This window comes from Pelmatolapia mariae, linkage group LG5 (genome assembly GCF_036321145.2).
Source record: "Pelmatolapia mariae isolate MD_Pm_ZW linkage group LG5, Pm_UMD_F_2, whole genome shotgun sequence".
Classification (NCBI taxonomy): domain Eukaryota; kingdom Metazoa; phylum Chordata; class Actinopteri; order Cichliformes; family Cichlidae; genus Pelmatolapia; species Pelmatolapia mariae.
This window is the reverse complement of record NC_086231.1, coordinates 18,673,151-18,740,781: the sequence shown is the minus strand read 5'-3', so window position 1 is coordinate 18,740,781 and position 67,631 is coordinate 18,673,151. Positions and strand designations below refer to the sequence as shown.

At 38.9% G+C, this 67,631-nt stretch overlaps 9 protein-coding genes across 13 annotated transcripts; 6 read left to right on the top strand and 3 right to left on the bottom strand.

The window, feature by feature from the left end:
• The first annotated feature begins 9,262 nt into the window (after nucleotides 1–9,262).
• tspo (translocator protein) lies at nucleotides 9,263–13,050 on the top strand. 3 transcript variants are annotated; one of them, XM_063473990.1, is made up of 4 exons: nucleotides 9,263–9,285; nucleotides 10,971–11,146; nucleotides 11,244–11,382; nucleotides 11,516–13,050. In XM_063473990.1, exons 2-4 carry the CDS (start codon nucleotides 10,974–10,976, stop codon nucleotides 11,687–11,689), a joined length of 486 nt encoding a protein of 161 aa, XP_063330060.1. In that variant the 5' UTR covers nucleotides 9,263–9,285; nucleotides 10,971–10,973; the 3' UTR covers nucleotides 11,690–13,050. The 3 variants fall into 3 exon arrangements, with proteins under 3 accessions (XP_063330060.1, XP_063330059.1, XP_063330058.1); XM_063473989.1 differs by lacking the exon at nucleotides 9,263–9,285 and adding an exon at nucleotides 9,288–9,378; XM_063473988.1 differs by lacking the exon at nucleotides 9,263–9,285 and adding an exon at nucleotides 9,389–9,735.
• A 106-nt stretch (nucleotides 13,051–13,156) lies between these two features.
• LOC134627677 (ubiquinol-cytochrome-c reductase complex assembly factor 2) lies at nucleotides 13,157–15,787 on the bottom strand. The gene is made up of 4 exons (XM_063473991.1): nucleotides 15,589–15,787; nucleotides 14,086–14,160; nucleotides 13,428–13,494; nucleotides 13,157–13,322 (listed from the first exon to the last, which is right to left on the bottom strand). The coding sequence occupies exons 1-4, from the start codon at nucleotides 15,724–15,726 to the stop codon at nucleotides 13,213–13,215; spliced, it is 390 nt and encodes a 129-aa protein (XP_063330061.1). The 5' UTR covers nucleotides 15,727–15,787; the 3' UTR covers nucleotides 13,157–13,212.
• Nucleotides 15,788–15,819: 32 nt separating this feature from the next.
• On the top strand, nucleotides 15,820–17,116 carry tomm6 (translocase of outer mitochondrial membrane 6 homolog (yeast)). The gene is made up of 3 exons (XM_063473993.1): nucleotides 15,820–15,987; nucleotides 16,739–16,867; nucleotides 17,007–17,116. Exons 1-2 carry the CDS (start codon nucleotides 15,890–15,892, stop codon nucleotides 16,833–16,835), a joined length of 195 nt encoding a protein of 64 aa, XP_063330063.1. The 5' UTR covers nucleotides 15,820–15,889; the 3' UTR covers nucleotides 16,836–16,867; nucleotides 17,007–17,116.
• Nucleotides 17,117–17,287: 171 nt separating this feature from the next.
• On the top strand, nucleotides 17,288–18,171 carry lg5h1orf74 (linkage group 5 C1orf74 homolog). Its single transcript, XM_063473987.2, has one exon. The coding sequence runs from the start codon at nucleotides 17,296–17,298 to the stop codon at nucleotides 18,088–18,090; it is 795 nt and encodes a 264-aa protein (XP_063330057.1). The 5' UTR covers nucleotides 17,288–17,295; the 3' UTR covers nucleotides 18,091–18,171.
• An 810-nt stretch (nucleotides 18,172–18,981) lies between these two features.
• sirt4 (sirtuin 4) lies at nucleotides 18,982–21,654 on the bottom strand. Of its 3 annotated transcripts, none has more exons than XM_063473018.1 (4): nucleotides 21,539–21,654; nucleotides 20,810–21,297; nucleotides 19,995–20,289; nucleotides 18,982–19,903 (listed from the first exon to the last, which is right to left on the bottom strand). In XM_063473018.1, exons 2-4 carry the CDS (start codon nucleotides 21,295–21,297, stop codon nucleotides 19,751–19,753), a joined length of 936 nt encoding a protein of 311 aa, XP_063329088.1. In that variant the 5' UTR covers nucleotides 21,539–21,654; the 3' UTR covers nucleotides 18,982–19,750. The 3 variants fall into 3 exon arrangements, with proteins under 3 accessions (XP_063329088.1, XP_063329090.1, XP_063329089.1); XM_063473020.1 differs by having other exon boundaries at nucleotides 19,995–20,139; XM_063473019.1 differs by having other exon boundaries at nucleotides 21,555–21,642.
• A 2,809-nt stretch (nucleotides 21,655–24,463) lies between these two features.
• On the top strand, nucleotides 24,464–30,094 carry LOC134627090 (protein shisa-5-like). Its single transcript, XM_063473016.1, has 4 exons — nucleotides 24,464–24,536; nucleotides 25,424–25,565; nucleotides 28,787–29,002; nucleotides 29,248–30,094. Exons 2-4 carry the CDS (start codon nucleotides 25,466–25,468, stop codon nucleotides 29,412–29,414), a joined length of 483 nt encoding a protein of 160 aa, XP_063329086.1. The 5' UTR covers nucleotides 24,464–24,536; nucleotides 25,424–25,465; the 3' UTR covers nucleotides 29,415–30,094.
• Nucleotides 30,095–37,268: 7,174 nt separating this feature from the next.
• LOC134627089 (protein shisa-5-like) lies at nucleotides 37,269–45,468 on the top strand. The gene is made up of 4 exons (XM_063473015.1): nucleotides 37,269–37,316; nucleotides 40,240–40,385; nucleotides 44,570–44,797; nucleotides 45,137–45,468. Exons 2-4 carry the CDS (start codon nucleotides 40,286–40,288, stop codon nucleotides 45,304–45,306), a joined length of 498 nt encoding a protein of 165 aa, XP_063329085.1. The 5' UTR covers nucleotides 37,269–37,316; nucleotides 40,240–40,285; the 3' UTR covers nucleotides 45,307–45,468.
• Nucleotides 45,469–47,511: 2,043 nt separating this feature from the next.
• Nucleotides 47,512–55,291, bottom strand: LOC134627088 (protein shisa-5-like). The gene is made up of 5 exons (XM_063473014.1): nucleotides 55,192–55,291; nucleotides 54,449–54,614; nucleotides 52,388–52,530; nucleotides 48,252–48,470; nucleotides 47,512–47,772 (listed from the first exon to the last, which is right to left on the bottom strand). Exons 1-5 carry the CDS (start codon nucleotides 55,256–55,258, stop codon nucleotides 47,618–47,620), a joined length of 750 nt encoding a protein of 249 aa, XP_063329084.1. The 5' UTR covers nucleotides 55,259–55,291; the 3' UTR covers nucleotides 47,512–47,617.
• A 4,533-nt stretch (nucleotides 55,292–59,824) lies between these two features.
• On the top strand, nucleotides 59,825–65,267 carry alas1 (aminolevulinate, delta-, synthase 1). Its single transcript, XM_063473985.1, has 11 exons — nucleotides 59,825–59,987; nucleotides 61,327–61,567; nucleotides 61,702–61,884; nucleotides 61,989–62,123; nucleotides 62,348–62,567; nucleotides 62,910–63,094; nucleotides 63,195–63,374; nucleotides 63,589–63,753; nucleotides 64,196–64,464; nucleotides 64,562–64,724; nucleotides 64,947–65,267. Exons 2-11 carry the CDS (start codon nucleotides 61,363–61,365, stop codon nucleotides 65,105–65,107), a joined length of 1,866 nt encoding a protein of 621 aa, XP_063330055.1. The 5' UTR covers nucleotides 59,825–59,987; nucleotides 61,327–61,362; the 3' UTR covers nucleotides 65,108–65,267.
• Nucleotides 65,268–67,631: the final 2,364 nt, after the last annotated feature.

The window sequence follows — 67,631 nt, the reverse complement described above, 5'->3', positions numbered from 1 at the left end:
AGAGTAAAGATATTTGTTTCCCTGTGCAATGACATTCTTCCTTTGCTGTGAAAAAATCCACCTAAAATGCATAAATAGGATAAATGATTATTTAAAAGCAATAGAAACAACTATAAAGAACTACAATGGGTACAATAGAAGAAATACAATAGAGATATAAGATGTTCAAAATATGTACAGATGAAATAGAAAGAATGTAAGCAGCAGAAGGCTGTGTACATATGTATACAATTTACAAATATATGTGTACTTAAAATTGTTGAAAAGGAGAGTCACACCTGTTTCTTCAAGTTGTTTTATTTAACTATTTACCATCACAAAGAATGAAGTGCTGAAGTCTGCTTTAATTTAAAAAAGACAGGACGTTTAAGCGAGATGACAAAAAGGTAAAGAAACTATAAAGCACCACAGCGCAGAGGAATTTAGCAGCCTGGATGAATGTGAGAAGAAAGCATGTTTTCAAGGCATGACTGTTTCAGCTGCATGTGGGGAAAACTTTAATTTCTTTATAATCATCCATCAGACTTTTAAGACAATATACGAGGGAAAGTTGAAATATAAAACAATGAGACTGCAGCCATCAAAAATCATCAATGTACAACTGTGCCTCCATTTATTGCTGATTTTGAGAATAAAGTCATAATTACGAGATTAAACTCTAAATTATTTTGACAATAAAGTTGAAACATGGAGATTAAAGTTATCAGTTCAAGTCAGCTCCCATGGCTGCGATACAAAATGTCTTGTGTAGATGAGTTAGTGAAACAACTCGATCAGCTGGCTTATTGTATCTTGTAAGACAACATCCTCTTTACTGCACAAGGCTGTAACCATCAATAACCTTGCATCTGTCCATTGGCAGCTATACTATATGGCAGGGGTCTCAAACTCCAGTCCTCGAGGGCCGCTGTGCAACTTTTCCATGTGTCCCTGTTGCAACACACCTAGTAGGTCATTAGCAAGACTATAGAACAGGGGTCCCCAATCCCAGTCCACGAGGGCCAGTGTCCCTGCAGGTTTTAGATCTCACCCTGGGTCAACACACCTGAATCACATGACTAGTTCATTACCAAGCCTCTGAAGAACTTCAAGACATGTTGAGAAGGTAATTTATCCATTTAAATCAGCTGTGATGGATCAAGGACACATCTAAAACCTGCAGGGACACCGGCCCTCATTTACTGGGATTGGGGACCCCTGCTTTAAGTGGAAAGAAACCAGATTTAGATATCTGTGGGTTTTTATTTCTTCTTCTATACCTAAAATGATGAGGGAGAATTTTCTATCCCTATTAGAAAACGTTGGGAAAGACTGTGACCATTGGACTTCACTACCATTGTCAGTGGCAGGAAGAGTTAATCTGATAAAGATGAATGTCCTCCCCAAATTCTTGTATCTTTTTCAACATGTCCCTATTCTTCTTACTAAAGCATTCTTCGATAAGTTAGAAAAGATTCTGTCACATTTCATATGGGGTGGGAAACAAGCTAGAGTTCATAAATCTATTCAATGACGGTGGTCTTCGTCTGCCCAATTTTAGACACTACTATTGGGCAGCTAACATACAAAAACTCTTACATTGGGTTCACAATGACCTCCCCGTACCGGCCTGGGTACAAATGGAAACACCATCTAGCTGTTACTTACTATCATCAATACTCAGCTCACCACTCCCCTTCTCTCCAACCCTTGTTGGGGAGAATCCAATAGCTAAGGAAACGGTAACTATTGGTGACAGTTCAGAAAATACTTTGGGCTACTTGGGCCGTCTTTGCTAACACCTTTACTAAAGAATTGCAATGTTGTACCTTCAAACACTGATGCAGCCTTTAGAATTTGGAAAGATAAAGGACTTAGGACTGTTAAGGACTTGTACAGTCATTACACCTTTCTATGCTTTGCTGACCTATCATCTAAATATGACCTGCCTAATTCCAATTTTTTCGTTATCTTCAGGCTGGAGATTTTGTAAAAAAGCAGTTCCCTGATTTTCCCAATCGGCCTCCAGAAAAAAATCTGGATATCATCCTGCAGACGAACCCTCATGAAAACAGACTTATATCAGCCTTGTATAAAATACTAGATACATTCGTTTCCAAATCTATTTCTCCTACTAAGCTGAGATGGGAGGAAGAGTTACAGACAACCCTGCCAGAACAGCAGTGGGATTCTGCTTTAAAATTGATTCACTCGTCCTCAATTTGTGCCCATCATGCTTTGATTCAGTGCAAGGTGTTCAATAAAGTACATTATACAAACGCAAAATTATCTAAAATCTATCCAACCATTAGTGATGCCTGTAACAGATGTGGACTATCACCTGCCAACCATGTCCACATGTTTTGGTCTTGTTCTAAACTGAGTGCATTTTGGAGGGATATATTCGACACGCTTAGTCAAGCATATGGCCAGACTGTCCCTCCTAACCCACTCTCCGCAATTTTTGGCATTCCCCCCAATTTAAACTTATCCAGCCCCATCAAACAGGCCTTAGCCTTTACCACTCTACTAGCTCGGAGGCTTATTCTGTTGAAGTGGAAGCTTCCCCACCCCCCAACTGATGACCATTGGGTGAGGGAAGTACTTTTTAACTTAAAGTTAGAAAAAGATAGATTCTCACTAAAAGGTTCTATTAGGAAATTTAACAAAACCTGGAAATCATTTCTCTTATTGGTTGACACCACTACTTTACTTCCTGAGACTGAAGTGAACTGAGCGAGGCAACATTATAAAGGTTTTTTTTTGTTTTTTTGTTTTTGTTATGCTTGTTACTCATTTTCTTTTGTGTGTGCGGTATGTGTATGGGTGTGTGACTGGATGATGTGGCTTAGATATTTTTATGTGCGGAGACTGGATCTTCGCAGTGTCTTGTCTAGTGTGGACCTGGAAGAGGGAGAATTCGGGATGGGGGGTTGGAGGGTGTAATGAATATACAATTGTTCTGAAATCAAAATTGACATTGCTGTTGCTAACTTTGTATGTCATGGTTGAAATCAACAAAACAAAGTTGGAAAAAAAATAAAGAAAGCGAGATAGATCTATTCTTTTTGAAAGACTGGATCGCTCCCAGGAGCTCAGTGAATTCCAGCATGATACTGTGATAGGATGCCACCTGTGCAACAAGTCTAGTCATGGAATTTCCTCACAACTAAATATTCCACACTGTTAGTAGTATTATAACAAAGTAGAAGTGATTGGGAACATCGAGCATGAAGTGGTAGGCCATCTAAAATTACAGAGTGGGGTCAGGGAATGCTGAGACACATAGTGCACAGAGGTCGCCAACTTTCCACAATCAGTCATCCAAACTTCATGTGGCCTTCCGATTAACTCAAGAACAGTGCGTAGAGAGCTTCATGGAATGGGTTTCCACAGATGAAAATCATCAAGTGCATTGCAAACCGCAGGATGTAGTGGTGTATCCCCAACAGTGTCACCAGCAAAGCACCCTTACACCATCACACCTCCTCCTCCATGCTTCACGCTGGCAACCATACATGTAGAGACCATCCGTTCAAGCACAAAGACACGGTGGGTGGAAGCAAAGATCTCAAATTTGGACTCATCAGACCAAAGCACAGGTCTCCAAGAAGGCAAGAAATTCCACACATGAACTCTGACAAGGCACACCTGTGAAGTGAAAACCATTTCAGGTGACAATAACATGAAGCTCATTGAGAGAAGGCCAAGGGTTTGTAGCACGTTATTTATCAAATTTGTCTTTGCTACACATTTCCATATCTCTTGCTTCATATATTTGATGTCTTCTGTATGTATGTAGAAAGTTGGAAAAATAAAGAAAAACCATTAAATGAGAAGGTGTCCAAACTTTTGACTGGTAGTAGGTATGTGTGTGTGTTTGTGTTTTGTTTTTTTTTCTTTCTCCCCTCCTCCATAAGAAAAAAAACATTCTTAACCTATGCTGTCGACTAAGCGGCTGTTTTAGTCTCTAAATTTGCTGTTATTTTAAAGAATAATTCAACAACAACAAAAATGTTTTAAAAAATCTATTAGAATAGTTACAACTTTCATGCAGCAGGTTGTAGTTGCTTATAAAACTGGTTAACCACTGCTCTCTGTTCAAAGATGACAAAATCCACTTATCAGCATCTCTGAAATAGTTTTCTGAAGGTCTTCAAAGTTTTTGGGGGGCTTTGTCTGCTTTTTCACTCATTTGCAGTCCAGTCCTTTTACCTCACTACTTTAATAATAATGGTAACAATAATAATCATGACTTTGATTTGTATAGCACTTTTTAAAAACACACAGTAACAAAGTGACTGACAGTTTGAATAAAACCACACATTAACAATAAATATAGATGTTACATTTCTGTATAGAATACAGAAAGTCAAACATTTATTCATGCATTAGATCGAACTGTGGCCACAAGTAATTAGACAATGTTTCTTCTTTGTCTTATCTGTGCCAAATTACACAAGAACTTAGCTCTGTGACCTCAGTAAATTCTTTTCTGATGACTGTATTGGCTCAGTCACCAGTTTCAACTCATTTTGCATGAATGGGGAGTGAGAGTCAGAATTTCGGAGTATCCAGGACAGTCACCGACTACTGACTTTTCAGTCAAGCTATCTATATCATAAGCCATGGAAAAACAGATTTTCAAAAATAATTACTTTACATGTTTACACATCTACAACTTACAGCACACAATCTCACATCTGCTTTGCTCACAGAAAACTACATGCCAATTTTTGAAATTTATTAATAATCAAACTCACTCAAATGCCAAAATAAACATACCCAGGGGTGTATAACTCATGATTTCTGCTCATTAACTGAACTATAAGTTCCCTTTTGATAAAATCAGATTTATGTGTATCTTCTTACCCAAAGAATGCAGTCTGAGTCATTTTAACAGTACAACTTTTTAAAGACACAGTGTGCTAAACTGGGCTATAAGTACCAGAGAATGAAGCTTTGAGCCACGAGCCAAACATGAAATAAATAATCATAGAGATGCATTTGTACACACTGTAAGTTTTAAGTTACTATTGCACACACTTTGTCTGTGAAAACACTGTTCATGCATGCAGTTAGTGTATGCACAGTTAACTTGTTGGGTTGTGTCTTGAAGATGGTGTGTGCAGTGATGCAGTACTCTTCTACTGTTTCTATAGTTGAAGCCCTGTTTAAGTCATTATTGGTATGATTATGATGTGTGCGGTTTTCATTTAAAGAAATTCAGTCATTCTCTTTAAATACAACCCCAATTTCAGAGAAGCTGGGATATCTGTATTTATAAATGTCACACTAAGGAGGAGTAATTATAATACGTTAATGATATGATAATTAGCTAATACCTTACCTTACTAATGCTTAATAGTGTGACATTATTATGAAGTGCTACCTAGTCCAGTAAGGCCTTTAGAGGAGGTATTTAAATTTAAAAAAGGAGTGGGCCAAGAGGGACCCCTGAAGGACTCCACCTGAGAGTGCAGTATGTCAGGATGATGTGTCTCCCAGCTTAACTGTAAAGCATCTATTGATTAAATAAGATTTAAATGGATATGAGCTACAACATCAAAGCAGTACTGATGTCTAAAAGGAGGTCCCCAATCCCAGTCCACGAGGGCCGGTGTCCCTGCAGGTTTTAGATCTCACCCTGGGTCAACACACCTGAATCACATGATTAATTCATTACCAGGCCTCTGGAGAACTTCAAGACATGTTGAGAAGGTAATTTATCCATTTAAATCAGCTGTGATGGATCAAGGACACATCTAAAACCTGCAGGGACACCGGCCCTCGTGGACTGGGATTGGGGACTCCTGCTCTACTTGTTTAGGTTCTACTGCACATGTTGCAAGACCAATGCAAACAGGCCTGATGATGAAGAGCAGTCATGACAGGCCTCCTGGCAGCCCTTTGAGAATGGCAATTGGCTGTGTGCAGTTCACTCCAAATAATGCAGCAACTTGGTTTCTTCAACTTCAAGTTGCCCTATGGCACAGGCCCTATCCAAATCAGTCAAACGTGGCATGCTTAAAGCTTACTTTACTTTACTTTATTGATTTATATAGCACTCTTCACAGGATAAAAACCACAAAGTACTTCACAATAATATAAAACAGATAAACATAAAACAGTACAATCAAACATGCAGCACACATCTAATTAAAAGCAAGTCTAAATAAATGAGTCTTAAGATGATGTTTAAAAGAATAAATACAATCCAGGCAACGTAAGCAGATGCCAACTGACTGATGTAGCAGATATTTAAATCTGCTGCTCAACCCACAAATATAGTTATTTACAAATAAATAAACTCCTTACATTTGGAACAATTTAAGGGGAAATAAACAGGCTTTCCAAAAAACCATTGTTACAACAAAGAAATAATCAACCAAACAAATTTACTTTTTTTTTTTTTTTTAACTTGATGGCAGCAACATGTCCCAAAAAAAGTTGACAAAGGGGCAATAAGGGCCTGAAAAGTAAGTGGTTGTAAAAAGATACAGCTGGAGGAACATTTTACAAATAATTAGGTTAATTGGCAACAGTTTAGTAATATAAAACAGGCATCTTAGAGATTCAGAGCTTCTTAGTCAATTGCAAAGGGTTTAAATAGCTCATCAATACAGAACATAATTTCCTCACAAGATTCAGAGAATCTGGAGAATTCTCTTTGTGCAAAATCAATATTGGAAGGCTGTGATCTTCAGACAGCACTGCATTTAAAAAAATCATGATTGTGTCATGGAAATCACTGCATGGGCTCAAGAACACTTCCAGAAACCACTGACTGTGAACACAGTTCATCGTGGTTCAACGTGCCATCCACAAACTGTATTTTAAAGCCATATTATGCAAAGAAAAAGCCATGTGTGAGCATAATCCAGAAATGCTCCTGTCTTCTGTGGGGCAACGGGGTTTTTTTTTTTTGTTTGTTTGTTTGTTTGTTTGTTTGTTTTTAATAACTGAAGCATTAAAGTGGAGAACTGTTCTGTGGGGAGACAAATTGAAATGTGAAATGTTTTGGCAAAAATGGGCAAAAATTGCATCCAGCCTGTTATCAACACTCAGTTCAAAAGCCTGCATCTCTTTTGGTTCCTATAGAATTAGCAGCTTGCACATCTGGAAAGGCAGCTTAAATGCTGAAGGGTATATAGAGTTTTGAGAGCAATATATGCTCCCATGCAGAAGACATTTTTTTAGCAAAGTTAAAAAAATGTGAGGAATTTGAGGAAGACAGTGGTAAATCGCATGCTACATCTATTACAACAGCAAGGCTTCACAGTAGAAGACTCTGGGTGCTGTACTGGTCTGACTGCAGTCCAGACCTTTCACCAACTTTGGCACATCATGAAAGCAAAAGCTACAACAAAGAAGACCCAGGACTGCTGAGCAGCTAAAATCCTCTATCAGACAAGAACAAGACAACATTCCTCTCCCAAAAGTCCAGCAGCTGGTTTCCTCTGTTCCCAGATGTTTACAGACTGTTGTCACTACAGTGTAAACATGGCCCAGTCCCAAATTTTTTCAGACGTGTTGCTACCATCAGATGCAAAATGACCTTATTTTGTCTTAGAATTGTACACTTTCTCAGTTTAAAAATGTTTTGTGTTTTCTATGTTCTATTGTGAATAAGATATGGATTTATGAAGTTTTCAAATCATTGCATTCTGTTTACATTTTGCACAGCGTCCCAGCTTGTCTGAAATTGGGGTAGTTAAAGAGAAAGACTGAGTTTCTTTAAATTAAATAGCAAACATCACAATCATACTAATGATCACATAAATAGGACTTTCAATATAGAGACAGTTTTACACCTTCCACTATAAAGTAGAAGAGTACTCAATCACTGCACACTCCACCCTCAAGATTATTTGACACAAACCAACAAGTTAACTGTGCATATGTTGCAACTGTGTTTAACTGTGTTTTTGACTGACAAAGTATGTGCAGACGCAAGTGTGTCCGGGAAAAGTGAGGTAACAAGTGAAAATGTTTGAATGAGTCTCACAGGCCTGAATGTGCACTTGAAGCCATTTATAATCCTAAACTTTTTGATCTGCTGCTCACCACAAACAAGCATAAGTAGAAATGTTGGACTTTTAACTGTATTTACACAAGCTTTTCATTCTGTTTTCTACAGTCATTGCTTCAAACATAAAGAGGAAGTTCTCTGCACTCTCTCAGAAATCTGCTCATGCAACTGGATCTCAACACTGGCATCTGTTTCCTTACCTGACACGTGAGGTTTGAAGACAGACAAGTAGTGTTGCAAGAACTGCACAGATGAAGACATAACTGTACTCGGCTACTGAACATTATTGTGATGTGAATACAGACGGCTGGGAGAGGTATTTCCTCAACTCCACTCTTGTTATTTCTCATGCATACTCCACCAGTAAGTATTAGAAATATAAAGTCTGCTGCGTATTGCTGTGTGACAGGTGGACAAATTCAAGCTTAAATAGATAAAAATAAATAAATAAATTGACTGACTGTAGTGTGAATGGTAACCTGAATCTATGAGTTAGGCCTGGCTCTTCCCTGTGACAGCTGGAATAGGCTATGACTATCCTCCAAGCCTAAACTGTACAAAAAAAAAGGGTAAGGATATTTAATAGAAATAAGTTTCTATAGTTCATAAAGCAGGGATGTAAAACTCATTTTACACTGTGGGCCACATCCAGCTCACTTTGATCTTATATGGGCAGGATTGGTGAAACTCCTATTTCTGTCAGTGTAAAATAGTTTAACTACATAATTAATCTCTGCAACATTTTAACATAAAACAAAGAAGCACAATTTTAACGGTATTTTTCGTTTTTTCTACATTACAAAGAAATTCTGTCATAGTAAATGAAACAAGTCTGTCAGCATGACTGGGATTAAATTGTAAATAAAGTAAATGTGTAAAATTACAGAAATCTATAATTGATTACTTCAGTGCAATGTGAATTGCCATTGGGCAGAACACGAGGGAAAACAGTAAAATGTTTCAAATGTTTCCAAAGCCATTCAGTGGGCTGGATTGGATCCTGGCTGATTCTAGCCCCCGGGCCATATGTTTGACACCCCTGCTGTAGGGAAAAGATGACATTTTAAGTTGTCTGAACATTTTCACTTAATAACTAGAAATATGAACTTATTTTCCCCAAAATTTCAGCTAGTAAGTTTAAATATTGAGCTATCTAAAGCGATAATGTCCCAAAATTATGACTTATGGGTAGGGGGAAGTTTTTTTCGGTGGCGGAAACAAGCTGTTGGAACAGGAAAGGAAAGCATTGTAACGCCTGCCATACGACACGGAGGGTAACTATCTTGACGTTTTTGTAATCTTTGCTGTCACATAACAAGCTTCGTGCGCTTCCTCTGCAAAAAGGACGCGAGACAACAAACAAAGCAGTGAGCGAATACGTTTTTCGCGTTTTTTTTTTAACATTTGTGTCACCGAGGCCTTATGCAATACATTTATTTAGCTAACAACCGGTTTTTCGACCGTTAAGTAACTCCTGATGTTATCCTCATGACCAATCGTTGGTAACTACGCTCCGACGTGACATTGTTTGGCTCAGTAGCGCAAGTAGCACTCGTTATCCAGGGAGTGTCAGGGGAGTGTTTCTGACTGCTCCGATAAGGTGGCCCTGCCCACTCAACAAACAATATCACAGCACAACAGTGTGCTTAACGATTTGGCTGTACGTTTGTAGTTTCAGTGCTCGATACGACATTCATACTGTACTCTGCTGCCCACTGAGTGAGGTAAGAAGTTAAGCTATGTCTGCTCGTGACCTGACATCAACATTAGCTTTAACGCAACTTTGCGCCGCCAAACCTTGACCTAGAGTGCGGTGTGACCTCAGAAAGTCAGCGCACGTAATGTTTGGGAGCACGAACACGTAAAAGAAAAATTAATTAGCGTTAACTTAGCATGTTTCACTGCTGCGCTAGAACAACAGCAAAACGTGCTTAAATGTATAGTAAAAGTCACGTGTTTTTGTAACGTTGCCGTAAGAAAGAAAATGAAAGCGACATTAGACTCATGCGGGTATTGTTCTTTTCCTGCTTATTAAAATAAAAAGGGTTTGGGATTATGTTAAGGGAAAGGAATGCGTTTACTTGTATATTTAAGCTTGAGTACATACATTTTTATTTCTTAAATGATGGTTAAAAATAGCAGTAAAGGTAACACAGACTATTAACCTTAACTGTATGAAGGTAAATGTATAGATACCCCCACATGACCTGTTATTTCTGGCCAGCAAGTACTCTGTAACAGTGCACAAACTGTTTGAGCCATTTCCATGCATTGATAACTGATTAAAAACTGAAATGCTACCTAAAAAAAAAAAAGCCCACAGCTTGTATTTCTGAGGCTAATGAGTGCAAAGAGGTCAATCCGTGTGAATATGGAGTATGTTTGGTTAACTCTCGGGGGTGTAATTAAGTTGAAATGGTTCAACCTCGTAATGTTAGTTGATAGTTGCTTTGGCTAAGGATTTAAAGTGGTCTTTACAGCAGTGATACTTTGATTTAACATCGGTTGTGTAATGATGTATTGACTCTTAAATATGTAGCATGTCTTTAATGTGTTGAAGCCATTCTGGTTGGTAATGAAGTATAAGCTTTTATTTATGTGGTGCAAGTTTTTATTATCGTGCTGAACTGTAACAGGGCTGGCCATTTGGTCTGCACAAATCGAATCTGATGCCATGCTTCTGTTAGTTATTACATTTAATTTTTAACAGAGAAATTGACATATGCCTAATGCCTGCCTTGAAATTAAAAAAAAAAAACTGGTTTAAAAAGAAAAAAAAGTCTTAAAACTAAACTGATCAGGGATGTCCACATAACAAAATCCTCACGTTTTCTGTTACTGCAAATCCTGTTTAGTCAGTCATGGGACAGCAGACGCATTAGGCAGAAAAATTTGATACTTATACCTATGAATATCCACCCTTAGTGGAAGTTAGACGGCTGTCTTTTTCTTATCTCAGAAAATGTGGCTGCAAATAGCTGGGTTCACTGCCCTGCCACACCTGGGAGGGCTCTACGGTGGTTATCTCACACGCAAAGAGGTAAATACCTGGTACCCAACCCTGAAGAAACCATCATGGCGCCCACCAAACAAAGCATTCCCCGTAGTGTGGACGTGTCTGTACACAGGCATGGGGTAAGCACATTGTGACTGATTTCTGCATTATCTGTGACGCAACCTCCTTATTTAATGATCTCGTGTGATTTTTTTTTTTTTTGTCTTTCTCTTCCAGCTATGGTTCATACCTGGTGTGGAAGGAGCTTGGAGGTTTCACTGAGGATGCACTAGTTCCACTCGGGCTTTATGGGACACAGCTAGCTCTGAATTGGGCCTGGACTCCCATTTTCTTTGGTGCACACAAGCTGAAATGGGTAAATTTAACACCTTAGAACTGTACTTTTTTTTTTTTTTTATTTGGACACCAATAATTAGGGGTGTGGTAAGTGTGGCAATGTAGCTGTATACATCGCTGTCACTGACATGCCCTCTTTCTGTTCTTTTTAGTCCCTCGTTGAGATTGTGCTTCTCACAGGGACTGTCGGAGCCACCATGATGTCCTGGTATCCCATCAGCCGCACCGCTACGATGCTCTTAGCACCCTATCTGGGCTGGCTGTGCCTTGCAACCAGCCTCAACTACTGCATATGGAGAGACAACCCAGAGGAAAAAGAAGAGTAGGGATCATGACTGTGTGTTTTGAAGAACATACTTACATTCTGAATCACGTACACAATGTTATTAAAAAAAAAATAATAATACTAATAAAAAAAAAAAAACAGGTCCGTCTCACTTTTTAACTTTTGACTTTATTATCCAGCTGCTTTGTTATGATCTTGTTGGCTGGTCACAGACTTACTAATACTTGCGTATATGTTTCCCAAAATAAAATGAAGAAAAATAAATAAAGACGTCATTTCTAAATAGTGGTACCCTCTTTAACATCTGCTGTACTTTAGATCTGAGCAGGCATTATTTTATCTGCTTAGATACTGTATAACAGCCTGCTTCTAATACATTTTTTTGTTCCTTAAAAAAAAAATCCCTTAAGAATTTCAGTGCATTGTCAGAAATGTCATTACTAATAGGAAAAACTGTAATATGATCAGAATATGTGATTACATTGAAATTAGTTAAGTCACCCCATCGTGTGGAGTTTTGGTTGTTCAGTTTAAAACTGAAAGTTTTTGCCTTTTTTTTTTTTTCTTCTTAAATAAGTGATGTTCAAAGTGTGAATTTATAATAAAACTGTGTGTAAACTAGTCCATGAAACATTTTTGCTTTGCAAGTAAATAATTTGAATTAACGGTCAGGTGCATTTCTCAAACAGACACAAGCTTAACTGATTAAATCCTGCCTGGTAAGCCAACTCACAGCCGTGATGTAGACCAAATGTTTTTCAACATTGTTTCTATAGACTTGTTTAAATGTAAAATTTCTTATCATATGTAACAATTCAAGTCTTAACAAACAGAAAAACTCCAGGAAATTGAGTTCTGTAATCTGTTAAGACTGTAAAATAACACTGGTGTTACAAACTGATGACTGTGGGTTATTTCCACCACACAGCCAGTGAAGGCTTGTAAAAATATTTAGTTTGATTCAACAACATCCAACCAGCGAATATTCACAAAACTTGCAGCAGCTGACCTACAGCAGCAGAAGACCACACTGCTTGCTACTTCTGTCAGCTAAGAACAGAAAACTGAGGCTACAGTTCACATGTTCACTAAAACTGAACGAGACTGGAAAAATGTTGCCTCTCTGATCAATTTCTGCTGCAACATTCAGATGATGGTCAGAATTTGGTGTGAATGGCATGAAAGCATGTCTCCATCCTGCCTTGTATCAACAGTTCAGGCTGGTCTCAGGAGGATGATGTATCTCATTGGAAACTCAAATCATCTCAAACTTGCTTCTTGGATATGGAAGTGAGTTCACTGAACTCAAATGGCCTCCATAGTCACCAGATCTCAGTCTAATATGGTATCTTTGGGATGTGATGGAACAGGAGACTCATTATAGATGTGCAGCCAACACATTTGTGTGATGCTGTCATGTCAATATGGACCAAAATATATCCAAAAATATTTGTAAAGCTACAATTTAAATAAATATAATATATATTTTAAAAAAAGGAGTCCAAAATGATAACAATAAGATTTATTTCTATACATATAGGAAAAGAAGATTGGGAGAAAAAGTTATTTTTCAGCAGGTTTCTCTGGGACGTCTTCTGGTGATTTAGAAGAGAATCTCTGCATTAACGACTTCCACAGACCCTTTTTTTCCTCGTCCGTATTTTGCATAGTTCCTGTAAAATTTAAAAGTCGGGTCTAAGTTACAGCAAGTTCCTGGGGCCTCATAACAACATTATGTTTAGTAAATAACCGAGAATTGACAGCACATGAGTCCATACCTGACAAAAGCAATCTACACTCTTCCACTGTGACTCCAGTGAAGCTCGTGTCTCTCACACGAGGAAACTGAAGAGAGAAAGAAAAAATTCTTGTAGCCTTCGACAAGTTTTCACACAGAAATTTCTTTCCAAATGAAAAAAGTCAAATATTATATACAAGTTCATTTATGTACTCAATTTGGAGTGTGCACAGTATTTGAAGAAGTCAGCTTCCATTTTCTGCATTTCACATGCACAAGGAAAATTTCCCCTTACAGCAATGTGACAAATTAATAGTCTTCCTACTAAAATCTTTTTTATATTAAGTAAAACGTCCCTATTTACAGCTGAGTAATTCAGAGGAGCAAAACAGACCATCTGCTGATCTCTGGATCTTACGTGAACTCTTGCTGTCTTTATAGTTCAAATTTAAAGGTTAACAATTTTTAACCATTAACCTCGTGTGCTTGTTTAGACCTTTGTACTAAATGTAAACACACTTTATCATCTCCACACAGGAAAAAAAAAAGTAATTACACCTTTACAATCTTAAAGAATGGAGAAGTCATTCGCTAGCTGACAGACCTCAGGTTAACGACAGCAGTGGAGGGCAATGTGTTTTTTGTATGATGATATAATAAAGTTGAAATGCACCTCACATATGCGCATGTGTACTTACCCGCTGTCTGTATATGTTGCCGTTAATCCGTGCCAGACTTTCGTACATCTGATCACATTTCTCAGGATCTGAGATCTAGTGGACATTGAAGTGGTTAAGATGTGATTTTACTCACTCAACATGTTTTAAATGGAAAAAAAAAATCTTCTAATTATTTTAATTGTCAACTTTAAAGTCCAAACAGGTCATTTTAGTTTCCGTGAAAAAGACATGAGGATGTGCGATGCACTGCCATGCTATATACGCTTGTGCTCTACTATGCCATCATAAAAATAAATAATCACTATGCCTCTGGTGTCTGTGGGTTACATTTTTTAAATCTGATTCTTATTGGTCAGATAACACACAGTACAAAATCAAAAGGCAAAATAATGCTTGTACTGTGTTTAAGAGATGGCAGGTGAAGTTCAACTAGAGCCAGGGTAAAACTTCAGTGTAATGCCAATTTGTACCACAAGATGGTGCAGCGAGTCAGTGTAACCTTTATTTTTAAAAGTAGTGTTTTGTTGGCACCTCAGATTCTGCTGGCATCAAACACCTATGATTATCAAAAACCATCTTTTTCCATTCCTTTTCATTACTACTTATCCAGTTCAGAGTTGGTAGTGGGCTGGAGCCTATCTTAGCTGTTATTTGGCAAGATATATTTTTTACATGTTATGGTTTACAGTGCTCAAATGGTTGGCTTCTCAGAAACTTCATGTTTTAGAAACAGATTAAAGGCTGTTTACTTGGTTGCAAACGCTGATAGTTATTTTATTTTCAAGATTTATTAAAAAAAAAAACGCATCAAAGCTGGGTCATTCCATCTCAAATCATTGTGGATCTTCTGTTCGACCATCACTCATTTACACAAATTTTTTATGGTTTTAAGTTTGGCCATTTATAATGACTGCTGTGAAATTTTAGCTTTATACATCAAATACCTTTCAATATATATTTGTGATATCTGTTAAATATCTCAGATTTGTTTAAATACTTTATGATCCAAAGTTTAGACACATATTGATTGCTGTGAAATTTTATCTTTTTATTTCAGATTCTTTTTTATATACTAAGTAAGGCACTGAAGTTGAATGAAACCCTTTTCTTCAATTTTGTGACTAAGAAATTTAATATTAGTAACTATTCTACATATTTCATTTTGTATTATTGTGAGATGCAACTGTAAACTATTCAGGAACTGGCACTGGTTGATATATGAAGCTAAAATTTAACAGCAATCATTATAAATGTCCAAATTTTAAATCAGAGGCGGTTGAGTAGAAAATTTTCTAAACATTGGATGATTTCAGATGGACCCAGCTGCAAAACCAGCGGTGGACTGATGGACATTAGTGCCTCAAACATGTCAATACTAGTCACTCGCTTGTAGTTCGCAGAAATCTGCTTTGGATTAGGTTGTCAGCTGCTTGCTCTTCTAACGAAGCTGTCCTCTTAGCTTCTCTCGGTTGTTTACAGCAGAGAGGAGACCGTGTGTTGCTACCAGCTAAAATTCATTACCTGAGTATTTTCACCCTCTCGGAAGGCAGAGGCGACTCTCTGCCGCAGAAAGGTCCCCAAGTCGCGGCCTTTCTTGGTCTCGTCTCTGGGCCATTCCTCACACAGCTTGAGAAACCGACGGTACCTGGTCGCCGACATCTTTGGTCATGTAACAGCACGTCCTGAGTGGAGCGAGGAGGACGTATGTTTAGGTTTGAGCTTTATCGCACGCCGTAGTTGTGTAACATCTAAAACCTTCCCCCTTGACTCTTCGCCCTCGTTGCCGTTGTCTTTTTCTACCCCCAGCACGCACGTTAGCAACATGAGTGGGGCAAACGCTAAAAAGGGCTCTTCCTCCGGTGTGATGGAGTGGATCAGCTCGGCCTGTCGGTTTGCAACAGATAGAAACGACTTCAGAAGGTAAGACAGAGCAGACAGCAGTGATAGTAAGAGGGTTTTTGGGGCAGTTAGCCGTGTTGCTAGCGTTAGCACTGGTGTGCCAATGAAGGAATCTGTCCTTGTCCTCTCACTCACTAGGCTACACTATAAGTACAGAAGCAGACAATAAAATTACAATTATGATCATCAGTTTAATGGAGTTGTATGACAATATTACCAGCGTAATAGTTATTTTTAGTTTGTTGATCAATGAACAGAAGAAATGGGCTAATCTCATCGATTAACCACTTTGTCAAACTTTAGGGAGAGTCTAGCCTCTACTCCAAGGATTAAGGTAAATGCCACGTACCTGATATACTAGGTATGATGTTAAGCCTATAAACTATATTTATATATTCATATATTTATTTTAAATAATAGCCAGCCTCTGTAGCTGTGGGGTAGACCCAAGACATGCTGGAGAGGTTATATTGCTCATCTGACCTGGGAAAGCCTTGGCATTTCACCTGGAGCAGGTGGCTGGGAAGGGAGGTCTGAGGGAAGTCTGAGCTTCTCTGCTTAGGCTGCTGCCTCCAGGACCTAGCCTAGCTCTGGATAAACAGAAGAATATAAATTAATAGTTGGGTGAGGTTATAGATGTCTGTTGTCTTATAAATTTATGTTTGATCAGTTTCCCCTCACAGCACAATCTGTAGCCACAGGTTGAACAGGGTATTGTTGCTGTTGATGTCATCACTGATTGTTTAAACCTTTTTTCTTTTCTTTTTTTAAGGAATCTTCTGGTGAATTTGGGCTTGTTTGCAGCTGGTGTTTGGGTTGCAAGAAATCTCTCCGATTTTGACCTGATGTCTCCTCAGCCAGTGACATAGCGTGACCCAAATACAACACAACCAGGATGATGGTGAGGTCATCTTCTTTACTAGAGCTGGAGAGAGGTGTGATCTGTGTGCACACCTCTAATGAACAAAAGCAGAATGCATTTATCACAGAATAACTGCTGTTTTTAAAGCATTCTGACTGACATGTTTCTTCTCCTTTAGGCATCTTGGACCAACAAAGAAGAAACAGTGGACACAAATAAACTCATGAAACAGTTTTTATGACGTGTTTTAGTTTGAAAACTTTTGTCTTGTTTACTTGTGATACATCCATTGACCTTTTGACCATGTGTTAGTTTTTTTTATTAAACCTTTCTTGTAAGTGTAGATTACCTTAAAAAACATTTAATTTTTGTGTTTGATTCCCAGCTAAGCAGCTACTTTAAATAGAAATATCTCTAGTCCTGCTGCTTGACTCCTCAGTCTTGTGTGACGTGATTTTTATGCAGTGATGTCTGTTTCAGAGCTCTTTGTTGCTGCTGCTCGTAAGTATCTGTCTGCTGGTAGAAAGTCCCTCTCGGCTCCTCAGAGTCTGGACTTGGCTTCACAGGTGTCAGCTGTAGATTTGGGGTTGAAGCCTGCTGTTCTGTACGATATTAACGGTGCCTGCACAGAGCAAGTGAAGCACTATCTGAGCTCTTTACAGTCTCTCCAACTTGTGTCTAAATCGCTGCTCACGCTGGATTTAAATGGTAATGGTCTCATTGTTAATCCGGTCACAGTCAAGTCAAATCTAGAGCAGGTTCTTCATGATGGGAGCAGCGTGGCTGTGATTGATGTCTGCCACTCACAGGAGACTCCCACCGTCGCTGACCCGCTGAGGGGAGACCTGAAGTGCATGATACAAGATTTACTACTTCTACTGGGAGGGGTGCAGCAGCTTGACAAGGTTGAGAGGCTTCTCAGTGGCGGAGAGAAATGTGAGGAGTGGAACCTGTGCACTGTGTTTGGGCTCTTACTGGGTTACCCCGTCACTTACTGGTTTGATCACACTAAGAGTTTCGACAACTGTCTGTCCATGACTCCCCTCACGGTGGTTACGGCTTCAGCAACATGGCAGCCGGATACTGCAGCTCACAGATGTTGTCTGTATTCCTTCAGTGTCCCAGCTGCTCTCCAAGAGGAGATAAAGTCCGACCTGGAAACCTGGAAGCTCCGTCTGCAGCAGAGATTTGAGCAGCAAAACCTCCTAAAAGATCTCACGATTAATCAATCTATAGTCACACTGCCCTCAGTTTGTCTGTGAACATGATGTAAGTTTGTCTTTAAAGCAAATGCTCTGGATTATGTTTGATTATTTATGACCGTAATAAACACTGTCAAAACAGCTGTTGGGTTATTGGTGTGGGCAGCAGGTTCCACAAGATGGATCATGAAGATCATGAAAATAGCGACTATAATGCAACATGACCTGACAATACATAACTCAGGTTAAGACTAGTGTGAGAGAAAGCTGTTTTGTTGGGATGTCAAACTACATACATCCCCCTCTGAGCTTCAGCGGGCCACAACAGTGAAACTCTACTTTCTGTCAGTGTAAATTTAATCTCTGAGACATGTTAATATCAGAAAAAGCAGTGCGATTTCTACAGCATACCTCAGTTTTTCCACAGATACAGAAATGCTGCTGTAGTTAATGGAAGAATCTGTCAGCACATCTCTTCAGGCTTAATTTGAGAGAGAAATGTTACAGAAAAAAGCTCTAGTAGCCCATTACTCAGACTACCTTGTAATTAGAAAAGAGAAAGTGTTTTTTAATTCAGATGTTTTTTTCTTACTATACACACATTATAAAAGACAGACATTTCTGTATTATACAAGAACTTTTCTGTAATTTCATTGTTATCTACGGCTTAATTACTTTGGTATAGTATGAATAGCCATGAGGGAGCTCTTTATTAGCATGAAAACTTATGAAAATACATTCAGTCCAAAATTTTACGCCCTTTGTGTTTTCAAAAGTCATGCAGTGGGCCGGATCGGAATCCTTGTTATCTGATTCTGGTCCCCTGGGCCTCATGTTTGATACACCAAGGTTTGAGACTTCTTTAATGATGAATGTTTCCGGCTTGCAAGTGTGATAATAAATTCCAAAAACTCTTATTTTCAGAATATTTTATTACAGAAAGTTTCCACTACATAACCTTAAAATGACAGCATAATGCCACTTTAAAATCCAGCCTGAAAAAGTTTAATTCAACCTACTTTAAACTGTGCAATTCACAAAAAATGGAAATGCCTCTAAATTGAATACGGCAGCATTTAAAATCAATCAAAAATACTAACCATCTGAGTATTGCATAATAAAAAAAAAGGAAGAAGAACAAACTGCACCTTTTAAAACAGATCTGGTGGCAGAACATGAAAATAAACATTTATATTGCATCTTCCCATCTACATCAGAGCAGCCACCATATGTCTTTTTGTCTTATCAGAATAAGAGCGTTTGAATCCAAAGGTGTCGTCAGTATATAGTGATGGTGCTTTGTGTGTTTGATAAGACTTGAACATGAATGCAGTCCATTTATAAAGTGAAAAGAGCTTGAGGAAGGAAACGGGGTACCTCTGTTTTTCTTCAAGCCTGCAAATTTTCATTTCACTTCACACATCTGACCTGCATGCCATTATTGTGCCAACCTAAAACCAGCAATCACACAACAAAGCACAGCCTTTCTGTTTTCCTGGTAGGTTGACATTTGATTGCAGAGCCAGGATTTCAGCTCCCTGACCCCAACCTGCTGTATGAAGATCAGCTGGATTCAAGTCTGACACATTTATAGCTCACAATTATTAACGTTCAGTCACCTGCATACAGCGTGTAACAACAGAGAGCAACTGTTTCCATAAATCTGAGGTAGTTTTAACCTAACCAGCAGAGAACTTCAAGCTTTTCAGGCTGCGGTCAGTCAGAGCGGCTGAATGACTGACAGCACTTCCCCGCAGCGGCCGCTGACTTTCAGCTCAGCCAGGTGGTCTGCTCGGGTGGGCCCTATGTTCAGGATGGCGACTGGCATCTCCCTGTCCCTCGCTGCCAGTAAAAACCTGTATCCTGAGTACACCTGAGAAACATCAATGAGGAACAATGTATTCAGTTAAGGAACAGTGTGCTGAATGCTAACAAACTGGTTTACTAGTTTATCCAAGACCCACCTGTAAAGATGACCCCACGACGAGCACCGCGTCCGACTCTGCCAGCCTTTCGTGCACAAACTGCACAGTTGCTTTGTTCACGGAGTCTCCAAAAAACGTGACCTCAGGCTTCAGTATCCCGCCACAGTCATCACAGGAGGGAACTCTGAAATGGAGGACCTGCTCATCCTCTAAGAAGACGTCTCCGTCTGGGGCCACAGTGCCTGCCTGAGCTTGCCACTCTGGGTTTAAAGATATAAATCGCCTCTGGAGCTCCTCCCGTGCTGAGATGGCACCACAGCCAAGGCACGTGACCCTGAGGACGCCCAGATTTCATCCTCAAAATGTCTTCTAGTCAGTTAACATGCAAACATACAGCATTTCCTAATAACTCCTGGTGATGCAGAGGGTGTGTGTTTTAATTACTGTCACCAAACCAATGTCTGGAGTCCCAAAGCCTTAGAAACGGCTTTGTAATCCTTTACAGACTGATGGATGTCAGTGATTCTCAGCTGTTCTTCAGTTTCTTTGGATCGTGGCATGATATATTGGTTCGATTAGTGACACTGAAGACAGTTTTTCAGGAAGGGGGTAAATGCTTTCACAGAACTGTAGAATATAGTGGTGATTGCACATGAAAACATCACTAAAGTAATCCAACATTTTGCCAATGACACCTGGAAACTTTTACCTACGTGGCATTCTCAGTGCATGGCTTTTATTCATAAATAAGTAGTGTTTATACAGTACATTGTATTGTATTGTTGTAACACTGACATAACTTCTTATTTGACGCTTATTGTCTATGATGCATATGTGAGTTTATGCGTTCTCACCTGTGGGCACAGCCGTGGAGCTCTGTGAGTCTCTTCTGACCCGCCTTTGAGTGAAGAGCATCTACATTCTGCGTAACCAGCCAGTGCAGCTTGCCCCTCTCCTCCCACCGCTGCAGGGCCTTGTGTGCAGAGTTCGGCCAGTGGGAGGAAAACTGCGGCCATCCGACGAAGTTTCTGGCCCAGTAGCGCTGACGCGACTTTGCGCTGCGGACAAACTCTGCGTACTGCATGGGTCGTCTGTCAGTACGGGCGTACAGCCCGACGCCCTCCGATCGGTAATCGGGGATGCCCGACTCCGTGGACAGACCCGCTCCGGTGATGACAAACAGGCGTCTGACTCGGGTCACAAAGTCCTGCAGCAGCGCCAGTGAGTGGGCGTCGGTGGTGCTGCAGGCGGGGACAAAGTTCATCAGCCCTGCAGGGACTGAGGAGGCTCTCCTTACAGGTGCTGTGTGTGGAGCCAGGACCCGCCATGGCAGCCTCATCATCTGCAAGCAGACGTTAAATAAACACACTTTTTGACACGATGGCTTTTTGTTTGTTTGTTTTTCCACGACAAATAAAAGACAGCGAGAAATCTACCTGCTTACTATCTTATAATACACTTATTATACTTTTATTATACAGTTTTTAAGTTTTTATTTCGAAAAAAACCTCGAATATGTAAGAAGCATTAGCAACACTTTCTTTTTACACACGTTTAAACATTTAGCTTGACAGTTAGTTTACCTTATTAGGGACTTACAGCGGTAGTTACAGTCAGTGAAGTCAGCAGCAGCAGAAAGTGACAGCAGCTAAAACGAGTTGTTGAATAACACACAAATCACTTATGAGATAACATTGGCAGGAACAGGAAATAGCTATTTGATGGTAGCACCAAACACAGCCGCCTTGTAGTCTGGGAGTTGTAGTCTTAGTTGTATCTTTTAGCTTAAGAAATTTTTATTTGACGACACAGTCACATTGAATCATTTTTAGATTTTGTGACAATCTCAGATAAGTAAATAATAATAACAATAATCATTAGTTTCGATCAGCAGCTTCCTTCCATTGTCCTGGACTGTTTCATTTCTCTTGTGGTTTGGCCTAATTTACACGTTTGCCTAGTGGAGCACTGACTGTTGCTTATTCTAGGATGTTTTCGCTTTCATTTGCAGTATCATTTGTTTATCTGTTTGTTAGGTGAACTTGGTAACTGTCATTCTGTCCTTTTTGTTTCTAGTCCTGCAGCGAGTGCATGGCTGGCCTCTGGCCACAGGTTTAGTGGATATACTGGGAGTTCTCTCACTATTTGCATTAACATAATTTGTTAGTATGTTTATTTATTGTGGTGTTTGTGGTAGCTTTCATAGTTTCTTTGCTAACAGAATACTCCTAGTGTTCCAGGAGAGGTTGGTTTGCTGCCAGCAGCTGAAGCTATGACTTCTTCCTTTTTTTCATAGTTTCAGTAAATCTTAATCAAGTTGTGGAGCCTGACCTACACTGGTCTCTTAACTGAAGCCTCTATATCCTTTTACTTAAACAGTAACATAAAGTCAGCTATGATGTCTACAAACAGGAAACAAAAGAGAGAAGTCTGTTAAACACATATCCTCACAAACTGACTAAAATCCATCCATTTATCCATTCTCTTCTTTGTGACTAATTCAGGGTGGCTGGGGGAGGCTGAAGTCTGTCCCAGCTGACTAAAATCCCAATTAATATGCTGCTGCACCAACAAACTACTCACACTGTTTGACAAGCAAACAGTTGCAAGGCAACAAGATTTATTGCAAAGAAGCATTGTTACAACAAAGAAATAATCAAACAAACACAAGCTATGTGTAGTAAAAAAAAATGTACGGGACATTAGGACCTGCTGCTCAACGTCAGCGAGACACATTGGACTGTCTGGCCTGGGTATTTTAGGTGTGCAAATTTTGTGAGTTCTTTCAAATTTCTTCTTCTTTTTCTTCTCTACATACTTGAATTGTTTGCCTTTTTTATCACTGCTAATGCCTTTTTCAGTTTGAGTGGTTTTTAATTTTCATTGTACTTATTTTGACCTACAACAGTTTTAGTTAAAATAATATATCTAAACAGAATAATATCAGTTTTATGTTTTTAAAAAACGTTTTACATTTGCTTTAAAAAGTGCTTCAGAAATAAAGCAGATAAAGCAAAGTCAATCCTGTTGGACTGTCACACACACTGTCCCAGGAGTCCAGATAATCTAAAATGTATTATTTAGTTATCCCAAATCACACAAACGTGTGTGGGAGGAATAATCATGGAAACAAGAAGATTTCGCGCTCTCTCTCTGACTGTGGCGATGAGCAACAAGCAAAGGAATACGTCTTCAGACAAGAAAAGGGTTAATGTAGGTATCTGCCTTACAATATACAGCCTAAAGGCGACTACTGTTGTGATTTCGCACAAAATAAATTGAATTGATTTCCTTGGTTTCTAGGTAGTTTCGTAAAAGCAAGTCACCATCACTGCTTACTTTGAAACACCGGAGACTTTTTTTAAAAATAAGCTGCTTTGTTTTGTTGAAACCTACTTGATCCTGTTCTTTGCATCCGTAAAAGTTAATTAAAACAAAACAAAACACTAGGACCAAATTTATTAACGGTCGCCAGCGCAAAATTCTTTCTTCGCGTCAAAAGCTACCTGGATTTATTAAAAAGGGTCAGTGTCGGTTATACAACTAAAACACTTGAATACTTGTATTGCAACAGCTGGCCTTATCGCATATGTGTGTTTATAGTATTTTACCTTTCACAGTGCATTATTTCTAAACATTTAAATGAATCATACAAACGCGATTGCCTACTGAAATTTATGAGAAAACTCAAAAAAAACCCCAAAAAAAACAACAAAAAAAAAACAACCCAAAAACAAAAAACAGATATCAAATAAAAAATGTCTGAATTTTTTTGTGGGATTTGTGATAGTTGGGAATTTCTTGGGAATGAGATTATGCTTTTTCTTTTCAGAGTGAGTGCGTAACTGTGAGTGAATGGCTCAAAATTATGAGCACAGTGCTGAAAGTTTGGCTCTGTCCTGTATCTTCCCCGAGTCATCGTCCTGCATGTTTAGAAACCTAATCTCTTTCTGCTCCTCATTAATCATACTACTACTTTATAAAAGGTGACGAAAACTGAGGTCAGAGAACTGAAAATGCAGTTATCAATGTGCATGTATGTGTCAAATTACTTACTTACTTATTATTATAATAATAAATTTGGCCTTAAATATTATTATGACAGGCATGTCCACTTAGCTTATCTTATTTGGTTTTCTTGCATGGCAAATTCTTAAAGTTCTGATGAATTGAAACCGATTAACGTACTGTTAATATTTTAGTTCCTCACTTGAAAACGAAAATGCGTGCCGCTCCTGCGTGGTCCCATAAGGTCTTTTCAAAGTAAAAGTCATCTAGAGCGTCACACATGCATCCGAGTCTTGTTTTTAATCACATAAATAAATAAAATACCTGGTGACCTCGTAGCTGTGATACAAAGCTTGTATAATGACGTACTTATACAGTTATGATCACAAACAGTGCTGGAAAGGAATGAATTAAAAATTCTGGCAGTGGGCTGCAACACGACCTGAGTGAGGTGTCGTCGTGTATAGACGATCTTCGCAGCAGTAGTTTCGCGTTAAGGGGTTCAGGTCAGACCCCTTCCTCTAAAACGCGTTGGCTCTGGAAAAAAACAGATCCTGTCCATTTGTGTATCCGGTAAGTTTGATTATTTAAACATATAAACTGCCGTTGTTCTTGTCAGCATCAGCTATCTGACTGCGTGTCTGTCTGCGATGTTGGCTTCAAACCGAAAATAAAACAGACCCCTGCGATGTCAGTGAGGTTATTTTTTAAGCTACGGTTTTGTGTTTTTAGCCTTTAAGTGACACTGTAACATTAGTTTGTTTTAGGGTCCTTTTTGTCTACTAATAAAGTTCACCAGTACCCAGAGCCACAGCCGTTGAACAATGATTTTTTTTTAACTAATAATATTTTATCAGAAACATTTTCCTGTAACTAGAAGTAATGTCTTACCAGTATAATGCCTGAAGTGTAATCCACCTACAGCTTCCCCCAGAGACATACCTGCTGATTGATAGTGTATGACTTAATAATTCAGCTTCTTGTAGTCATGTAGCAAACTCTATCCAAGAACAGTTTATACTACTTTAACTAGATGATTGGAAATCATTGCATAGTTGGACTTACTGAAAACTGTGCTATGTTAGGAAGGGAAAGCAAGTGTGGTGGGCACACTGTTATTCCCCAGGTCCCTAATGGGTGTTGCCAGAAAGGTCAGGGGGAAAAAAATTACACCCCTCCAATATTTTAAAGTATCTTGTAGTAGTTGAGAGAAACCTATGCTAAAGACAGTCAGACATGCAGGTGAAGAATCAAAACAAAAGTAAAAGAAGTGAAGCAAAAGACAACATTCTGGACATTAATCAGATACATCAAGACTGGAATGAAGACACACGTAATTCTATAACCCATAATTGTGATTCTAATCAGATATTACAAGGTCCTGAATTTAATTCAACAATAAAGCCAACATTTTTTGTTTAATGTTTTTTAAAATAATTGTTTCTTTGTTTCTTTTCCAGGTTGAAAGCTGTTTACATACATTTTAAGCTGCCATTGCTGTCATGAATGACATAAAAATCCTCATATATGTAATCGGATTTATCTTGTCAATCCTTTTCTGTATGTGTAAATGCCTGTGCAAAAGCCCTGACAATGAAAATTGTAAGTACTCCACAGCTGCTACTTTCATTTGTTTGTGTGTGTGTGTGTGTGTGTGTGTGTGTGTGTGTGTGGGTGTGTGTGTGTGTGTGGGTGGAGTGGGTGGGTCGATGGGTGTGGGAGGAGTGGGAGGAGGGTGTGGCAGGGAGGGATCAGTTAAGCCTTGATGATATTCTTTTGTGCTCACTATTGTGGACATTTACACATCAGTTTTTGTATTTTCTAATTAGTTTTTTATTTTGTTTTGACTTTTTGTTTTTAATTCAGTTAAGCTTCTGCTATTCTGAGTGTATTTTATTTTTTCGAAAAGCATGTTGATTAATGTCACATAGTATATATATATATGTATATAGTTAGTTTGTTTTACAAGTTCACAAAGTAATTTCAATTAGTTTTAAGTTTTATTTTACTTAACAAAATGTTTTCTACACATCTACATTTAATTGGTAGTTCTGCTTTAGTTAACTACATGAGGACTCAGAGACCAACTCCCCCGAGGGCTATATTTAAACATTGTTTTGTGATGTTTTTATTACAACATGCAGCATTGTTAAAATGGGCATTTAGTGTAGTATATAAATCTTTTTGTGTCATTTAATGTTATATTGAAAAGAAATGTTTAAAAAAATTGTGATAAAATTGTGGATAATATGAAGTTCTTACTGGTTTTCACTTTGACTTGATTTCACCAACATTAAATCAGATTAAGCCGCTATTGGTATCTACCATTACACAACATCGTCTTGATGCATGCTCAATCATCCATTTAAGTAAATCTCCAAAAGTTGATTCTGTTCATCTGGACGTAGCGTTTTCAGTGGGAGAAATGTTTCGTCACTCATCCAAGTGACTTCTTCAGTCTCAGCTGACTGCAGGTTTCCCCAAACCTTATAAACAGTACATTTGCATAATGACTGAAACCAGCCCACTGAAGGAACAATGGGCTGGGAGGTCAGTTCCTCAATCACAATTATGCAAATTTTCATGACCATTGATCAACAACCACTGATCAAAACCCACTGATCAATGGTCATGATACCATTCACAGAGAGTTGAGGAATGGCTGCAATCACAGCATTGTAAGATGGCAAAAGATGTACCCTTTAGGCCCCCTCCTCGATTCAGAGATGGTTTTTCCCTTTTCACGTAAATGGCCTCCTTGACTCTGCACTCAAACCAGTGTTCCTCCCTGTCCAGGATGTGTACATCCTCATCATTGAAAGAGTGTCCACTGGCTTGTAGGTGTAAATAGACTGCAGAGTGCGAATGTACTGTTTATAAGATTGGGGAAACCTGCAATCAGCTGAGACTGAGGAAGTCACTTGGATGAGTGACGAAACGTTTCTCCCACTGAAAACGCTACGTCCAGATGAACAGAATCAACTTTGTGAGATTACACAACATTGAAAACTGTGAACACTAGACTACTAACAAACAGACAGACAGACAGAACTGATTACATACTCTCTCCCTTTGGGGGAACAAAAGTAAAACCTTGGATTACATAATTATAATGCCAGTTATGATTAAATGTAACATTGCTGAGATGCTGTTTCCATTAGAAAAACACAATTTTCTGCGCATCTTCTCCTAGAGATCAAAAAGACTACTAAGACAATGGCATGATAATCATCAGTCACTGATACCAAGTTTGATATGTATGAATGTGTAAAAACAAGCATACATGTTAAAAAAATTATACCCCCTAAAACATTTGCATCTGGGTTTTTACATTTTGTTTTTTGTATCTTTGTTCCAGATGAATACTAATTTAACAACATATCCATATCTCCTGCACGTGGTAGTATTGTGATTTGATCACTACTTTGCACACCTGGTACTTAATGATCAACTGAATGTTAGAAGAGTTTAGGTCAACCAGGTAGTTCATCTGGACAGGGAATATCTGGCAGATTAGGGATATCTTTGATTTCTAACAACAGCATTCCAGTTGAGGTTCTCCTGACAAGTACAGGCAGGTTAAGTGGAGTGCAGTTCTGGCAGCAGCTGAAGCAAAAACCCAGGTCATGGTCCTCGGTCTTTGACCCAGTTTTTGAGTTTATTATGGTCTTGTGAATCATTCGTTTGGATAAGAGATTTTCTAGTTCTGTATTGGTTTAGTAGTAGTAGTTTTATATCAGTTAGTCTTGAGTTTTGTTTCTCTAGTGCATCTGAGTTTTTTATTTCTAGTTCATGGTTCTTTGTTTTGTTATGTTAGTTCCCATTAGTGTCTAGTCTGTTCCTGGTCTCATATCCGTCTTGTCATCAGCGACTCCTGTTCTAGTCTGTTTAGTCTCCATGTTAAACTGGTTAAATACCTGCTGAAGTAACTTTTTTTGTTGCCCTCACTATTCATTTTACATTCCTAGAAAATGGACCAATCTCACAGGTGTAAACATACTGTGGGGTGTGTTTGCCCATAGTTTCTGCTGTTTCCTTTCTGAATTTTCCTGTAAATGACTTGTGAGTACAACGAAAGTGCAGATCTGCCTCTGAGCAGCAGACATTTAGGTTTGTGTTCTTGTTTCCTGGCTGTGACCTGCTGCACTGTTAAGCTGTTGCTTTGCATTTTCTACATTTATGTGTAAAAGTTCTCCATCAGTGGACACGTCTATTCAAAAATCTTCTGAAATAAACCTCAGATAGTAGAGTGTGCAATAAATCTCAGATCCAGAGCTTAACTACATGTAATCGGTTTGTCTTTGTATTGTGTGAAATGTTAGGTTCATAAGTAACTAATAGACCTCACACGTTACTGTTGTTGGTACCTTGAACCTGTTTGTTAACTAGACAATGCCACATAAATGTTCTTCACAGGAAGTGGTTTTGATGACTACCACTCTGTTAACACCTTCTCTTCCCACAGTTCTTTTTCTTCCGTTCCATTTTCAACTGTACTCACACAGTGAAGTCTAAGTACAGTGGAAAAAAAACGTAAACCTCTATATTTAATAGAGGAAATTACATCATATTTATTAAATTGAGAGAATGACAATGTGTGAAAATCAGTTTAGAACAAAATTAAAAAGTTTAACATTCATGACATGGTAAACAGTCTTCTATTATCACTGTTTGTACACGTGTTGGATATTTCTTAAGTGAAACTAATTAAGCAGTTTGAAGCCTTTTTTCCCACGCTTGAATAACTCAGCTGCTTCACGTAAAACAACCAAAGCTATAGATACCTCATGAATACAACATTTTTATTGCTTTTTTGCTTACAGCTGTGATGGCTACCGCTGACCACACCACAAATGTCAACAGCACTTCTCAGCAGTACACTCAGCAACCAACTGCAGCACCTGGGCCCTCTCAGTCCCATCAGAGAGCGTCCTACCAGCCAGCACCAGCTCAGCCTGATGACCCAGCTGAGCTCATGACCACATCACCCAGCCATGAACAGCCATTCCTAAGACCACCACCATCATATGAGGAAACAAGTTAGTTTGGATTTTGATCAACCCTGTATTTAACAAAAACTATGAAAACAATATATTTATTAGACTAAACAGGTCAAAACAGGCTTTGAAAACCAAAACCGTGGTTCTCTGGAAATCTTCTGCTGTTAAGGTTCCAATTGCTGCTGTATAATATTCATTTTTACACTACAGAACTGCATTTGTTGGTAATATTAAGTTTTTTGATATGATTGTGGTCTCATGCTAAGTTGTCTTTGTGTTTCCAGCTGGTCCTGCCTACCCTCTACAACTGATGCCTTCCAGCGAGACAGTGTTCATCCCCAGCAATCCACTGTACCTATCAGAGGGTACTGTGCATGAGTACAACGGTCTACAGGACAGCACAGACTTCCTAACCAGCTCTGCATGCAACCCTGAATTTGTTATACGCTAGGCTTAATAGTCATAGCGCCCCAATTAGACACAAACATGATGCAAAATATTTGGCTCAAATGGAAGTATGTACTTTGACTGAAGATGATAAACTGCAGAGTAACTTGATGTATTTTTAATTTTATTCTTTTAACCCTTTATTGACCGGCCCTTCAAATTTACCTGTAAAATGGGCCCGCCGGTGGGCCCATGGTCAATAAAGGGTTAACCAGTTTTTAGTGGCTCAAGTTATTTAGAAAAGTTGAAACATGAGGTCACTGTTTCTCACTAATTGTCTTTGGCCTTATTCCTCAAGATCTCTCCCTCTTGTTTTCACTCTCTATCGGGGAAAGTACTTGACAGTCAGATTCAGTGGTCAGCAGTTAGAAGGTGTTTCAGTGTTCATTAGAAATGCATCAATGGATGCGCATGCAAGATAAATATGAACACGTTGAAGAAGCTAAAGTCAGGCGGTTGTACAGAAAATCATTGTGAAGTTTAATAACTTTTGTTATTATTTTATTATATTCTTTTATTATATTTTTTACACTGAATATGGTTTGAGTTATAGATTTTAGAAAAACAATCAGTTGTCAAACAGCGCATCTCTGTGGATATCATCTCATCGCTATCTATGAATTTACTGCAGACCTGCAAAGTGCTGTTAACCTTTTTTTCCTCTGTGTATTTGTGCGCATTGCCTTGTAAGCCATGCTACATGTGAATAAATTCAAAGAGTGAAAACATTTATCACTGACGTTTTTTTCTCCATTCATGTCAGGTCAGCTGATCACTCACGCTTCCTGAACACATAGAGTTCCACTTTTTTAATGCATGCTGTTTTCAGTGTGTAAAAGATGCGTTTACACTGTATTATTTTTATTAGGACATCACACGCTCCCCCATCGAGCGAGCTGATTTCTGGATCTGTAATTTATGCTCTAGGTAATTATTGAAATGAACTGACTGCTCCTTTGTATATAAATTTTCTCACGGATAGATCGGTGTGCAGCGGCCCTTCAGTCCCCCTTTTCTGTACATCCTGTACAGCTTACCTGTACCTTAGCCTGTGTGGTGATATTGACAACAAAAATAATTAAAAATACACTTACCCATCGGGGCGCCGGAAACTGGCAGATTGCAGGTATGCCAGTTTACCAGTCCAGCTCTGACTGGTAAACCTAACCGTTAATAAATCTGCCCTAAATATTATTATGAGAGATGTGAAAACTCGTTTTGTTGTTATTGATTTTCTGGCGCGGAATAAGGGCAGCACGGTGGCACGGTGGTTAGCACTGTTGCCGCACAGCAAGAAGGTCCTGAGTTCAATTCCAACATCAGGCCGGGGTCTTTCTGTGTGGAGTTTGCATGTTCTCCCCGTGTTTGCGTGGGATCCCTCCGGGTACCCCGGCTTCCTCCCACTGTCCAAAGACATGCAACTTGTGGGAATAGGTTAATTGGATAATCCAAATTGCCACTAGGTGTGAATGTGAGTGTGAATGGTTGTCTGTCCCTGTGTGTTGGCCCTGCGACGGACTGGCGACCTGTCCAGGGTGTACCCCGCCTCTCGCCCTATGACAGCTGGGATAGGCTCCAGCGCCCCCCGCGACCCTGAAAAGGATAAGCAGATGGATGGATGGATGGAATAACCTCCTAAGACCCGAACTCTTCCACGGCATGCATTTTTGATTTATCTTTGATATTTGGGCTCATTGGGGCCTGATGAATGTAAAAACAAAGAATTATCAGATTTTTTTTTTTTTACCTGACTTTTGTTTTTAAGAAAAATGAGAGCCACATATGAGGATATTCGTTTAAAATTTCGATAGAACAGTAGCAGTATAATGTCCTCGTAAGTGGATATCAGGCCCATGTAGAGCAAAATTGAGTATTTTAGTCTAAATAACCCAAAATGTGATGTCCACACATGTGGACGCCAGGTCGTTAAAGTAGCAAATAAATTACGATCGATTAAACTTACTAATATCTTTTTTTCCTCTTATGGAATAAAAGTGTCTGAGGTTCGCGCCTGCGCGTTTTAGCCAAACTTGCCGTCGAGAATTTTCAAAGTAAAAGCCATCTACAGCGTCAAAAATTAACTGTTAACGTGCCAATTTTTACTGTCTTGTTTTTAATTCGACAATAAATAAATAAACAGACTTCTGTGACCTCACTGTTATGGCCATGTTCATAAGAAAAGATGTGCTTATAGATCATGATTGTAAATAGTCTGTGAATGGAAGAAGGCTGGCAGTGGGCTGGAATATGCATTCAGTGTGGTGGCCACGTGTATGGAAGATCTACAGCACTAGTTTCGCGTTAAGGGGTTCAGATCAGACCCCTTCCTCTAAGACGTGTTGGCTCTGGATGTGCTCCCGTCCCATCGTGTATCCGGTGAGTCTAAATATTTAACTCTGTGTAGGTGTTCTTATCAGCATCACATATCTGACTGCGTGTTTCGGCATGCAGTCTGTGATTTTGGCTTCAAACCGAAAATAAAATTTCATTAAAAAAACAAACAAACAAACAAACAAAAACAAACCCTGACGGCTATTAGGACGATATCAATGAGGTTACTTACAAAAACAAAAACCGTCCATTAATACTCTAACATTAGTTTGTTTCAGTCACCCTTTTCTATACATCCTGTACAGCTGAACAGCACCCAGAACCACAGCCTCTGAAACGAAACTCGAGCTTAATTAACAACTCCATAAAGCCAACATGCTTCTGCTCTGATCTGATCTGAATTAAACAAGTGCTTATTATTTTATCTGAAATAATCTGAAATTTCGAGGGTGGAAAAATGCGCCTCCCACGGACATTTAAAGGTATCTTGTAGGAGTCAAAATCGAAAGTGAGAAAAACTATGCTACAATCAGTGAGGCAGGTGAAGATCAGAACAAAAGGAGTACAGCAAAGGACTTCAACAATTGGGACATTGAGCAGATACTGTCAGAACTGCCTAAAGGAGCACGCACACCCCTATATAAACTGTTACTTGATTTAAATATGACTGCTGAATTTTTGTGTATTCTCTGGTTCTGATATGGGCAGTGGCGTGTCTAGAAAATTTTTGTTGGGGGGGCCAGGTAGGGGCACAGATTTGGAGAAGGGTGGCAGATGTAATTGGCAGATAATGTTAAAAAAAATTCTACCAACAGTTAACCATCATTCAATAACCCTGTAAACCTAATAACTGAATTTGCTTTTGACTCTTACTAGAAGGTTTTAACCACTACGGTGCAGCAATATTTGCATAGTATTTTTACTGACATATAGTGCACGTATGTTTTGGGCAAAAACATTTTTAAATATTAAAATACGAACATTTTTAACATACAATTGGCAAATTAGCCAATGCAAAACTTTATCTGCCTATTAAAAAAAGAAGATAATCTTCTCACAAACTGGTGTTTGATTTTGAAACAGGAAAAAAGTGGGGAAACAAATGAAAAGACTAACATTTGAATGAAACCTGAAAGCAAGTAAATACTTTCTATGCTGCCTTATGGTAAACTTTGGTAATATTGATGTATAAAGAACAACACTGGCTGATGATGAAATACAGTCAGCTGGCATGGTGACACTGCCAGTATTAACCTGCAGGGCTGGACTGGGACAAAAAATCGGCCCGGGCATTTTGACTACAGACCAGCCCACCAGGTATTAAAGCCATAAAGCCTTTGAATGAAAACAAACGCTGTTGTGACAGTGATGTACACTGTCTTGTTGGTATATGTATAATTTCTATCAATTTTACATCAGATAAAAACTTTGTTTGCAAGATTCAGATAATTATTTAATAAAAGCTAGATATTTTAAATGAGAATAAGAAAGAAAAGTATTTCTTTGTGCCCCCCTTTCCCTGTTAATGCTCTACCTGGCCCCCTGGCATAACTTTGCTAGATCCGCCCCTGCACAGTTACTGGCTGTCAGCTACATAGAAAAGGATCCTGGTGTTATTTGTCTCTCAGAAACAGTTCATAACTTCAACTCATTCATGTCACCTAAAAGGTAAACCTGTTTCTCCATCACCTGTTCAGCTCTGATGATTCAGTAAGGACATCTCCTGGTTTCATCTGCATGTTTCCCTCTCACCAGATAACCAAACAGACATCATGACCAGCAGCTTTTACAGCTGTGGCTCCAGCAAACATCAGCTGATACTAGAAATTAATATTAAATAAATTCTAACAACAGCTGATCAAGCTTAAACGTGCTGCTGTTGTTTAGCGCGACATCTGCTGGTTTCCTCTTTCTGGCGCGGTGGATGATAAACAAACAAGAGAAAAGCCGATCAGCTGATCATTGATTGATCAGTTTCATGATTGAAGTAGCAACAGGAGAGGGAGGAGAGACGATGAGAGAAGAAGAGGCAGCTGTGCAGCAAAGACACAGAATAACCCCAGCTTTGTGTCTTTTTTTCATTCTAGCTTAAGTACGGGACAAACTGCGTCTCTTCTCAGCTCAATACAAAACCTGTAATATTTTCTCTGAATGAGGGACCATTCCATTTTTTAAGGAGCGGTTGGCAACTCTACTAACTAAACTTATGAATAAAATAAAGTTCACTATCAGTAACATCATAGCACCACCCAGCTGTATAGAAACTCCGTCATGCTAGCTAGCACCAGTACGAGTTATTGTAACTGACTGTAAAAAGTCAGCACAACGAAAATAAACTACACCTAAACTTAGTTTATATCTGACCCGGATAGACTGCAGGTCATAACTTCTTACCTGAAGTTCAGTTCACCTGACACTCGGACCGGCGGCCGCCTCGGGTCTCTCCTCCTCCTGCCTCCCCTTCCCTCATCCACCTGCTAGCCGCTGTAGAAGCTCCGCCATGCTCGATGGCCAGTCCAGCTATGTTAAACTGTTAATCTTTCGCCGAAAAACTGTTTTCTGCGGTGCCTCTTTCTTGCTTGGCTCTCCTACCTTTGCTAACATGATGCTCATAGCGCAGAAGCCGATGCTGCATTCACTTACACTCGGATATCTGAGCTTCACTGTGGAAACATAATCGTACATTTAATATTTCATTGGATTTTATTGTTTTGGCTTCGGGGTGGCACCTGGGGTGGCCAGTCTGGTTGGGGGGGTGGCCTGTGCCCCCCCAGGCCACCCCGCTGGACACGCCACAGGATATGGGGCTTACTGGTTTTTAATCATACTCTGGCTGCTATGCTTTGCCTCAATTTGATTTGGTGAACAATAAATCCCAACATTTTCTTCAGTTTTGTTTTTGCATTAGATAATTATTTCTTTGTTGCCCTTTCAGACTGAACACTGTTCCTACACATCCATTTCCTGCTACCACTGCTGTCATGAGTGAAACGAACTACGTCTTTCTCGTTGGTATCTTGTCATTCTTTATCAGCTTCTGCAGCTACTTGTGCAAGATCGCTGCCAATGAAGAAGAGTGTAAGTACTCCATCACCACTAACAGGTGATACTTAAAGCTGTACTCCTTCATTTCATATACAATGGCCAAAGCTGTAAATAACTCATGAATACAACATTTCTCATCTCTTGTTACTTGTATGCTTACAGCTGAGGTGGCTACCGCTACTCACACCTCTCCTTACCACCAGAGAACGTCCTACCAGCCAACACCAGCAGAGCCTGGTGACGCACCTGAGCTCATGACCACATCACCAAGCCATGAACAACCATTCCCACAAAAACCACCACCATCGTATGAGGAAACAAGTTAGTGTGTCCAAAATATATTAGTATGGATAAGTGAAATATTGATTCCAGCTTTTCTACAGGCATCCAGAAACTCCAAATTATAAACTGTGTTGTGTTCAGTCTGTTGACTCACTGCAGAGCAGAGAAACTTGGGTGCAACGCAGTGTAATCAGTGTCCTGCCGAACACCAGAGACACAGAAATAATGAAAAAGAAGCATGACACAAATTAGAGTAAAATTCAACATGTTTTTGAATATGACTGAATCTAAATTAGGACAACTTTTCTTTGAATTAAAGATAATAACTCTTAAAATGAATGCATAACTTTCTGATATTGAAGCTAATTTGTTACTTTAACAGTGGTGCATTCTCAAATAGATCTGCAAATTACTGAACAAAGATTAAGAGTTGCACAAAAGCACACTGACCTACAGTAACAACACGTTATATTAAGTTTGCAGATTAAGACACAATATAGTAGTTTCTTTCTCTTCAGAATATTTGTCATCTAATGCTAAGGTTCAAAATGCTGCTGTTTAATATTTTACTTATTCTTGCTATTAAATCTATTTTTAGTGTGACTGTGGTCTCATGCTAAGTTCTCTTTCTTTTTCCAGTTGGTCCACTCCACCTGATGCCTTCCAGCCAGACTGTGTTCATCCCCAGTGATCCACTGTACCCATCAGAGGGTATTGTGCATGAGTACAACGGTCTACTGGATAGCACCGACTTCCTAACCAGCTCTGCATGCGAACCTGAGTTTGTTCTACCCTAGACTTAATAGTCAAAGTGCCACAACCAGACACATAAATGATGCAACATATTTGGCACAAATGGAAGAATTGGAATGAAGATGAGTAACTTGGTTCATGTATTTTAGTGGCTAAAGGTAGAAATGCTGGGACAGTAAAGCTGCATCAGTGAGAACAATAGCACTTGTTTTTGTTTGTTAAGGTAAAGTATCTCAGTTGGTTTTACAGCAACTTCTTTTCAGTTAATTATTTGTATCTCTTTCCAGTAGCACAGCACTTTATTTTCAGTTGTTTAAGTGAGAAAAAAGATTGTGTTACTGCAGTTTGGGGAGGATTGTGAAGTTTAATAACTTCTTTTATTATTTTGTTATATTTTTATTACTTTTATCACTCTTATTATGAAAATGATTTTTTTCATTGAAGAAAAGTTTATTTGTTTTCTTGTGGTGTCACTTATAGTTCCTCGAAAAACCTTTGGAGTGCCTTGAACCTTTTCCCCCTCTATATTTGTGTGCATTACCTTCTAAGTCTGTTGGGAACAAAGAGTGAAACATTTATCACTGAGGGTTTATTCTGGATTCATTTTCCTTAAAACCTTAAGTTGTTTTTCGCCTACCAGCACATATAAAAACAGATTGACAAAATAAGCCTCCTCTCATTTACCCTAAATTGGGTGCTGATTACACTGTATTATTGCTGTTAGGACATCACTCGCTCCCTTACTGGGTGTGCTCAATTCTGTCATTTACCCTGTTTTGTGTTGTGTGATAATTATTGAAATCGACCGCGTCTTTCACTTACCCCCCACCCCAAAAAAAAAAAAAAAAAAAATTCCCCCAAATAATTTTCCGCTCACGTTTAGTATTTTTGAGAATTTACCCTGAGGCTCTTTGGTTAACCCAGAGGGCTTTGCACTAATAAATCGGCTGTGACAACTCATTTTGTCTTTGTCTTGACTGTCTTGCCTGGAATATCCTTAAAGTGAAAATTTAATTGACCTGTTAAGCTCACTATGATTTCTTTCTTTCTTTCTTTCTTTCTTTCTTTCTTTCTTTCTTTCTTTCCTCACTTGAAATGAAAGTGGCCCAGTGTCGCTCCGGTGCGGTTCCGCAAACCGCGCTGAAAAGTATTTTCAAAATAAAAGCCGATTAGTAATCGATTAGTAGCCTACCAATTCTTACGGTCTTGTTTTCAGTAATAATTATAATTATTATTATCATATTAAAGATAAAAATGAATTAAATACCGACGTTCGGCCCCCAGTGACCTCTTTGTTGTTCATAAGTAAAGACCGTGTATAAAGACGTACTTATAGATCATGAATATAAATAGTCTGTGAATGAAAAAGTGGGTTGGGACATGAACTGAGCGAGGTGGCACATTTAGAAGATCTTTGCAGCAGTAGTTCCTGATCAGACTTCCCTAAAACTGTCATTGTTGGCTCTGTGTGTGATCCTGTCCCCTTGTGTATCCGGTAAGTTTGATCATTTAAATTTGTAAACACTTGCTGTTCTTGTCAGCATCAGCTCATCTGACTCGTGTCTCGGCATGCAGTCTGTGATGTTGGCTTCAAACCGAAAATAAAAGCAGTCCGTTATTAGTGCGATGTCAGTGAGGTTATTTTTTTAACGTTACCGTTTGTCTTTTAAACCTTTCACTAACACTGTAACATTGGGGGGGGCAGCCTCATTTTTCTGTACGTGCAGTGCAGTTCAGCAGCACTCAGAACCACAGCCTCTGAAACGGAACTCAAGTTTAATCAACAACCTCTTAAAACCAACGCTGAGCAGTGAATTGTCATAACTAATAACTAATTCTTTTATATGATATTTCCATTTCCTGTCCATTAAATATATGTTTTCTTATTTCTAACGAGGAGCACTTTGTCAAGTCGAACAAGAATAATAAATAGCAACTGTGTTTATTTTTCTATTTTATCCTGCAATCGATAATAAATCACCCTTAAGACAGTCGTGTAAGGCAAAATCATTTCTCTTTTAAATTGTTCCCTTTCCCCCTTTTTCTCTATGTGCAATCACAGCAGAGAAACAGGGAGGTATGTGTGTGCATGTGTGTTGTAAACCCACATTGGTGTTGAGAAACAGGACGTGAAACCTGAAGTACACCTATAGCTTGAGCCACAGTTGTTGTTTTTGTTGTTTTTTTTTTTGTTGTTGTTGTTCGCTCCATTGTTCCACACTATATCGCTAACTTGTGTGTCTCTACATGCCTGCTGGAGGATTGACAGGGGTCCTCCCATAGCTGGACTGGCCATCGGGCATACCGGGCATTTGCCCGGTGGGCCGCTGGCGATTTTTTGTTTTTATGGGCCGATGGATTTTTTTTTTTTTTTAGGAAGGGTATATATAATGAAAGGTGTTGGATTGGCCAATTGGTCATGATCGACTCTGGGCTGGACCAATTACAGCCGAGGAGGCCGGATGCACCCTCCCCCTTGTTTAGCAATCTTATAGACGAACTAAAGAAAATGGAGAACCAAAAAAGGAAAGGAGGTGCTTATGAAAATATCACTAAATCTGTCATTTATTAATTTTAATATTAATTAATGATCATGTCTCACCTCTAGTGTTCTTGGTCTTAATTTAAGGTTTTTCCTATAGCGATTGACAGATCACGTGACTTTCGCGCATTGCATGCCGGGAACTCGAGGCAAAACAATCCAAGTACCGCATCAAATGCAAGCATTTGCAGCACCGCAAAAAGTTCATTCTCCGGTTCCAATACTTTCTTGGTTTTTCTTTGCCGCACAAAAAAGGAATGTACAAAACGAAGGAGAACAATGCCGGACCGTACAAAGACAGACTCGACGAAAAGGCAAAGAAAAGATACGAGGAAAAAATCAAAGGAGTGAAAGGGTCAGACCCTTAGGAGCACACAGAGTGGACAAAAGACGTCAGCTTGCTGCCCAACTTTCACCACGCTCAGATTTATAATTATACGGTTCTTGGAGTGAGTGCATACACTCATGAAGTTTTTAGTAACTTCAGGTCACTGCAACAAGCCCAGGTACAGTTTACCGATGGATGGGTACAGGACCTTGAAATGCACCGTGTAGAACGAAAGACCATCGTACGAACAAAGGTAAGTTTACCAGTCTCACAAATCGTCGTCATAAACACACATTCGTTAACCGTTTATTAATAGGACCTTTGAGCTCAACGGTAATTAATTCGTAGTGGAAATAATTTCTGGTACGCATTACAGAAATGTAGCAGTGACAATAATATTGTATGTTGTAATCGCACTGGACAATTAGTGATACAAAACAACTGTTTTATCCTGTGAATAAAAGTATATGTTTTTGTCAATGTACCATGGTAATAACAGAAGCGAAACGCAATATTGTGTCAGGACAATTCACTATTTATGCACAATAAATAAAGGAGCATAGCGCGACAATTTCTGTTCAGCGCCAGACTTGCTTGTAACCTATATCACCAATTATGTTAAGAAAAATGACGTATTAACTACTACAAAACACTGACCTTTGTGGGAATGCTTGGAGCAGACTAACATGTGAGCTGGAGTGTTCTGAGACGTTATATTTGGTATATCCAGACCATCCGTCGGCTCTTACTTCGGAAACATGGCTTAAAAAATTTCTCTTCAACAACGTAATCCGATAAAAAAAAAAACGCGTCGGCTTCCCGTGGGTGTCATGCGACCGGCTATTGCAGTTAATAATACAACAGCTTCTTGCCATTTTTTGGGTTTCTTTTTATCGCTGTGTAACTGAGTTCAATTGAAAGCCTGCGTGCGCTAGTACCTCTTGCCTCAAGTTCCCAGAATCCTTTGCGGTTTCACCCCTGAATGACGTCACATTTTCAATCTCTATCCTGGTGGGCCGGTCTCTAGTCAAAATGCCCGGGCCGATTTTTTGTCCCAGTCCAGCCCTGGTTCCTCCTGGCCTTGACATGACTTAAAATACATTGAATTTAGTTTTTTGTAGGCATGTAGCACCCTCTATCCAAGTGCAGGTTGTGCTATTTCAACTACTGTCATTTCATTGTGCTTGGAAGTACTGAAAATTGCACACTGTTATTCTCCAGGCCATTAAAGGGGGCCGCCATAAAAGTCAGGGGGAAAAAAGTGCCCTTAATATTTAAAGGTATCTTGTAGGAGTCAAAATGAAAAGTGAGAACAAACTGTGCCACAGTCAGCCAGGCAAGAATCAAAACAAGAAGTACAAGACTTCAACTTTCAGGATATTAAGCAGATTTTGTCAGAAGATCATGCAGGACTGGACTGAGGAAGGAGCACACACTGACAACACCCCTATACAAACTGTTAGCTGGTTAAAATACGACTCTTTTCAATGTAACAATTTCTTCTTCTGTTTAATATTTTGCACAATAATTTCTTTGTTTTCTTTTCAGGTTGAACTCCCATCATACACTTCCACTTCTCCCTGTTATTGCTGTCATGAATGACTTTAACTTACTCTACGTTATACTCGGCATTGTCTTCTGGTGCTGTTTCTTCACCTGCAGCTGTCTGTGCAGGAGCGCTGCCAATCCAAACTGTAAGTACTCCATGGCCAACAGCTGATACTTTCTTTTGTGTGGTAGGGAATTTGTTAAGCATTGATTACGCTCTGCTGTGGATGTTAACATGGATGGCTGGAGATGCATTGAGCATTGTGATGTAAAGTCTCTGCGAACAGGTCTGCGCTGTCATACAAACAAAGGTAGGCATGCCAGTGTACGCATGAACCATCGCACTCAGTTGCATCAGAGAGCAACTTGGGGTCTTTTCAAACCCCCAACCTTCCGTAAGGTTGAGTCCCTCAAATTTTCCTTCAGGAAATCTGCTCATATAATTCAGGACCAGACTAAGTCGAGAACTATTTCAAACCACGTCAGATATGATCTGAAACATGTAAGGAGTCACTCAATTTTATGTTAAAGAACAGTATTTAAGCACAACAAGTGACAAGTAGTAAAGAAACCAGTACTAGTTGTAAAAAATGGCAGCCCAGTTCCTTTGAATGGAGGAATGTTCTCAGTTAGTGAATAGCACCATGTCAGAAAAAACGTGTCAAACACTGAAAAATAAAGGAGATACTGGATTTTACATCCTGTCTGTATGATAAAATATACACAAAACTGAAATATCAGTCACGCTCAAACAGATGAAGTATCTCTGCAAACTCTGAGAACAAGCTCACCCTCCCCACATCACTCCTATTATTAATAGTTATCGACAGCTTGTACGCAGGTGAAGATGTTGAGCAACGTGCTGTTGCACATTTGTAGGTCACCTGCATGAGAACATGGTTAAAACGCTACCTTTGAAGTCTGTTGGCCCACCCACCACATGACTTTCATTACTGCAGAGGTTTGCTCTGACAAGAAACACAAGAACTGAGACACAGAGCACAAACTAATCTAACGTGTCAAAATCACAGCATCATACAGAGGGTAATAACATACATACAGAGGATTTGCTAACTTTTCTGAGCTGTGAAGTTCTTCATTTGACATTAAGGTTTTTTTGGCTAAACTTTTGCTTTTTCAGTGACCTCTTATGGTGCTTGAAAACAGCTGTGTGGGTGCAGCAGCTGTTTGTTGTGCGTGTCTATTTTTTTCCCTTCTTCTGTTAAATGTCATGAAAATACCACAACCAGTTCATCATACACTTATTTCATACCTACAGGAAATATGGAAACTGCCATTTATATCTGTTCATCCTGTATTCACCACACTCAGTAATTACTAAAAGTCATCCTGAAAAATTGCACTATTTTCTCTCAAATTCTGAAACATTCTGAATAAAATTCAGATGTAAACTAACATGAGATGAAATTTTTTTTTTAAAAAGAAATGGAAATTTGTGATTTGTGGCTGTTTTTATTAGGAAGTAAATTGCCAGAGACTGTGTGGGGAAATTGGAACCAATGTTGACTTCAGTATCTCCACTGACAGCAACAAAATGATAGAACATTTTCACTTTGGTTTATTAAAATACCCACTGAACTAGCATTGTTGCTGCACTCACTATAAACCCTCCATAGTGAGCTTTATTTATTTTTCCCAGAATATAAATAAAAATGACTGGTGTGAACATACTGTGTGCTATGCTTAGTGGTTTCTGCTGTTTCTCTTTTAATGCTCCTGCAAATGAATTGTGGTCAGTGCAAAGGATGTACAGCTCTGCCTCTGAGCAGCAGACGTTCCAGTTTGTCTTGAGCGTTCTTGTTTCTTCTGCCCCGCTGTTAAACTTTTGCTGTTCATTCTTTAAGATAACACATAAGAGTTGATCTTAGTCGATATTCATGTGTAGAAGTCCATCAGTAAACAAGGCTATTTAAAAATCTTCACAGCTTTAGAACATAACAAAATGTGATGAATTCTTATTTGTTATGAGCTTTTCTAAATGTTTGCCTCATACATTAATATATTTGTAACCTTGAAACTCTTAACTTTCTTAACTAGGCAATATCAGATAAATGTTATTTACAGGAAGTGGTTGTGATGACTGATGTTGTGTTGAAAACGACCTCTTTTCCCACCAGTTTTGTTTTCTTGGTTCATGCTTTCATTTTCACTGTACTTACACACAGATGAATTCACATTTTGAGTACGATAATAAAAATCCCTAGTGTTTCTCTGATTCTCTACACACTTAACCCTTACATGATGTTCTTATTGTATGTCTTCATAATATGAATTCCCTCCTAATAAGAGTATACAATACATTTTGAACTGTAGATCAATTCAGAAGGTCTAAATAGCCTATTTGACGTGAATATATAAATGATAAATCCTTAATTTATGTTTCAGAGAGCTTATTTAGATTGTGAAAATTCAAATGGGTTTGTTTTGTCTGTAAGTGTCAGGAACTGATATTCCATGTCAACTAACATATTTTTCTTTCTATTAATCAAACAATCGGCTTTAAATTAAAATATGCAATCCTATACCAGTCTACATACTTCAGAACTACATAATCATAAAGACAAAAACAGGATCTCAGTCATCCTGGTCACAGTAGTCCAAGGGGCTTGAAAAGAAAGTTTTCCAAACTGTTTTGTGAAGACGTTTCTGCTCTCATCCAAGAGGATTCTTCAGTTCTAAAACCAAAAGGTGGAGCAGGTAACTCTGGTGGGGGTGCCTCTCAGGACGGTTGTTGACCCACTATTAATCATGTGCATCATCACATGAGCAAAGGTGTAAAAAAGGTTTCCGTCATTATCACCAGAGTTTTCGGGTGAAAGCACTATGAGACCTTGCCTCACCCTGTCATGTGGTTTACTGAGGTCACCTGATGCAAGATGTCAGGGTTGAAGTGCGTGGGAAGGGATGTCAAAACTGCATTGCGGGTGGCAGAGTTTGGTTTTGTAAGCCACCCACTCTGTTGAAAGATGGTCATTCACAGCGGACGTAGATGGCCTCTTTCACTCATTTTTCAAACCATCTGTCTTCTCTGTGCATCGTGTCAACACTGGCATCCTCAAAAGAGTGACCTTTGACCTTTAGATGCAGAGTCTTGTCCTGTTGAGGTGTCTCTTTTATTTTGTGCCATGCATTTATGCAGTGGCTGTTTGGTTTCTCCAGTGTAGAGCTCGCTGCACTGCACAGCATACACTTGCCCTTGTCTGAGGGTGAGGCTTGATTTGAAGTGCACGGGGATGTCATGCTTGCAGTTTCTCTGATAAACCTGCTACATAAGGGATGACAGTGTTATTCCATTTGTAATGTGATTATTCCCTGTTGTTATAACCACATGTTTTAAGAGCTTTCTATACCCATGTGTTTCTTTTCTTTCCCTTCTGGCTCAGAGAGAATCTTTTCTGCCCGGTGTTGCAGGGTCCTGACTACCCTGAGTTTGTGTTTCAGAGGGTGGTGGGAATTAAAAAAGAAGGTTCTGAGTTGGTTTAGAACATAAAGTAAATACTGCCGGGTCTGCATTAAACATCTATCCATAAGTTTTCTCTTTCACATCCAAGTTGTTTAGGAAGTCCAAAAAGATTCCCAGGCCTTTTGAAATATTTTTGTTCATCCTTCAATACATGTTTACTCCAGTGGGAGAAGTGGCACCATTTGTCTCATTAAGTGCATAACACTTGATCTGTGAGTGCTTTTTCCAAAACAATGCTGTTGTCTTTCTGACATTAAACAACTGGAGTTCCCTTATGTTTGTTGATTTTTCATATATTTGTGTCCTCCTGGATACAAAAAGAAAGAATAGCGGAATTTCTTTTGAGATAATTTTGTCCCATCACAGCGGCCTTTTCCCCAAATTTTTCAATCTTTGACGCTGCCAAACATGGTAAAGCTAGCATGTATTTGCTGTGTACGTCTGATATTATTATATTATGAGGATTTAACCTGACATGAGTTGCATATGTTTACATTAATCATTTATAATTTATTAATCTGAGGGCTGTATTCATAGTCAGAACACAAGCTGAGATTTCTGTTTCCTTGACCTTTGCTCCATGCATTTACAAGTGTGTACAAGAAGAACTGGATATAAACAGATTTTGAAACATAGACAGGATATAAAATTAGTAGAATTGTAAACCCTCTATCATCATCTTTATTTCTGTGAGTGTTGAAGAATGTTTATGGAAGCAATTTTTTCCCCCTCACACCTGAATAATTCAGCTCATAACTGTATTATTCAATTCACATAAAGCAACCAAAGCTATAAATAACTTAGAAGTACCACATTTCTCATGTATTGTTATTTGTTTGCTTACAGCTGAGGTGGCTACTGCTACCCACACCTTGGTCACCGCCACACCTCAGCAGTATCCACATCAGTACCCTCAGTACCCAGTACCCCCTCAGTCCTATCAGAGAGTGCCCTACCAGCCAGTACCAGGGCACCCTGGTTACCCAGCTATGCCTGGCAATCAAGCTGTGCCCATGACCACACCACTCAGCCATGAACAGCCATTAACACCACCACCATCGTATCAGGATGCAAGTGAGTGTGGTTTTGTGAATATTTTTGATATAAATATGTTTTTTAATTTTAATATGTTTTTTTATTATTCTAAGCAATAGTATTAGTAGTGGTAGTAGTACAAATTGTATTCAGTTTGTTGAATGCTGCAAGGCTTACACAGAGTTCTTGCAGAAATGCACTGCACACCAACCTTGAGTAGGCTGGTGTGCAGTGAAGGTCTGCAGAGTTATTTTGCATTTTGTGCTCTTCTGAATAACTGTAATCAGACACTAGAGTGGACATTGCTTCTAGATAATATTGATTCTTATATTACAGATCTTAAAACTTTCAATCTCATGCCAACTTCTCTGTTTCCAGTTGGTCCCACCTATCCTCTGCAACCAGTCAACCAATCTTCCAGCCAGCCACAGTACCCTTCGAAGCCTCCAGCTCAGCCGCAGGCCAGTGCTCTAACTGACAGCTCAGACTTCCTCGCCAGCTCGGCATACAACCAGGAATTTGTTCTACCCTATAGGCTAGATACTTAGTGTATCAATCAGACACAAAAATGCTGCAACATTTTCAAATTTGGCTCAGTTGGGAGTATGTAATTTGAGTGAAGAATAAGGAACTCCAGAATAACTTGCTTCTTTTATTTTGATGGCTACATGTGGGAATGTTAGGACAGTGATGGTTCAACAGTTTTAAACATATTTTTGGATATGCATGCAATATGTAGTAAGCATATACACTACAATCTGCAGTCATTTTGTTATTGTTGTTGTTTTTTTCTAAACAGTTTTCAATGGCTCTATCTTGGGTATTTTGGGAAATTAAACATGAGACCATCATTTCTGGATATTTTGCATAAAAAGCAGATTTTTGCTCATATAGTTGAAAAGTAAAATGGAATCGTCAAAGAAAACTGCAAACAACGCATCCCTAATGTCTGTGGACATCATCTCTTCGCCATCAGCCAACTTATTGCACACTCATGTAATGCTTTGAACCTTTTTTTTCCCTGTACTTGTGTGCACTGCCTTGGAAGTCGTGTTACATGTGAAAATGTCATGTCAGTTGACCACCTGTGGTTAATTCATTATTTAATTCACCTGTGTCAATTTGACAAACTAAGCCTTGTACACAGGGAAAGTTGTTGTTTGTTACGTTTTTTGTGTTCACATGGACAGAAGACTTCCCTGCTAAGGCGTTTTTTTTTTTTGCCCCATCTTATAGCCTCATTTCCAAAATGGTTGGAAACGCTGTGCAAAGTGTAAACAATTACTGAATGCAGTGATATGCAAATAACATAAAGCTCAAATTTAAAACAATACAAAGACTTTGAGACTTTTTTCAAGAGAAATATCAAAGAGCTAACAAAAAAATAAGAATAAAAAACACACGTCAGTCAGCTTGGGCAAGCATCATTCTCCTCCTGATGTGACTTGATGTGAATTCATGAGCCAAATAATGGTTTTGCGTTGTAGTGATTACACAGGACACAGTCTCTGTATCACTGAAGCTTGATTTTTTTTAACCTAAATTTAATTTTTAATCGTAGAAATGCGTCACTAAACATGTGATGAGGCTAAGCCAGCTACAAATAAAGACAGATCATTTTCAAACTCCCAGAATATATTGAGGTTGAACATGCAGTTTGGGGGTCCTCTAGTGGCTGTGGCAGCTCTATTCATCTGCACAGTCCACATATAAAGACAGGAATGATCCTAGAGTTCAGTGTATTTAAATGGTCTCCACAGTCACCAGATCTCCAGCCAACAGAAGACCTTTGGGATGAATTTGTAGCAACTGTGTGACGCTATTGTGTCAATATGGGCCAAAGTCTCAGAGGAATGTAGCACCTTGCTGAATCGGTGCCAAGTCTGTTCAAAAATGTGCGGTGAGTGTGTGATCACCAGTTTCTGTTTGTGTTTCTGTGATGTTATTGAACACAGATTTAACAGATGTTGCACTGTAGCCTAATAGTCTCGGGGATATTCTACAGTATCATGGGTGATTAAGTGATACATGAAAACATTTTAGAGAATGTGCATGGTGTGCTGTCTGATGGTGTTTAATCTGAAATTGTAAAAGCAAAATCAATGCAAAATAAAGGCATTCTTATAAATGACTACCTACAAACACTTTTCTCAGTAAGAAACGTGACCGAGCTATTTCGTGCTAATGATTTTTCAAGTCATTTTCCTTTTTTTTTCCTTTTTACACAAAATTACAAATGAAACAGCACATAAAAGTCCACTTGTGTAAAATTTAATAAGTTCAAACAACATTAAAGATAAAAGAGTTCCTGTTGTAAGAACGTCAAAAATAAGGTTCAATGGCAGCATTTATTTTTAAAAAAAAGCACCCCAAATCATTGTGGATCATTTGAGTCAACAGCATTCATGATGACAGTTATTTACAGTTAGAAAGCAGAAAAATATATTTGGAGGCAATGTAAATTACGCACATGCTTTTGCAGGTAATGTGCCTGGAAGGCACAATGGTTTCTTGTATTTAATGATTGCAACATACTTGTATTATTATAAAAAACAATATTTTAGATGTTAATTAAGTTGATTTTGATTTTTTTTTAAACTATGAGTGGCTGACTTTCCAGCATAAATCTTCCAGTGATAAAACTTACACACTTTCATTTTGTTCCCATGAACTTACACAGTACAGTAAAAAACAAATTTTAATACTTTTACTTAGAAACTATTCTACAGAAAAGATGCACCATAACATTCCTACAAATACACAAACCAAGTTAGTCTAGATCTTGATTCGAAGTACATACTTCCAATTCAGCCGAGTTCACAAACGCTGATTGAGGCACTTATATGTGCACTATCCAGCCTAGGGTGGTGGTGCAGACTGAGGTTGGAAGGCTGTGCTAGCAGGTGGTGCATCAGGCTGCTGCTGGTCCAGAGGTTTCAGAGGGTACGCCGGCTGTCCGTGGGTGAATTCAACCTGGCCGTAAGGCATCGGCTGTGAACTGTAGGCAGGACCAACTGGAAACAGAAAGTGAACTAAGCATGAGAACAAACATACTGAAAATGATTTGACACACCTGCACAAACAACAACTGCAATTCTGCAACACAGGAATAAATGTGACGCAGCAGCATTTCCACCCTATTATCTTATTACAAATATTTTGAAAAAATTAAATATACAAAATATATTTGTGATATCTGCAAATCAAATGCTTTTTTGTTTATAGAGAGTGGCATGTGTAATAAGTCATCTTATCCTAAAACCCTCTGTTTCCTACAGAAAGCTACAACCCTAAAATATCTTTTTATTTTGTACATTTATGCTAAGACATTCATGAGTGGTTTGAATTCAAAATCCAAAATTTCTTCTTTTTCTTTTCTTTTCTTTTTTCTGCATTTTTGGTGCTTTGTCAGGGTGCTTCCATTAGTATTTACACAGATGCACAATTTTTATAGTTTTTGTTAAACAAGATGATGATCAGAAACTCCACTCACTTGCTTCCAGATACAGTGGTGGTGGTCCCGGTGCGAATGCCTGTCCATGATAGGGCGATATGGACATGGGCTGAGCTGGGTAACCATACTGAGCTGCAAAGCCAGGTTGAAGAGTTGCTGACTGGTAGGGCACTCCCTGGGAGGGCCCAGGTAATGTAACTGGCTGCTGGGGGTACTGCTGAGGAGTGGTGGTGACCACTGTAGTGTGGGTATTGTCGGCTACCACAAGTACAAGAAAACAGAAAATGTAGAAACATGTCTCCTGTTATCCAAAAAGCTTTCAATGTGTATTATTATTTATAAGTAATATTCACGGGAAGAAAGACTGAATACCAGTTAAAGAAAATACAGCAGCAAATGGTGCTATTTTCACTAATTGCATCAGTTGAGTCATTTATCATCATCTCCTTGAGGTTTGCATCAAAGAAACTAAAAATGCCATGATGTGTTCATGAAATACACAGAGATTCATACTTTTTGAAGAAAATCATCCATTATACTCAGAGTGTAAACCCATCTCTGTGAAAGTACAGTGAAAATTATCAACCCAACCACACTAGATTTGAAATAACAGTAACAATCATCTGGGAAGACAGACAGTACTCAACAGGATGAGTTTATTGCTGGCTGTGGTCTTGAGATTTGAGAGAAGAAGAAAAAAAAATACATAAGCACACACTGTTGTGGTTTAATAGAAAAACTGATAACAACCAAAAACACCCACACAGCTGTTTCAAAGCACCTTGAAGCACTGAAAGCAGACCCAGATGTCAAGTAACGACAGGGCCCTTAAAGTGAAACGAACAAAGCAGCATCAGCGTGCATATCCCACAGGCTGATGGCACGCTCGTCAACCTGTGGGTTACGATCTCACTAAAGAAAATTACTGAAAATCAAAATGTTGTTTAACAAGCCAACCCAGGACAAAGGTCGAATGAGGAATTTCACAGCTCAGATGAGTTTACCAACTCGCTGTAGGCAAGGCAACCCAAGTTTATTTATATAGCACAATTCAACAACAAGGTGATTCAAAGTGCTTTACAGAGACATTAAAAAACAAAAACAAATAAAAAGCATGATTTAAAATTGATTACAAAAACAAAAACAAAAAAAACAGTAGATAAAATCAGAACAGTAGATAAAATCAGTAGTTAAAATGTAAGTTTTGAAATTTAAGCTTAAAAGTGTGGATTTGGTGCTTTATTCAAAAGTAGCTGAGAATAGGTGAGTCTTCAACCTGGATTTAAATAAACTGAGTGTTTCAGCTGATCTGAGGCTTTCTGGGAGTTTGTTCCAGATATATGGAGCATAAAAGCTGAATGCAGCTTCTCCGTGTCTGGTTCTGACTCTGGGAACTGATAAAAAACCGGATCCAGATGACCTGAGGGATCTGGAAGGTTCATACTGGGTCAGGAGGTCACTGATGTATTTTGGTCCTAAACCATACAGGGCTTTATAGACCAGCATCAGAACTTTAAAGTCTATCCTCTGACGGACAGGCAGCCAGTGTAAAGACCTCAGAGCTGGACTGATGTGGTCCACTTTTTTGGTCTTAGTGAGGACTCGAGCAGCAGAGTTCTGAATGAGCTGTAGTTGTCTGACTGATTTTTTAGGTAGACCTGTAAAGATGCTGTTACAGTAATCAAGCCTACTAAAGATGAATGCATGGACTAGTTTTTCCAGGTCCTGTTGAGACATCAGATCTTTTATCCTTGAAATATTCTTGAGGTGATAGTAAGCTGACTTTGTTATTGTCTTAATGTGTTTTTCTAAGTTTAGGTCTGCATCCATCACTACACCCAAATTTCTCGCCTGGTTTGTGGTTTTTAGGTGTATAGATTGAAGTTCTCTGGTGACCTGTAATCGTTTTTCTTTGGCTCCAAAGACTATTACTTCAGTTTTGTTTTTGTTTAGCTGGAGAAAATTGTGGCACAACCAGTCATTAATTTCCTCAATGCATTTACCAAGAGCCTGTACAGGGCCTCGGTCTCCTGGTGACATTGTGATACATATTTGTGTGTCATCTGCATAGCTGTGATAGTTTATTTTGTTGTTCTTTATAATCTGTGCCAGTGGGAGCATGTAAATGTTAAACAGAAGGGGTCCCAAGATGGAACCTTGGGGAACTCCACATGTGATACTTGTCTGTTCAGATGTGAAGTTACCTATTGATACAAAGTATTTCCTGTTTTCTAAGTATGTTTTGAACCAGTTTAGTACAGTTCCTGAAAGACCTGCCCAGTTCTCCAGTCGTTTGAGTAATATGTTGTGGTCAACTGTATCAAATGCTGCACTGAGATCCAGTAAAACTAAGACTGACATTTTTCCACTGTCTGTATTCAGACATATGTCATTAAACACTTTGGTCAGAGCGGTTTCAGTGCTGTGGTTCTGTCTAAAACCTGACTGGAAGGCATCATAGCAGTTATTCTGTTTTAAGAAGTAATTGAGCTGTTGAGAAACTGCTTTTTCAATGATCTTACTTAAAAATGGGAGATTTGAGATCGGCCTGTAGTTGTTCATTTGTGTCTTGTCAAGATTGTCCTTTTTCAGTATAGGTTTAATTACAGCAGTTTTTAGTGGTTCTGGAAACACACCTGATATTAAAGAAAAGTTGACGATCTGTAACAGGTCTGACTCCAAAGTTTTTGAGACCTTTTTGAAAAAACTTGTTGGCAGGACATCTAAACAGCAAGAGGAGGAGCTCAGTTAACCTAGGATGTCCTCCAGGTCTTTGCTGTTAATAGGGTGAAACTGTTTCATGGTGTTTAAACAGTTTTTCGGTGGACACAGTACATATCCTGAATCTGCTGTTGATGTACCAATTGCTTGTCTAATCTTTTGGATTTTGTCTGTAAAGAATTTGGCAAAGTCATTGCAGGCCATGGTCGAATGAAGTTCAGCTGCCACTGACACAGGAGGGTTTGTTAGCCTGTCAACTGTAGAAAATAAGACCCGAGCATTATGACTGTTTTTAGTGATGATGTCAGAGAAGTAGGACCTCCTTGCACTCCTCAGTTGTAAATTATAATTGTGAAGTTTCTCTTTATAGATGTCATAATGAACCTGGAGGTTTGTTTTTCTCCTGTACATTGTATTTCGAAACATTAGAACAGGTTGTGCTCGGTGTCTCAATTCCTTTGTTACAAAGTCATTGGTAAAACATTGCTGTTGCTTCATGTTGGCAGTCATTGCTGAAATGTTTCAAACAATGCAACTTGTAAGATGTCACCATAATATTAGAAGTTTCTCCCAATGCTGTGATAAGGTTTACGAGTAGAAATGTATGAAATAATGAATGTAAGAAATGAATGTAACAGAGATGAGTTTAGATGCTGTTATGGGGTATCTGTAGCTCAGTGTATCTACTAACTGGAAGGTTGGGAGATCGATCCCTGGATGTCTGCATGGGAAAGTATCCTTGGCAAAGATACTGAACTCCACTTGCTTATTTTTATATGAACCAGCAGCTGTTCAAGTTGATTCAGGAGGTAAACAAAACAATCAGTGTGCTGAAATGTCTCCTGATATATAACATGAAACTTTCTATCAGTGAATACTGATTATGATGCTGTTGTCTTAGTTGTCTTTTTGATCTCTGATAGACGATGGACAAAAAATGAAGTTTCGCTAATTAAAACAATTCTTAAAAAGTCAAATGTTGTAATGTAAGTACTTTTTTTAGGTTTTATCTGATCTTTTAGCCACTAAATATTAATAAAATGTGGAGCCGCGTCAATAAATCGATATCTGAAAATCAATAAATCTCAGAAAAAAGTCAATTTTGAGACCCTGAAACATTCTAAACAACAAGGCAGTCAAACTTGCACAAAATAACAGCCTTCAACTCTATAGTTAAGGCCTTGATTATCCTTCCCATGTATACCAGGCCCTTTGGATCTGACATACACCATCTGATGTAAATTTCATCATCAGACAGTGAGCACGAGGGTCCATGTGGACATCCGTGTGCCTGCCAGTTTTCTATGACTGCACAGACTTGTCTCCAGAGACTTTAAACTCAACTAACACTTGGGTGACCATTCAGTCTGAGTCCACATCAGAGTCCAATACTCAGGATTTAAAGGATCACTCTAAAATAAGGAAGTATCAGTTGTTAGTGGTGGAGTACTTACGCCGTGGCTGTCGGAACCTCTTGTACAGGCAGCAGGAGGGAAAGACACAGCAGCTGATGAGGATGAAGATTAACGTAAAGGCAAAGAAGACAATCACTACAGCAATGGCAGCGGGTAAAGTGAGTGTGTGAACATTGTTCAAACTGAAAAGGAAACAAAGAAGTGATTATGCAAAATCTTACACAGAAAAAAAACTGTTTTGAGTCATTTGTTCACCAGTTTCTGGACTTTTAAGATCTTTCTAGAATTACAAACAATCCAAACAACCAAAGTATGATAAAAACATATTGAAAACACTGAAGTTACAAAGAATCCAGTTACAAATGTGACGAATATGAACAATTAATTCAAACAGAGAATACATGTATATTCAACAGAGTCATATTTTAACCAAGTAACAACTTGTATAGGGCAGTACGTGTGCTCCCTATTATCATCAGTCCAGTCTTGACTGATCTTCTCCGCACTGCTTATACTTTTGTTTTGAATCTTCACCTGCCTGACTGCCTGTAGTATAATCTGTGCTGGTGTCTGTCTTCTGTCTGTTTTTTTTGTTTGTTTAAGATTTCATTCCATTTGAACTACTATAGGATACTTTTAAGTTTAAAATTATTCTAAATACAACTATGGCATTAATGCTGCTATGGTGCAGTAGTTAGTTCTGTTGCCTTGCAGCAAGATTGTCCTGGATTTAACTGGAAATAATTTATGTGAATTTCACCTCATGCACGCCCAGTTCTCTGTCTATATATGACACCCCTCCTGTTTGTTACTGGCATGAGCGTGAATTCAGGCCCAAACATGGTCATGGTCATTCCATTAACTAATAGAAATGCTGTCAAACCTAAACAGGATGTAGTCCCAGCTAGTGAAATCTAGTCTAAGATCTTTCTGCGTGGAGTTTGCATGAGTTCTCACCAAGTACCCTGGCTTCCTGTTACATTTGAAGACTTGCATGAGATTGGGTTCATATTTGATTATAAATTGGCCATAGGTATGAATGTAAGAGTGATGTCTGTCTGTCTGTGCTAGCACTGCAACAGACTGGTGTCCTGCACATGGTATACCCAACCTCTCGCCCTATGACAGCTGGGATAGGCTCCAGGCCCCTTGTGCCCCTGAACTGGATAACTGAAAGCAGACGGATAATAATATTAATGATAAATTTTGAACATACACATATTTGTACGTTCAGAAATAAAAATTAATTTCTGTATTCTTGATTTAAAAAAAGCACTGTTTATGATGAATTAACCTCCTACTTATAATAGTATTCTTTATATTATAGTTTTACTATATTAACATGGGTTAACCCATTTTTACGAACATTGTGCATGGGCCAGCCAATCCCAAGTGTGATATAATTATGTTAACCAGCTAGCATCATTAACCACAGACTTGTTATATTGAAAATAAATTGATATATGAAAATATAGCTGAATCTTATCTGCATTAACTAAAGTGTATACTTTTTCTATACCTCTGTCTATTATAGTTCTAGTTTGTATTTCTTTCTTTTCCCCTGACTTTTATGGTAGTGCTCTTTAGTGGCCTGGAGAATAACAGTGTGACAACCAACCTGTAAACCAACCATTCCCACCATCTCCTGCCAACATATCACAAATTTCAGCACTTCCAAGCACTATATAAAAAAGCCCCAATTACTAATGGTAGCAAAGGTAGAACGGTTAAGGTAATCTGAAAAAGGTTGCTATATGTCTACAAGACACTGAATTTCATGTATTTTAAGTCATTTCAGGAGGTATGTAGAGGAACACAGTGTATGACTGTTACCAATAATGTGGGGGGAAAGCCTCTGGTGCAAGCTGTAGGTGGATTGCTCTTCAACGTTACACCTTCATTGGTAATCGTGCACAGGAAGACATTACTTCCTGTTTCTCAATGGTAAAAATGGCCTAAAACAGGCACACCATCACAATGACTCTGTTGTGATTACATAAAAAAGGAAAAGAAAAAAGGGAACAGACGTCTAAAACAGAAATCGTTAACTTTACACAAGATAGTTTTTCGTTGATTACAGAATAAAATAGAAAAAAATACCATCGTTCTTGCTGATCTTTATCAAACCTCATGAAAGGATTTGAACAGCAATATCTGTTGTAGCAGTAACCACAGCAAAATTCTGTAAAGCATTCCTGGGAACTCTGATAACTGGACACGGTGCTATGAGTCTTGAACCTTTCTGAGTATCCCAAGCACTCGTCCCCTGATGAAACAGAGCAGACATGGAAAACAGAGAAATTAGACATGGAAAACAGAGAAATATATATATATATATATAAATAAATTATTTATATTTTTTCCCTCACTGAGTGTGGTTTTTGTTATTTTATGTTGTTATGTTATGTTTGTTTAAATGTTCAAAAATAATAAAACTTCAATTGTTTAAAAATAACTATATTTATTATATTTATACAAAAATAAACTTCCAAATTATGATTATTATAACCTTTAAAGATTTGTATTTCTTTATGCCTGCTGCTTTACATCGTATATAATGGGCTTGCCTGTACTTAATTACCTGGCAACTTGAGTTACCATAGCTTATAGCATTAGAAAATACCCAGACACTGACACTGGTTAACATTCAATGTGTCCGTGTGAGTATTATGTTTAAATGACTGAATTAAACAAACTATTTATTATAAGATTTAAAGCACAAAACTGCAACTTAAAACAATAAATATAACACGGTAGCGGTCTGTTTAGTATTGGTATGAAGATGACATCACACACTGATTGTCTGTGATTCATCTAATGCCATTTAAAATAATCAAACTTACCGGATACACGAGAGGACAGGATCACATAGAGAGCGAACGCAACAATACTGGAGACCACTGGTGCCATGGTTACTTCCGCATTCCCCAAACCAGTAAAGGAACTGGGAATCTCCTGCGATACTTAGAGGAAAGGTCTGGTTTGATTTGAATCAACCGCTGATGTTCGGTCTGATCGTCAATACGGAACTCGGTTCATGTTCCAGCCCACTGGCAGATTTTCTTCATCCACAAAAGTTTGCATACATCATTCACCCGTAACTGAACTGCAAAGGTGATCAAATGTCACACTGCGGCTCTTATATTGTTTTCAGCTTTCCTTTCTTTTTAAAGCGCAACATTTTGGGAGGAGAACATTTAAATGAATCATACATAAACTAAAAGTTTGTGGCGCGCATTTGAATGCAAAAAAGCATGTCTTATTTTGACTGCGAGATTTGTGATAGAGTGATTTGTTTAAATCGCACTCCTGGATGGACTGCTTATTAAATATGTTTACGGTGGCTCAGGATTCAGAGTGGGTTGTCTACTACTCCAAAGGTTGGAGTTCTTACATCTATAAGATGAAACGTCCCTGGACAAACCATGAACCCCAAGTACGAATCCGTCCGTCTGGGTTTGCGTGTGAGCGCTAAAATGTGTCTGTGGATACAGTTTGAAGTTTTAAGAGTGCTAGGTGAGAGTAAGAAAACATAAGCTTCAGTCCATCTACAATTAAATGAATAAGTCCAATTAAACTAAGAGAATTAAACTAACTAACCTTAAAAACTGGTAGAGTAGGTAGATTAGTTACCTGAGTTAGCTAATGTAGTAAACAATTATATGATTTAGAAGTATCAAGGCAAAGCGTGTAATTGACCTGTTGGTCCACCAGGGGACGTCGTGCGGACGTGATACTGGGCTGGATTTTGACATTATTTTAGCTGGGATGTTTGTCCGCTTGCGCTGAATTGTCAGCTGAATTTGTATTAATATAATTTGTTTATTGCTGATGTGTTCATTAAACCTGTCCAGGGACTGCGGATGGAAATCAGCCATCAGCTAAATCAGGTACAATTTTCTCTTAGATGGTTAATGTTTGTTGTACATGGTCCCTGACGAATAAAGAGGAAAATAAAATGAAATGAAAAGTATTTTTGGTAGCTATCATGTGGATGGATGAATGTCGTTACATCTGGCACTGACTCGTTGCTGATAGCGAAAACATTCTTAACCTGTTAGTTGAGCTCTAATCACCCTGAGAGTTGTCAGGTCCACAAATAAAGCATGCAGTTTACATTACCTGCATTCAGGTGAACTGCAGTGGAGTCCAGTCCACTACTGCCACCTAGTGCCATAGCTTACAACCAGATTAAAACTCGGTCTATGACGGCGTTTTAATACCCATTTAATACTCATCTGCAACTTTCAATAATTTTCTGTTTCTACTTCTTATTTATTTCTGGCTCACATCAGTCAGAAAACACGTAGGTATAATTATGCACACAGAGTTTTATAAATCACTGATCCTATTATTCTTATTATGATTTTCAAATCAAAGTTATTTCATAACAAAGAATACGTGTTTCAGATTGTAATATTGTGTTTGTGTCAACAACATCACATAACTTTCCAGTGTTTTTGCTTTGAAAATAAATGTGAATCTTAAATGTTAAGCATTAGGGGCATGGCATTTTTATGTTGCATTAGTGAAATAGCAGTCACCTGGGACAATCATCCAGTGTTTGTAAAGAACACCTGAGGAAAATATGGATGACTGAGACTTCATGTTTACTGCCTGGCTCAGAGCACATACTGCTCAGTGTCATTGTAAATGTTGGTACAAATAAAAGCTTTGAACTGTACTGATTTGCATGGATGGATGGCATTCATTTTATCGGTCATTCCCAGGGAAGGCGAGTTTAAGTAACTGTTTTGGCACATTTAAATAAGACAGTTTGACATAAGTACAGGTATGGGGGTAAAACTTTAGGAAACACTGCTAAAGTCAAAATAGATCAGCAGAGGGCAGCAAAACATCGCAACCATAAATCTGAAGTGAAGATGAAAAACCTCACAGATCCAGAGAGCAGAGACAAGTGTAAATTTTTCAGAGTAAGACATTTGAAATTCTTTTTGCAGTGCTATTATTGTTGTTCTGAGTAAAGTGTTTTGTTCTCCACATACACTTGTAGTCAGCACCAGTACAGCCACAATAGGTGATTATAAACAATGGGAATTACAGTTCCTATAAAAAATAAAGCTCATTTAAGTCTTAAAGCCTTTTTGATCACTCTTTCTTTGCCAGTATTTGGTGCTGAAATACTATGTTAAACTGAGGTTCTGAGTTTTTCACTTACAGTGTATGAGAAAGAATGGCTCAGATATATACACTGCAAAATATTACATAAGAACTGTTTAAACAATGAAGCATTCAGTTGCATTAAAATGGATTCATTTTAAACAGCTGTACCTAATAAAATGGTAACAATGTGTGATGTGTTTACTGAGTTTAGCCTTGGTTTGGCACCATAGGCTTTGTCAACAACCTTTCACCCACACGCGTGCAAGAGCACCTGCAAAGATTACAAGACAATCTAAAATCCATTTAGGCACCAATCCAAGTTTAGTGTCACTCTTTAAACCCAGACATCACATGCAGCGAAAACCTCTAGAGCAGATTAACAAGTCTTTCGAGCCGTAATCTGATTTCAGTTTGAGTGTTTTGCATCATTGTAACAATTCAAATACACATAAAGTTGTAGTTTAGAGAGCTGTTGTTAAATTACAAAGTCTCTGCAAATCGTTATCTTAGATGGAGGTAAAAGGTGATTAAACACAATGACTGTAAGTTATTTTTAACGGCTACAAACAGAATAAATACTACAAAGATCGGAGTAAATATAAAAGGGAGATATGGCAATCAAAGAATCGTGAATTAAAATCTGTGGTAGAATTCACAAAGATGGTGACTTCCAGTGGGGTTAAAGCTTTTCTAAATCTTACTTTTGTGCAAAATCAGTAAACCTTTTAAGCATTTTTTTTATACATTTTGACCCATAATTATGTGCAGGCAGTCTTTATGCCTTAATTACAATTACAATTAAAGTGAATTTAAGTAATTTTTCAAAATCACTGCCCAACTAAGGTCCAACTGAATACATTTAAATATAACTCTCATGCTTCTAGTAGGGCTTTGCAGGTAATATGAAGCACCGGAAACCCTACGGTTCCCTCTTCCCCCAGCACACCAACCTGATCTCATGGCATTTCATTAAAGATTCAAAAAATCTATTGACTCATGCTCATGGACACAAATTTTCATTTACTTTTGTACTAACTGAAAGCCCCATAAATACTTTCAGTTCAAGCCACTGCAACAAAATAAGGAAACACATGACAAAGAGCTGACAACTCACAAAACACATGATAAATGTCACAAAAGAATCATAATGCACCTTCAGGGCCTTCATCATACAACTTTTAAAACATCATCCACCTACTCATGTGAATGTCTCTTATATCATCTGAGATTAATTTGTGTGTAGCCCACATTTATCAGCCACAGATTTTGCTGTAGCTTTGGGTGTGGCATTGCAAAAATCAAAAGATAAACAAAAAAGGTAAAGCAATAAAAGAAGCAGAATGATAATTGAATTAAATCCCTCCAAACTCCAGATTAAGTGATAGGCTGTTACTACAAGAGAAGCAAACATAAAACATTTTCAGCCATAGTTTCAGGCATAACATCAGCTGTGGCATAGACCCAAATATCCTTTAGAAAAACCATGTGGAGAAATACTCCCACGTTTCAGTTACAACGGCTCTTTTCCATGAGCTGCTTTCTTTCTGGTAGCTCTTTGTGGTTGTGGGTCTTTTATGAGCATGAGAAAAAAGGAATCCTTTTACTCTGCAAGGTCCCTTAGCCCCATCCAACACCTTTGGGCCCCTGAGCCTTGTTGGGCATGTTATTTTTCCCTTTTACAAAAAAAGCATAACACAAAAATAATAGCAAGGAAATCAATGAAATCATAACGGAACAGAACAATGGGGTGAAAGAGTTACGGGGTCATGAGAGACATTAAAAATCACAGATATCAATATCTTTTTCTTATGGGAAGAATAGAATAAATTGGGCCACATAAAGTTCCATTTCCTTCATGAAAAAAAAGGAAGCAGGGCTTCTCTTTTGAGAGCTTACATTTATGGATGTGGCGTCTGACAAGGAGTAAAAGCCAACAGATGAGGTACTGCTCTTGTATTTCTTACAACCAAATAAGATGAGAAATACAAATATATAGAAATAGAAATGAAAATAAAAAATTCTGACAGCATGTTGTTAGAGGTAAAACCAGAATGCTTTTACCAAAATGTTTTTCCATGACACCTGCGTAAAGTACAAAACTAAAATAAATGGCATCTAAATCGCTTTTATAGTTTTGTTGGAAGTTTGGTGATTAAATCTATGAATTCATGTAAAGGAAACCACCACCTTGTTTGTAAGGACCAAATCCTTTCCACTCAGTGTCCTTAACAAAACCTTGCTGGGTCCGCTGCCAGATAGGCGAGAGTGTTTGATGACGCACACAGAACGTCAGAATTAAGATCTCGCGATACTTCGTCTGGGCATTGCTTTATAAGAACTGGCTCGCCCTCGCCCTCTCCGTTCGTCCTCAGTGCAGGATAACGAAGCATCGATTTTCTCTGCTTCCGTTAACAACAAGCCGTGTTTTCTTTTATTTCTCTGAGCAGCACCTAAGATCGCTTATTGTCACTATAACACGACGACGATCACACCGGAAGCTGTGAAGTTTTAAGAGGTAGGTGTTCTTATTTGACCTAATCGCGATCATCACCCCTATTTCTAGTAGCCTCTTAGCTAATGTTAGCCGTCCTGCTAAGATCAGTCAACCGGCAAGGATCACGATGGGCCCGGCTAACGATAGGAAAGCCTGGCTTACACTTTTTATGTCTCAGAACGATCTCATCGCGAAATTTATTACCATCGGAGATAATATAAGGTATGACTTTTGCTCAACTTTTGCGTAAAAAATGGTGAGTCAAAACAGGAAAATACCTGTTAAATCAGTGAATTTATTTAAAGTGTTGAGGTTTTAATAAATCCATTTTTATTGTAACACCGGTTGAGTAGAGATGGGTAGACCTTATGAATAAACATAAATCATGGCCACAATTATCCTAAAGTAGCGTTGTTTAGGTAGAGCGCTACTGGTTTTAGTATAGATTAAACTTTTTACTAGCCCGGAGACGCCCATGAGTTCAGTCAAAGTAAGGACTGTAGGACAACTCGGGTATAAGCAGTGGTATTTAATCAGGCAGAAGGCAGAAGTTTCATTATTAATAATAACAACAATAATAGAATTTATTGTTGTTGTTGTTGTTATTATTTTTATTATTATTATTATTATTATTATTATTATTATTATTATTATCTTTCGTCAGTAGCACTTTGAGTAGCTTTAAATAAGTTTTAGAAGTGCTCCACAAATAATGTGGGAAACATTAAAGGCATATAAATAAACAAAGACTAGCTTTTCTTTTCTTTGTTTGGAACTCTAGGAATTACATTGGCATTACTTTTATGTTATGTACGTACTGATCTCTATCTGGTGTCTATATAAGGGAAAGAGCAGCTTCGATGTACCACATTAGTCACTGTTAGATGTCTCTGGAACTTCATAGGGAGCAAAGTTCAGGTGTGGGTGTCCTACCTGGGAACTGGTTTCTGTTGGGGAAAGGTTATGACCCAGCTATGAGCAAACACTGCAGGCTTCTTAAAGTAACACTTGACTATTGTGAGTGTAGCCAAACATGTGGGCTCTTAAGAGTCTTTCAGCTTTCACCTATTATATCAGTGGCTCAGTGAACTCATCTCACCTGCCTTTGACAGTCTCAGGTAATCAGATCTCATTCTCACTTGTTTTTGTTTTTCAAAATCTAGATTTAGCTTAACCATGTAGGAGTGTTTGACCATAAACGGCATTTTCCCACTTCCTTGACCTATGATGTTAAACAGGTTTTTGCAACAGACAGGCTTTTTCTTCTGAAAAGCCTTCTTTCCTTTCTTTTATGGGACAAAAACATTATCTACACTGTCTGCAGGACACTTTTCACATAAGTTTTCTCTTTCTCCTTTAGAACTCGAGACAATCATCGTCATCACCGCTGCTGATTATGGATGTAATAGTGCGCCGCTGTCCTTTCTTGGCTCGCATGCCCCAGACCTTTCTCCAGCAGTCCAAAAAGACCCTGGTGACGTACGCCCAGCGATGTCCCATCATGATGGAGCTGGCTGCAAAACCTATGGCCCCTTCAATGGCACGTGCCCTCTGTTCCTCCTCATCCTCCTACCAGAAGCCTGAGAACACCGTGTCTGCTGGTGAGGATGATAAAGATGGTGGTCATACTGGCTATTCTAATCAACACTACAGCTGTTTTATATTTAGTCAGATAAATCATGTAATGATAGAAATACTGATAAATGTGAAATTTAAAACTTTTGTCCCTTTGCAGCCCCCAAAAAGGAGGTGGAGTCCAAGCTGCCGGCTGGCCACCCTATGCCACCTCCAGGACAGATGATGGCCTCCAAATGCCCTTTCCTGGCTGCTGAGATGAGCCAGAAGAACAGTGGTGTAGTCCGTCAGGTTGGCATAGAGTTCCAAGAGGATGTACAGGAAGTCCGCACTGTGAAGAAAGGTAAGGTTTTTTTTGTTGTTGTTTTTTTGTTTTTCTTTGAGAACTAAATCAGGTTTCCATAGTTTCGTACAGTATTTGACAGCAATTTGTTTTTGTCCTGACAGAAGTGCCTGCTGACCAACTAAAGCAGCCAAACTTGGCCAGCACTACTGAAGGAGAAACCACATTAATGAAAACCCTCCTGAAACAGCGACCTAAGAAAGTCAGCCACCTGCTGCAAGACAACTTACCAGGAAGAAGTAGGTTTTATTTTGATAGTTTAACCACACTGTCCTGCAAGCCTGTGATTAACCTAGCTACTGTCTCCCTTACTATGATAATCTTCTTTTTTATTTGCGAGTATGTTTTGGTGTTTTTGCACACGGGTGTAGTCTTTCCTCACATTAAAGTTGCTCCATCAGTTGCAGTACTGTAGCAACGCTAAGCCACATTAAGCAACTTTTACCTTCCTTTTCTCTTCCAGCGGCCCGCTTCCAGTACGATGCGTTTTTTGAGAAGAAGATCGAAGAGAAGAAGAACGATCACACGTACCGCGTGTTTAAGACCGTGAATCGTCGGGCCACTGAGTTCCCGATGGCTGACGACTTCACAAGCTCTTTACAAGAAAAGCGTGACGTGTCGGTTTGGTGCAGCAACGACTACCTGGGCATGAGTCGACACCCTCGAGTCGTGCAGTCCATCATGTGAGTAACTGAGTAGTTAATCCAGTTTCATGGGTCAAGGTGTGTTGATGTGTATGGCCTGTCTACCTTCCCTGATTGCTTTTTACCTTTTGTCCCTCTGTGAGAGCTGAGTTCAGAGAGAAACCAGCTCAGAGCATAAGTACATGATGCAACCTGACACCCTTGGGTGATACTGGCCATTGTTTGTGTGGGTGTTGAGTTGGACATGGATCACACCTAAACCTCATGTGTCACGATGATGGTGTTGTTTATCTTCTTCCCCCCCCTCAGCTTGTTTGAGCTTGTTGGATCTTGCATACAAGTCTGCAGCATTTTAATGAGCAACTGTTTGTCTCTTTCCAGGGATACTTTACAAAAACATGGTTCGGGGGCAGGAGGTACCAGGAATATCTCTGGGACCAGTAAATTCCACGTGGAGCTAGAACAAGAGCTGGCTGACCTTCACAAGAAGGATGCGGCGCTGCTGTTCACCTCCTGCTTTGTTGCCAATGACTCCACCCTCTTCACCCTTGCGAAGATGCTGCCTGGTATGCAGAAGGAAAAACTTGGTGTATTTAACAGTAATTCGATCCTCCTGTAAGCGTGTTTGGTCTCATTGACGGTTTCCTCTCCTCTGAACACTTTTAGGTTGTGAAATCTACTCTGACGCAGGTAACCACGCCTCAATGATTCAAGGTATCAGGAACAGCGGCGCTAAGAAATTCATTTTCCGCCACAATGATGTGGCCCATCTTCGCGAGCTCCTGGAGAAAGGAGATCCCACAAAACCAAAGATCGTGGCTTTTGAGACCGTCCATTCCATGGATGGTCAGTTTCTAATTACTGCTTCACTGCTGTTGGATAAATGTTAATTTTTCTTAATTTTTTTTTTTTTTTTAACTTTCGTCTTACTGCATGCATCCTGGAAAATATTACTGTTCTTGCAAAATCAATAATTCATTCAAACTAAATCATGAAGTGCTCTTTAAGAAGCAAAAAACAAGTCTGACCAGGTTTGTGTGCCTTTCTTTCTGTAACACAGGTGCCGTGTGTCCGCTGGAGGAAATGTGCGACTTGGCACACGAGTTTGGAGCCATCACCTTCGTGGACGAGGTTCACGCTGTGGGCCTCTACGGCTCCAGAGGAGGGGGCATCGGCGACAGGGATGGCGTCATGGACAAGATGGATATCATCTCGGGAACTCTAGGTGAGCGCACAATCTCTACTAAAAGAAATTTAGAGCTTGCTGCTACTGTACTGTTTCATTTCTTTTTTTTCAAACCAAAATAACTGCCACTGGTTAGTGGGACTCATCTAGCTTGATTGTTTGAATTAGACTGAGGATCAGGCCTCAGCTGTGTCATCCAATATACCAGAAGGCTGAAAAGAATCTGGAGCAGCTCTGTTCGGCTCTGTTGTTGCTAGGAGACTACAGGCTCTTGTTGTGCTCCTATTGAATTACTCAGATTGCGTGTCACTGTCAGACCGAGGGGACAATTATTTCCAACTCAAGAACACTACAGCTCCTGCACAGCTGACATTTCAGGCGGTTCTAGTTTGAGATTACAGTGGCTGTATTTTTTTAGACCACTGGCTCCTTAATATTGAACGAGAGGAGTTGTAATAATCTGCGTTATGTTCTTTTCTAGGCAAGGCCTTTGGCTGTGTGGGTGGCTACATCGCAAGTACTGCCGCCCTGGTGGACACAGTGCGTTCCTACGCCGCTGGTTTCATCTTCACCACCTCTCTGCCCCCGATGCTTCTAGCCGGAGCCAGGGAATCAATCCAGATCCTTAAAGGGGAAGAGGGGCGCTCGCTGAGACGTAAACACCAGCGCAATGTCAAGCTCCTCCGGCAGATGCTGATGGACTCTGGGTTGCCTGTTGTGCACTGCCCCAGCCACATCATCCCTGTCCGGGTAATCTACAATTGAATTGATTGTGTGGAACTTAAAAAGCAGATAAAGTCACAACGGCTCGATTCTCATGGCACGTGTGTCTCTTTGGTATAATTAGGTTTCGAATGCTGAGAAAAACACAGAGGTGTGTGACATCATGATGCGTCGCCATAACATCTATGTGCAGGCCATCAACTATCCCACCGTTGCCAGGGGAGATGAGCTGCTGCGCATTGCCCCAACTCCTCACCACACCCCTGAGATGATGAAATACTTTGTTGGTAAGCTGACAAAGTAACACGTTTCACTTGAAATACTTGACAGTGTATAAGAAGGCTACAACAAGTTAAACAGTATTTATGTCTTAATTTGATCGAACTGAACTGTGTAGCTGTTTATGCAAAAGTTACATTACATGAGTAACTTCATCCAACCTGTAACTAACTGTACTTTTCTATCATTGAAGTAAAACTGACCTCTCTTTATCTGTTTTCCCCTTTCAGAGAGGCTGGAGCAAACCTGGAAGGAGGCGGGCCTGGAGCTGAAGCCCCACTCATCAGCAGAGTGCACCTTCTGCCAGCAGCCACTGCACTTCGAGGTGATGAGCGAGCGAGAGAAGTCTTACTTCAATGGGCTCAGCCACCTCATCTCAGCCTGCGCATAACACTAATCACCCACTGCAGTCTGAAGACAGCGCGTACACGCTTAACCCCCATTCCTCTGTCACTATCATAGAATGTATTAATTATCTTTAATAATTTGTCCTACACATATTTAAAATTATCTATGTTCAGATGGTCTATATACTGCAAATAAAATATGGGAAAGAATCTCTGTGTGTGTTTGGTTTTTGAAAGTGTTTATAAAGAGTGACAAGAAATGAGTGGGATGCACTTGTATTTACACAAAATAACAGTTTTTTTCTGCTCTTGGATTCAAGGCCACTGTTAAGTTAATTTCTTCATTGGGCTGTTGTATAAACTGATTAAACGTGGCTCAGATGACACCGCGATATCATGCTCAGTCACATGGGTTTTTTACTGATGGGTAAAATGCTTACTGAATAAAGCTACAAAAATGGGTCACATTAATTGGACATGCTTGGCAGATGCCAGGTTTTTTATTTTTTTATTTAATATTGCTGATAATTTGATCCAATTATGTGTAGTCCACTGGCCTACTTGTGCTTGTGAGAAAAGTGGAACACTGAAAAATGTCTTGTTGCCGTTTTTGTTTTTTTTGTTTTTTCTTTAACATAGCACACAATCCTATCATGACACTTTGTAACGAGCAAGACATTTGGTACTTCATTAGTATTATCAGGTACTGCAGTATAATAAAGCACTGACTGTGTTGTTGGTTATGTGTACGCTGCTTTAGGCGTGTTGGTTTGAATGTGCGAGCCTCCTTATGAGCAATCAGATATATTATAAATTAAGTCCTGTTTTTATAATCGCTCATAGAAATATCTATTTAGTGACTTAAAACCACAAATAAAATGATTTCTCTTTCTCTATCTGGTGAAATCTTACCTTGTGCAGAGAACCTACTAACCTACTATCCCACGGATTCACATGGAGATGACATAGATAAAGCTGTAAGACCTAGATTCACAGAATAAAGGAGGTCACAATGACAATGATACACTCAAAATTGGCACACATACCCGTTTTCTTTGGGTCCACATAAGCCTTGGATTATGCATCAAAACAGGCAGTGTGACCGACACAGGCACAAACAGGAAAACTTATTTATTGTCATATTTTTCTAACAGATTCTGTTAAAAATCAGGATATGAAGGTTTGATCTCAGTCTTGAAAAGGTCAGTTATAATAGCTTTTCTAACATAGCTGTCTCATCAAAACCAGAGATACACTGAAAATGGAAGTGGGAACCACTACTTTTAGTTGTTACAAGAAATTGTAGCTGTCACTGCTTTACACAAATGGCTCACTTCCACTTTTGAGCTGACTTTGTTACAATTCAGACAAGAGCTGATGGAAAGTTGCAAAAACCAAAACCTGTATGAACTGAGCAAGAAGTCTTCCAGACCTCGGGGAGGTGCAGTGCTATACCTACCAAAAAAAAATTTATGTGAAAGTGTTCGAACTCTTCTTTGACATTCACATCTGTGGACCTACAGTGGCGCAAAAAAAATCGTCACAAAATTGAAAGGCCATTAGCTGAGGCAGTAAGAGCTAACTGGTTTTAGATGAAAAATATATCAAATATGTCAAAATATTAAAAAAAAATCATAGACTACAAAGTACTGTATATATATCTAATAATGTGTATGGAGAATAGAAGGTGTATGAAGGACATTTTATTTGATTAAGTGGTCATTTATTGCATATGTCTATCATTATCTTATGCACACAAAGTAAATAGTAGAGAAAATGTGATATATAAGGGTACATTGTGGCAAGACATAGTAACCCTTGTACTACAATAAATAAGAGAATGTGCTCTCTTTCAATTTAAATAATTTATATATAAGGGCATGGATATAATCTGGTGTTCCCCAGATTTTAAAATTAATTAAATACAACAAGACGACACATTACACCATATCTTAATTATTTTTTTTAACTAACTAATCTGAAATACAGAAGCAGGGTGTGATGAACACCGCATGATTCATTAGCATGAAGATTGTGTCTTGACGTCACCATTTTCTGTACGAGTTTATCAATCTCACACATCATTGAGGAGGAATTTTGGACAAACCCTTTTTTACAATATTGCTTCAGTTAATTGAGGTTCATGGCTGTTCATTAACAGACAGATTTCGTAAGGTCTTGCCACAACATTTCAGTCAGACTGAGCTCTGGACTTTGACTTGCAGCATTGTGTTTTTTCTTCTTCTTACCCATTCTCATGTAAATTGGCTGCTATGCTTGGGATCATTGTCCCGTTGCACGACCCAGTTGCAGCCAAGCTTTGGCAATCACCCTGATGGTCTCACATTTCACTCATGGTAGTGATTGACTCAGTGACTGCAAAGCAAGCTCAAATCATCATTCAACCACCACCATGCTTAGTAGTTGATATGAAGTGTTTGTGCTGATGGCCTTCTGTGTTTGGCCTTCTCCAAACATGGTGCTGTGCACCATGATCAGACATCATCACTTTGGTCTCGTCTGTCCAACAGTTATTGTTCCAGAAGTTTCGTGATTTGTTTAGATGCA

What these genes read in the sequence shown, in the direction of transcription:
- LOC134627089 (XM_063473015.1), top strand. Translation starts at nt 40,286, where the DNA reads ATGAATGACTTTAACTTACTCTACGTTATACTCGGCATTGTCTTCTGG. An exon ending in GAGCGCTGCCAATCCAAACT is followed by an intron (nt 40,386 to 44,569) that starts GTAAGTACTCCA and finishes GTTTGCTTACAG; the next exon opens with CTGAGGTGGCTACTGCTACC. An exon ending in ACCATCGTATCAGGATGCAA is followed by an intron (nt 44,798 to 45,136) that starts GTGAGTGTGGTT and finishes CTCTGTTTCCAG; the next exon opens with TTGGTCCCACCTATCCTCTG.
- LOC134627677 (XM_063473991.1), bottom strand. Translation starts at nt 15,726, where the DNA reads ATGTCGGCGACCAGGTACCGTCGGTTTCTCAAGCTGTGTGAGGAATGG. An exon ending in GCAACATATACAGACAGCGG is followed by an intron (nt 13,495 to 14,085) that starts GTAAGTACACAT and finishes TTCTCTCTTCAG; the next exon opens with TTTCCTCGTGTGAGAGACAC. An exon ending in GTGTAGATTGCTTTTGTCAG is followed by an intron (nt 13,323 to 13,427) that starts GTATGGACTCAT and finishes TAAATTTTACAG; the next exon opens with GAACTATGCAAAATACGGAC.
- alas1 (XM_063473985.1), top strand. Translation starts at nt 61,363, where the DNA reads ATGGATGTAATAGTGCGCCGCTGTCCTTTCTTGGCTCGCATGCCCCAG. An exon ending in AGACAACTTACCAGGAAGAA is followed by an intron (nt 62,124 to 62,347) that starts GTAGGTTTTATT and finishes TTTCTCTTCCAG; the next exon opens with CGGCCCGCTTCCAGTACGAT. An exon ending in GATGATGAAATACTTTGTTG is followed by an intron (nt 64,725 to 64,946) that starts GTAAGCTGACAA and finishes TTCCCCTTTCAG; the next exon opens with AGAGGCTGGAGCAAACCTGG.
- tomm6 (XM_063473993.1), top strand. Translation starts at nt 15,890, where the DNA reads ATGAGTGGGGCAAACGCTAAAAAGGGCTCTTCCTCCGGTGTGATGGAG. An exon ending in GATAGAAACGACTTCAGAAG is followed by an intron (nt 15,988 to 16,738) that starts GTAAGACAGAGC and finishes TCTTTTTTTAAG; the next exon opens with GAATCTTCTGGTGAATTTGG.
- LOC134627090 (XM_063473016.1), top strand. Translation starts at nt 25,466, where the DNA reads ATGAATGACATAAAAATCCTCATATATGTAATCGGATTTATCTTGTCA. An exon ending in AAGCCCTGACAATGAAAATT is followed by an intron (nt 25,566 to 28,786) that starts GTAAGTACTCCA and finishes TTTTGCTTACAG; the next exon opens with CTGTGATGGCTACCGCTGAC. An exon ending in ACCATCATATGAGGAAACAA is followed by an intron (nt 29,003 to 29,247) that starts GTTAGTTTGGAT and finishes TTGTGTTTCCAG; the next exon opens with CTGGTCCTGCCTACCCTCTA.
- lg5h1orf74 (XM_063473987.2), top strand. Translation starts at nt 17,296, where the DNA reads ATGTCTGTTTCAGAGCTCTTTGTTGCTGCTGCTCGTAAGTATCTGTCT.
- LOC134627088 (XM_063473014.1), bottom strand. Translation starts at nt 55,258, where the DNA reads ATGGCACCAGTGGTCTCCAGTATTGTTGCGTTCGCTCTCTATGTGATC. An exon ending in AAAGATCAGCAAGAACGATG is followed by an intron (nt 52,531 to 54,448) that starts GTATTTTTTTCT and finishes TTTCCTTTTCAG; the next exon opens with TTTGAACAATGTTCACACAC. An exon ending in ACCACTGTATCTGGAAGCAA is followed by an intron (nt 47,773 to 48,251) that starts GTGAGTGGAGTT and finishes TTCTGTTTCCAG; the next exon opens with TTGGTCCTGCCTACAGTTCA.
- sirt4 (XM_063473018.1), bottom strand. Translation starts at nt 21,297, where the DNA reads ATGATGAGGCTGCCATGGCGGGTCCTGGCTCCACACACAGCACCTGTA. An exon ending in CTCCACGGCTGTGCCCACAG is followed by an intron (nt 20,290 to 20,809) that starts GTGAGAACGCAT and finishes GGGCGTCCTCAG; the next exon opens with GGTCACGTGCCTTGGCTGTG. An exon ending in TCGTGGGGTCATCTTTACAG is followed by an intron (nt 19,904 to 19,994) that starts GTGGGTCTTGGA and finishes GATGTTTCTCAG; the next exon opens with GTGTACTCAGGATACAGGTT.
- tspo (XM_063473990.1), top strand. Translation starts at nt 10,974, where the DNA reads ATGTGGCTGCAAATAGCTGGGTTCACTGCCCTGCCACACCTGGGAGGG. An exon ending in TGTCTGTACACAGGCATGGG is followed by an intron (nt 11,147 to 11,243) that starts GTAAGCACATTG and finishes TTTCTCTTCCAG; the next exon opens with CTATGGTTCATACCTGGTGT. An exon ending in GTGCACACAAGCTGAAATGG is followed by an intron (nt 11,383 to 11,515) that starts GTAAATTTAACA and finishes TGTTCTTTTTAG; the next exon opens with TCCCTCGTTGAGATTGTGCT.